This window comes from Erithacus rubecula, assembly GCF_903797595.1.
Source record: "Erithacus rubecula genome assembly, chromosome: 4".
Taxonomy (NCBI): domain Eukaryota; kingdom Metazoa; phylum Chordata; class Aves; order Passeriformes; family Muscicapidae; genus Erithacus; species Erithacus rubecula.
The window spans coordinates 60,892,407-60,964,495 of record NC_136686.1 but is presented as its reverse complement, the minus strand read 5'-3'; positions in this window follow the sequence as shown (position 1 = coordinate 60,964,495).

Genomic DNA, 72,089 nt, shown 5'->3' with positions numbered 1-72,089 from the left:
TCAGCCAGTACAGAAACAGAAGGCAACAGCTCATATAATTTGATTCATATGCACAGCACTCTCAACAAAAATAATTAAATTTATCAGAACAGAGTACTGGATAATTATTTCAACTATTGGAAAATCTTGGCATAATAAGTTGTAATTTAAACTATTAAAAACTTTTGATTGTGGAGAAAAAAAATGTGTTAAGAAAGGTCATATGATAAGAATAGTTACACAGACAGTCTGGGAGAGACATAATTACTGTCCCACCATTGTCTGTGTGCGAATACTTTATGGCATTAATTACTAAACATATGTAAATGTATTTTTACAACTACTTTAATTGAGATCATTAAAACCAGAACCACTATACGGCTTTTATGTGCTATTTTTGGCCTGAAATTTTATTTATTTATTTGGAGGGTTACAGAATTGACTAGACCCCTCGCAAAGTTTTTTAACTTTAAAGCTGCATTTTCAAAATCTCTTTTGACTTTAGATTAAGCCACCTCATCACTCACTGCTTGTCCAATTCCTTTTCCAGTTTCTCCTCTCCCTACATTCCCTCACTCCATGCCTGGGTGAGATTTTAAGCTGTAATGCTAAATGAAACAGAATTTCCAGGTCTGGAAGTGCAAAAACTACAATGGCTTTGTGCCTTTACTATCCCTTTCTGTTCCAGGGATATTTCCAGAGTAAACAGCAACTCCAGCTTCAATTTAAGCAGCTCTGAGGACTCATTTGCACTGTATCAGTATCCTTATACTTTCCATACTACAATCACTCCAGTAGAGTAGGGGGTGGTTTTTTGACAATATATTCACAGTATCCAGGTTTCCCCTACTCTGCTCTGCTCTTTCTCTTTTTCTTGAAGAGATGGAAAGAGTTTCATCCTTCAGCTTCTGACTCCTTTTCCTAGACCAAAATTATAATTGCAATTACTGCATGAAGGTGTTTTGCCTCACATAGCAGAGCCAGTGGACACAGTGTTGATAAAAAGCAGTAGTCTCATTCCTTTAGAGGTAGACCAGATTTTGAGGGTCTACTTAGATTGCTTCAGGTTTATTCTCACTTTGTGGTTTTCCAGAGTCAGACAAAATAGAAACTGTCAGCATGATTCCAAGGTTAGTTCTATTCCTCAGTCATTTTTCTTAACAAGTGCAAGCTTTTTTTTTATTCCTTCCGCTTACTTTTATTACACAGTTTTATATCAGATGACTTTGGAATCACTCATATTTCAACCCTCCAGACTCCTACCTCTCTAACCCTTGCTCCCTTTTGCCCTGGTACATGAGGTTGTGTCTGGGTAGAGATACATTAAACAGAACCCTCTGAGTCAAAATTCATTTGGGATAGAAAACAACAGGGCATCCCCAGTTGCTGGGAGTAAATTCTACTTCTTTTCACAGCAAAGGAATTTCCAAAGCAAAGTCTGGTGAAATCTCTGCAGGCTAATAGACAAATGCATGCCTAAATCTCTTCCTTTACTGACGACTTATGCAGGGATTTTAACAAGTGATATGCTCTCATCATCTTTTCAGGATGCATGTTTAAACAAGTTGGTAAAGAAAAAACTTACTGAGGGGCAGGGTCCTCTTTAGAAGTCCAAGGAATCGTTTTTTACTTAACAGGGATGAATGAACAGGGAACTTTTTAGGCTCAATCAGATATCAAAGCTATCCCACAACTGCCCTGCACATTTCCATAAATACACGTGGTAATTGAGGAGTATAAAGTAGGATTCAGTTGCATGAAATACCAGGAAAAAATGTATGTGAACTATTTTGGAGGATAAAATATATTTTTTCTACTAAAATTCTACGTTGTTTTATTATACAATGCATTATTTTTTGTATGTGTATGCACACTGTGGTATTACTTTATTGTTTCAAATATACTTTCTTGAATACTGAAGCAGCACTTTGGTGTTTTACATTTAATTCTTGATGTGACCTTTACTTTGATTTTATTTTGCATTTCTGTGTATTTTGACACCCTATATTAGGCAAAAGAGGATGTTGAATACCATGTAATTAGATACTTAGTTCATTCAAAAGCAATTTGTCTTAAAATATCATTCATTTAGAGGCTGCTAAATTTTAAATTTGGGAACATTTTAAAGTTGGAGTCCTTTCATTCTTCATGCTTACAGAAATGTGGACACTCTGTCCCAGAAACAAAGTTTAAATAGGTATAAAAGGCACATGTATTAAACATTATTTTTCATATAAGAAAATGAGACTGAGAAGTGAAAAGATACTTGTCTAACATCCCAAAAAGAACTTAAGATATCTTCAACTTTGATGAAAACCTCATGGATAAATGGTGAGAGGAACACTAAAATCAGCCAGAAAAGTGATCTTTCCTAGTTTTTAGTTTATAAAAACTAGCTCAGGTTTTCCACTCTTCATGGAATCACATAGTCTGGTTTGAAGTTCATCCAGTCCAGCTCTCCTGAGATGAGCAGGGCCACCTTCCACTGGACCAGGTTACTCAGATCCCAGTCCAGCCTGGCTTGGAATGTTGCCTGGGATGGGGCATCTACCACCTCCCTGGGAAACTACTTCTAGTGTTTCACCAGCTCATTGCAAAAAAAATCCTTTATCTTATCTGAATCGACCCTTCTTTAATTCAAAACCATCACTCCGTGTCCTATCACCACAACCCCGCTAAAAATTCTGTCTTTATCTTTCTTGTAATAAGGTCTTCCTAGAATCTTTTCTTCTCCAGGCTGAAAAAACCAAATTCTCTCAGCCTTTCCTCATAGGAGAGGTGCTCCAGCCCTTTGATCAACTTGTTGACCTCCTCTGGACTTGCTCCAAGTCTCTACCACCCTTCCTGTGCTGAGGACCCCAGAACTGGACACAGGGGTCTCACCAGAGCAGAGCAGAGCAGAGCAGAGGGGCAGAGTCACCTCTCTTGGCCTCTTATGCTCCTTGTGATGCAGCTCAGGACAGAGTTGACTTCCATTCTGTTTAAGAAGCAGATAATAAATGGCAGAGATAAATGAGTTACCACGAAATTCTGCAAGTACTACAATCTAAAACAGCCTATGAAAAATATTTGGGATTGAAATACTTCTATTCCATTCTTTGTTCTCCCACAGTAGCCACAAAGGATTTCTGTGATCATTTTTTTTCCCGTTTTCACTTGAGTTGATTCTGGTGTATGAAATCTTTTCCTTGACAGAAAAGATTCTGGTTTATTAAAAGCGTGTTATCAGAAAGGAATTCAGACCATAATGTCTAAGGACTCCATGATTTTGAAACAATGACACTAATATCTAGCCCAGTAACCCCTTTTGTGTTAACAACATATTGTGAAAAATGAGGTAGTCCTAAAGAAGAGTACCATAAATCTAGTTTTGCAAATGGGCATATATATATACTTCATCTCGTCTGAAGATTGCTTTTGTTCCCAAAATGGAATTCCTAGATTTATTGCAAAATAATCTGGAACAAATCTCTAAATACTATGACAAGGTAATTTTTAACAAAACAAAATGTTAGTTTACTATTCCTCTACTGCTATGTATGAGGCTTCTGTCTGTCTCTGAAAGCAGTTTAAGAGCAAACAGCTTCTAGGCAAATCCTTCTGTTGACTTCTAATTTCCTAGTAGTGTACACTTTAAAGCACTGTTTATATCAGAATCCAAGGACTGATTCTCTGCTTAGTTACTCTAATGTAAAACATACTTACAAAAGTTTCTTTAATTCCCATTGGTGAATAATGTTGGTTTATTTTGTTCTGGTAAGATTTTGTATCTGGAAGATTTGATTCTTAGAATTTTTTTCTTTATCCAATAGACACATAAAAAAGGTTTTAAAGTCTAAAAACTAGCTAATTTTTCAGTTACAGCAGTAGATATTCTTATTTTATTATATTCTAACAGATATAAACTGTATAGCCAATAGTTAACACAGAAAATAAGTGAGGTTTTTTAATTTGTTTTACAAGGGTCCTGGGCCTTGAAGTTTGCAGAGGGCCTGCAGCAAATATAGCCAGGTTTTGCTTTACGGATTTTGAGCCAGAGGTATTATTTAACATTTACACCCAATATTTATTCCACTGAGATACAAATAGCATCACAGAAGCTTCTTGTGGGATTGCTATTCCCATGAAGAGCTGATATTCAGTGTTGATGTGGATTCAGAGGGTTTAGAACCATCCTTCCCAAATGGAGGTTCCCATACTGAGCTTTGTTACTCACAAAGCAAATACAGTTTCCCAGACAACTGATAGTCTGACTTCTTCATCCACCTACTGAAACCAGATTATTGAAGATAATAATCTCTCAGATATCATGCTTAACTAATTTCCTGCCAGTTTGGGTTTAATGGTTGCAACTATCATTTCCTGTGATGCAGTGCTATTGTGACACCAAGATTGAAAGGATGATTTCAAATGTGTTTTTGGTATTTTCAGTGGGTGTGCTACTGAAAAAATAACCGGAACACATATTTCAGCAGGTGTGTTAGTCTTGGCTGTTCTTCCCATCTGTATTTCCTGATGGCTTTTGCTGTTCCCACATCTCATCCCATCTCCCACCCTGGATGTGCAGTGTAAGAAAGGGCAGCCCTTCCAGGGAGGAGCTCCAGTGCTCTGACCTTTAGAAGGTTTAGTAAATGAAAAGGGACGTGAGAGATCCAACGAGGGATTTACAGTGTTTCTGGCATTGCAGGTTAAACAAATGCTGAACAAACTCAAAGCAGAGCTGCACAGTTTAACACTTCAGCCCTGCAGAGTGACTCAAGGGAGACTCTTGGAGGATGTTTGTTTATTCTGGTTTGAACCACGAATTGAGTGGGGCCGTACTGGAGAGTGAAAGGCTGGCTGAGTGTGCTTGTAATGAGCCTCCCTTTGCAAGCCAGGTCAGGCTCCCTGCTCTGACACTGACACTCAGCCTGTGACATGGAACCATTCCCATCCTCAGCTTGTGGTGTTGCTTTCAGCAAAACAAAGGTACAGGACCACTCCAAGTCTTTTATTTTGCTGAGACAAGCAAAAAAAAGATATCTCTGTAATCCGCCATGGCAAAGAGATTGTATTTATTAGTGCACGTGAGCACAATTTTCTGGGTCTAAATAAGTGTATTATTGGGTTTGTGCTCCAGGAAATATCTTGAAAGCTATCAACCCCAAAACTAATTTTTGAAACCTATATACCTCAAAACAAGCTGCTCTCAGAGCACTTTTGACACATTTGGCAAAATTAATCCAAATTAAGACCTTTTTCAGGTTTGGATGCACTTTTACATTATGACTATGAATTTGTCTAAGGTCTCAGGAACTCAATACAAACTCATAAAAAATGTGTGTCCCCTTACATTGTAAGTTAGGATCTAATAATTTAGAAGCTATTAGTGAACTTTTTAGCATGAAAGAGTTTCTACAAAGAGTAAGCAATATTCAGAATGGAATTTTACAATAGCAGAGAGCAAAAGTTTAGGGACTGAATAAACCTTTCACTTGTGAACCTAGTAGGGTTACTTTAGATAGTAGAATATAACTTCCCAAAAAAAAATGAATAACAACACGTGGAGGAATGTTTTATCATTGAATATTTTAATAGATCTTTACTGTGCTCAAGAGGAGGTTTTATTATTGTCCCAGCAAGATACACCAATTGAAATTCCCAAAGTGTAACAGAGATCTGTAATCTCATCTATTCTTACAGATGTGAGCTCTCAGGAATAGAGCAAAAAACAAACAAACTTTGGCTAAATAAACTAGTGCATACAATGTACATGTGCAAACAGACCATTCCCTAATCATGAAAAAGTTCAGGGCATGAAACTCTTGCTTTTATTACTCAAGATCCCAGAAGGACCAAAGCGTTTACATATTATTCTGCTGATGCTATCAACCTATTCACTTGTGTTCATCCTGTTGTGACAAAGGCAAACTTATCTTAAGGTTAAAGGCAGAGTTTCTGACAGAAGAGCCACATTATTTGAGCTTTCCTTTGTTCAGTGTCATTTCCTTGGCAAACTGTAGTTTTATCTGTCATGGTAGGAAGCCCCCCTGGGTTTTGATAAAATTTCCAATTCAGTCATTGAAATACACTGGATTCACATTTGGGAGCCCTGGCTTTAAGGTATGAGTTGAATACACCTGAGGAAAGGTTGCTGTGTCAGTACATACCTGACACAAGAGTTCATCTAAGAGATGAATCTCTGAGAGACACGTTCAAGCCACATTTTTACTACATCTTTCTTCAGACTAAGTTAGGACAACAATTTGGTGATAATGAATCATTCTGCATTTTCCTCCCAACTGGGAAAAAAGACAGAATATTCCTGATATTCCTGCAGCACTCTAACTTTCTCTTATATAGAAGACAAAAATGCAAATTTGTAATTTCTGGAAAACACTGGGTCATTGTTCTGGAAATACTTTAAGGAAGAGTGAGTTTTCAATGTTCTCAGAAATATTTTATTTACATTGAAGTTTTTAAAATATTCAAACAGATATGGTTTGATTTATATAGTCTCCATAACCAAACAACTGGAGTTCTATTATTTACTTTAGGGCTAAACTGGGAAATTGTTTTAATAAAGAAGATGAGGTGGCTAAGTTAGTAGTGTATTTCTCATTGATTCTCTGTCCACCTTTGGGTTTTTGATATGTTACTGTAATATATACCACAAATAAGTTGTTTATTATTTTCATTGTTTCCCATTTATTAACAGTAAGTTCGACTTATGAAATATTATGATCAATTTTCTAAGGTCTCTTGTATGTTCATGTTTGGTTGGTTATAAAGATAATCAAGCTTCTGTATTGTTTTATTCTATTTTCCAGGGGACATGAGTTATAGATATTGAGCTACCTAAAATTAATAAAATTAATACTTCTTGCATTTCTGGAGAGATTTAGATAGGGTTGTTAAATTTCTTTTGAAGATTCTGTTAAAATGCCTGAAATTCTTATTGGAACACTCAGCAAGTAAAAAATATCACAAACAATAATCGGCAAACCAACTGACTGAGATTTATGTTCTGCTAAGGACTTTGATGGTAAAATCTGAGCATTTTGTTGACAGTCTCCTCCTTTCATTTCCAAAACCTTTGGTCAGCCTTTAAAACTAAATCCAATGAAAAATTGCACAGTTAGATATAATCCTTTGGACAGAGCCTATTTGACGAACCAGTTCAATAATAGTTTATTGGATAAGTCTATAATTAAATGCTGGCCTTCAAGAAATTGTCTTTCTTGTTTTTATGCTTCAAGCTCTCTGAAACATAATCCAGCAATGAGTAGCACATAAATCTCATAATATACCTGTAATCCTGTTGAGGTAATCTTATCTGCTGCTGTATTAAAGACAGAATGTTCTCTTCTTATAGGACCATAACATAAAGGTGTATAATAAGTTTTAAATGGCAATCAAGTCCTTTCTCCTAGCTAGTTATGGTTGATCCTCAAGACTTAGTAAACCTTTTTATCTAAATTCTTCAATCTAACATTTTTGCTGATTTAGCAGACTTCAGCTATTGTAGAATTATTGGCTTCATTGTACTTTAAGAATCCATTGCATCACGTGGAAACGTGTAATGCATCAGCCATTGATACTGGTGGAAGAAAAGCAGCAGGCAAAGGTCAGGACAATTTTTAAATTTGTCTTTTGATTCAAAATCTGAAAAATATTCCAGTTTCTATTAAAATCTTCCTAGGTACTCTTGAGCATATCACCCAATGCAAGATTTATCATATTAGATCTAAGATAGTTAATTAGATTCTTTACATAGTCTGGAAAGCAGTATCTCCAGGATGCAATCTATTTCAACTAATTTAGATCCTTCATTCATTTCCCAGTTAATAGACTTTTTTAGGGTCTTAAATTACCTGAACAAAATTAAAACTTAGCAGTGATAAAAATAATTTTGAAATTTCACAGCTTGTCAGCAGATGTTCCCAAAATGAATATGCTGATTTTTTTAGTTTTTTTCTTTTTAAATCCTGTCATTTCTTCTACAAGATATATCTGCATTCAGATTTGGAGTTGGACACCACAATTCTTGTGAGTCACTTCCAACTCAGGATATTCTATGGTTCTGTGATTCAGATCACAGCAGAATTTGTGGGGAGGACATGCAGGACACCATCTCTGGACAGGATTTTTGAGGTAGGTTCAGCTGGTCAGTATGTTGAATTGGGAGCCACCACATTTATTTTCCTTCTTGCTTTGATTCCACTCTTCACAATCGAATCTCAAGGTGAGAAGTGGTAGTCCCAAAGGGAAAATAGTAGGGTGGGATGAGAAAAGAGTGTTTAGACATTAATTCACAAGGAAATGCTAGTGCTGGTGAAGAGTGTGGCTTCCTGTTTTGCAGCTCAGCTCCTTTCAGCTTCTTTCAGCCACTCCAAATTTGGCAAGAGTGGTGATGCATGGCAGAGAAAATCAGTGAGGAGGACATAGTGGTGGCTGAAAAAACTGCATCTCCATCTAGATTTTAAGCTTGTTTGTACATTTCATTTCTATAAATTTCAGTAAAATTGGATGTTGAGTTAAACACACTGACTCACATTTTGTCTTTCCTTTCAAAATGGTTACTTTAAAGTATTTTCATTGACAAAAGAATCCCTTTACCCTGCTAGGTGAGCTGCTAGGACTTCAGCCTAAATTTTCAGTTCTGAAAAAACAAGCAGATTGTGAATTGGAACAAAAATTCTTACACACCATGAAATAAAGCAGTTTGACTGAAATCACAGAAAGATTTCATTTTAATGGTGACATTTTTCTTACATTGTTCAAACTTTTATCTTTTTCTATCTGAAAATTTTACATACATTTTGTGTGATAGCACTGTTCAACAATATATAATATGGAGCTGAGTCAGGCATATTCACTTTATCAAACCTTTGTCATTGACAGCAATGCATTCTTGGACAGTATTCTTATCTTGGCTGAAAAATACTCTTGTGCATTTTGAACTAGTTTAAATTCATTTCTCTAAACTAGCAAAATAATCCTACAAGAAAGGATGGATGCTTTGGAGATTTGTATTAATTTAAAAAATAATATCAATGGCTTTCCCACAGCCTTCAAGAAAATTATTTATTTTCCCCATATTTCATTTCCTTTTCTTTAAAACAGGATTTATGCAAAATGGATACCCAGGTAAATTATTCAGATGCTCAAAGTAGATAGTTTAACATGTTTTTACTTTGAAACTTTCAAATTTATATTGTCTGATGAACTGTTCATAGATATCCATATAGACAAAGAAACAATTTAAAATAGTAGCATTAAAATGTAGCTTTTCACCTTCAGCCAGCACTCTGGTCCAACCATTAGTGACTGAAAATTGCTCCCATGTGTACACTGGTTTTGGTGGCCTTATTCTATTTCTTAATGGACAGAAGTCTATATCATTAAAAATACCTTTCACAGTTAGCACTAATTGGCATCATATTGGAAAATTACCTGGGCTGAGAGACCAATTTTCCTCTAAATGGTTAAGGTGAATTCACTAGAAAAGAAATGAAAAGTAAATGTGGGCCACCAAAGGAATTTTCCTTCTCTGTTCACCTGCTCAATTAATGACTGATTTCAGACTGCAGCACAAACAAATTGGATTACTTAAAGTAGTTGATGTACCTCACAAAAATAATTATTCAGATTTCAGTGAAATATTCCGTTCCTTTCCACAACATTCTTGAATTTGTTCATTCCTCCAGGTATGAATTATTTCTTGCTGACAGATAACTAATGCAGTTTAGCATATGTTTTCCTTGTGAGTAGAAAGCATTTTTTTTATTATTATAATTATTATTTGTTTGTATTTTTATAGCAGTCTCTATTATTGTGCCATCTTCCATTGTAAACATAGCTTTTCTGGAAGTTATGCCTCAAAAGAAAATAGAATGATTTCTGTGTCTAAGAGCTGGCTAAGTCTTTTTATTTGATTGACTTTTTATGGCGCGGCACTTGGAGGAGATAAAAATAATTCTATAGTTAGCTTTAATAAGGGTCATCCTTTAACAGTTTGCTTTTTAAAATGACATGCAGCACTTTCTTCCCTTGATGCATTGATACTTAGAGAAGGCAAACAACTTCAAAGAATGTCAAGGAAATAAATCACTTTTATATATGTAAATATTTATAGCACCAAATATATCCTCCCAGACCACCAAAAGACAGCCTTATTATCAGGACAGTTTATTCTGAGAAGTATTGGCATTAGAGTGTAATTTTGGTGAGAAATACTTGGGTAGAATCAAATTGATTAATTTTGACTAACACCATGCTTGGTAAATTAAGCCAAAATATTTTCCAGTAAACCTTAGCAATTATGCATCTGTCATTAGACATTTAACATTTCTATTCAGTGCAGACAGAGCAAAGTAGTTACTGAGTTAAGTTAATGAGTTTTTGTGCACATTTTATGCAGATGTAATAACAGATTGTAGAGTAATTAAATGCCATTTCTTATATTCTGTCACTGTGCATCCATTTCTGCACAGGGCAGAGACCCCCATGGTCCCCCAGCAGTGGGGACACAGATGATACAGCTGCACAAGGGGGCTCAGATGCATGTGTTACTTTAAAATATAGAATAGAGATGCTTTAGACCATTGGATTCTTCAGATAGGTGTACACTTGATTAATTATTGAAGTTTTCACCTTACCCTTAAACTAGACTTGGGAAAACAAAGCTGCAGGTTGCTTTCAGTTTCAGTCATTTGTTTGGTGAGTCAAGACTGCAGAAACAATAGAGCATTTACAGTTTCCATCAGTAACACAACACCTGGGGGCTACTACAAGGATTTAATTTTGGGTGTTGACTTGGCCATCAAAGCCTTAAATAATTTGGGTCTTACCTGCCCTAGACATTATCTCACTTGCAGTATTTTTGGTATCAGGAAAGGTAAAATCTTAAATTCCAACACTTCATAATTTGTCTGAAGTTGAGTCTTCTTTATACTCCAAATTTATCCCTCATGACCATGAAGCATGTTTTGATTAACTACAAAATACAGAATATGAGTAGAATGATCAACTATGTTTTTGATTGATTATTGGACTTAAAATGTAAAGAAAAAAACCCTGGACTTAAATTTGGCATAAAATAGAGTTTTTTTTCAATATATACTGTAAGATGGTTTGGTTTGTTGTAAATTCTGTACATTTGATTGGTGCTACAGTGGCATGAAATGATAAATCAAGTTTATGATGCCAGCATTCAAAAATAGTATATTTGCAAATAGTAATTTAAGGAGAAATTCAGGAAATTAAAATCCGGAGAATTGTCACAGAATTTATTCAGGAAATGTGATCCTTATATTTCTCAAAACAAATATATTTGGGTGTATTGAAAGGAAACATGAAGGGATGAAATACATAAATTATGTGTGCAAGAATGAGATGTTACATATCCCAGTTTAAAGCCTAGAAAGACAGGACAAATAGTGTTAGAATAAAGGAATGTAAAATTTGAAAGATAAGACTTAAAAGATTAAGAAAAGAACCTGAAGACATAGAGACAAAGAAATCCTTTAAATTATCCTGACAGACCAGAGATATTGCAGAGAGCAGTGGGTCTGCTGGTCCTTGAGAGTACAGAGAGCCAGTCAAAAAGCACAAGATTGCAAGGAATATGAATGGTCTCCTTGCATCTGTCTTCACCACAGAAGGTGCTGGAAAGATGTCTACAGCTACTCTTTCCAGTTAATTTGATATGGAAGTATCAGAAAGAGAGGAAGTAAAGTAAGGACTGAATTTTTAAAATCTCAATTATGCACTACCATGTAAAATGCAGTCCTAGAGTAATCTACTATTTGCTTTAGGTGGAAAAAGTAAATGATGTATTTATTGTTCCTTAGTACCAAATGTTCAGGGGAACACAGTGAAAATAAAGCAGATTCCTCTCTGTCATTGCAGAAGCACCTCCAAGATGTGTCCTCCAAAAGGTGCTCTGCATGAAGCTAGGAACATCCATGAAAATTTAGTGTAGAATATTAATTATTCCATGTTCCCTTTATAGTCAGTATTGAGAGAGAGGCAAAGTACACTTCCATTTGTTTATTTCCTGAATAGTCTCCTGGAAGTGTTTTATAATTCCTAGCGTACATCTTTTTCAGAACCACAGTAAACTTTTTTTTCATTTTGATGGCATTTCTGGACTTGAGAAATTGTTGCAACCAGACCAGCCAGAGAGAAAATAACTATGAAAATAACACTGTGGCCTCTGAGCTAAACAGACTCTAAATATTATGGATCATAACCAACTTGATATTTTAGGTTTCAGAAGTGTTTTTTCACAATTTTTTCTAGATAGTTGGTAAGTTTTATCTCTACAAAATAGGAGATTAAAGCCTGGAATAATTTAAAATTTAGTTCTAAGATAAGAAGCTAAAAACTTGGCACCTTTCATATTGTTGTCCATAAAAAGAATTTCATACTGTTTCCAAGGACCTCTTAATCTATTTCCCTCAATATTGTCTGCTGAATAATTCTATTAAAGTGTAGAGAAAATGCCATGACAAGTGACATTTTGTTTTGGAAGATTGTATCCAACTCTGAAAAAGGTGACATAAAGGATCCAAATTTGAAATTCATTAGTGCTCAGTAGAAGTTCTTATTGAACTTCCTCTTTCAACCACACATTTTGGGGAAGGGTTTTTAGGTCTTCAACTTTTTTTTGAACGAGACACCTGACAATGCTGAGTCAATTTTCATTACTCATAAGGCTGAGGGAAGACAGGGGTAGAGTCTTAGCATTTCACTTTCTGACTGTTGACCTTCTTCATGTCTTGGCTCTCCCCAAACCATTCACACAGAGGATCACAGCTTTGAACCTGTGCACACCTGCTTGATGCACACGAGGAAACATGTTTAGTAAGTCAAGGGAACAATTGCATAGCACTGTCTGGATCTGGCCAAGGAGGAATTGCTTTATTGCTGCAGCATGTGTTGGATCTTTATTTTCTAAACATCCTGCTGGGATACGTGCAATAAAACCCTTTTTGCAATCGTTCCTCTCTCCATGGCGCTAAGAGTTCCCAGTTCCATCCTATTCCAAATAACACATGTGAATGCCTTGCCTTTTGTTTTTAAGTTAGGACAGCTCCACAGGGCACATATTAACACACATTAATGAATGGATTATGGGCTTGTCAGAGCTTCCGGTGCTGAATTTAGAGCCCATTAAAGACCAGGCATTGATTGCACTGGAGACTGTAGCTCTCTGTTTAATCCCTGGCAGGTGGGCACTGGTGCAAGCTTCACCATCTTGCATCAGCAGTGAACCTCGAACCTGACCTCTCCAGAGGGAGAAGGGTAATTCATTTGCTGTGTTTACTTTATCTTCAGCTTCTTTTTAGAGGGAGGCTTCTAACTGTGCTGAATTGTTCTAAGCGAGGAGTGGCAGATGTGTGATGTGGCTCACATTTTTGAAGGATTCCTTAGCAGTCTCTGTAAGCTTGACCTTCAGACAGTTTAAAGTCAAGTCCCTATGGCCAAGGAATGAGTGTATATTATGAGCTCTGCTAAATTAACTGTAGCTTTCTTAGTGGACTTTCACTCTCAGGACATACATTAAAATTATACTCCTGCACAGTGATTTAATTTCTGTTAGGCACAAGGATTGCTCAGTTACTGCAGTGCTTTTACAAAATAGTACTTTATAGAGGGTGAAAACACACCAAATCAGGACAATCTTGAAGTAAACACAACTCTTTCTTTTGTAGCATACTTTCTTTTCCAAATGCAGTCCTAGACATCACATGGATATTATGGTAATAATCAGATTAAAAAAAAACCCAGCCAAACAAAAATCCTCCCAAAAGCAAGAAGGGGATGACAAACAATTACCTCTGCAGTCTAAAGCCTCATTTCATGCCAGACACTTCTCCTAACCATCATCAGTCACTGAAAGATACTTTTGTCTTCAGTTTGCAGGGATAGATCCACATCTGGTCCACGGAGCTGCAAAGGTTAATGGGAAGAAAATGCAGCCCATTGCTCCTTAGATACTTTGAAGGATGAGCTGGAAGATGGCACACACTTTCTAGAACCTACAGAGATTTTCACATCTATGCATGAGGAATGAATTCTTTATTTTATACAGTCATTATATTCACACTTAATTCAACCAGTTTAAAGGAAAGTGAAATTAGAATGATTTTCTCACAACAACCAAAATAGATAATCCTTTCAAAAAACAGCAAGGGTGGAAATGATACTTGTGAGGGACTGAAGGTATGCTCAAATTACTTCAATCCTATACCAAATTCAAATCATGATGTTTTTCTGTCTTCCTCTTACCGATCTGATTTTCTTCCTCTCATCAAGATGATTTTCTCCCATTTTGTGACTAGACATATGTCTAACTCTCAACTTTTGGTGATAATTTCTTCATTTAAGTGACTTCACCTGTGCTTGCAGGATGTTTGCTCTCACAGACTTTTCTTTGAGGTATTTTAGTATATATCATTTCTTCTGTAAAAACTCTACATTTTTTCATTAACTGTGTGAGAAGCTTCCCAGATGTCTCAGAAAAAAACAAACAAAACAAAAAAAAAATAACAACAAGAACAACAAACAACCCCCCATTATTTTGATATTAAATAGCTGAAGGTCTCCTTTTGTTAGATGAAGGACCACTTGATCGCCTTATCAATATCTTTAGCAAGAAACAAAACTCTCTTTTTTTACTTGCTTCTTTGGGGATTTGCTGTATTTTCACATAGAATGTACCTTTCAATGGACTCCATGTCTGTATCTGTGTATCTTTACCAACAGATTTGATACAAAGCCCTGACCAGAACACATTTATATCATTCATCAGCTGGTTCTTGACAGAGTTGAGACATGGTGGCAATTCATTCTCCCTCCAGTCATACTGCAGCTATTTTGGGTGATTTTATTGCATTATTTTCCTTTTACTAAAAATGTCAAACCAAACAAAATTTTAAATATGTGAGAAATAAAGAACTGTTCATTTACTTTGAAAAGAAAACAAACATTAACAGAATAGGAAATTCTAACAGAGTAGGAAATGCCACTCCAAATTATAGATAATCCTAACCTTTTCTAAATCCAACCTTTAATTAAAACAGTTAATTGTTTTAACTTACACTTTCCTCTTTTCTCTAAACTAGTCCTTCTTATTTGTTCTTGTTTCTTTTGTTTTCCTAATTGAGGTTGTACCTTGATTGAGATTCACTTCTGCAAATAACATCAGCATAGATGTTGAAAACAAATGTTGGTACAATACACTTAGACATCCAACAAATGAATATCGTGGAATTTGTAGCTGGCTCCGGGGAAAACAGGTTTAGATGGAATCTCTTTTGCTCTTCTTTCAGTCAGGAAGAGCTGAATTTGTTGAGACACTTTGATAGGTTTCTTCATGCCATCATACACAGCTACAGTTACATCAATACATTTTTTCCTGAGTGAGGCAGTGTACAAAGAACACCAGAGAGCTCCTGCCCACCAGAGATTTGGATTGCAAGATGCTTAAGGGGTTTTATGTTCCCTATGCCTCAAGCATTCCTCTGCTTCCCAGCAGCTGGTCTGAGGTCTGATTTTTGTCCAATTCAGAGATGTTTTATCAGGCCTGAACTGGAGTTTAATCAGTATATCTTAATACTGACTTGGAAGCTGTGAGTTAGAGAACAAATCAGTCTATCTCATGTCTCATTTCCCTTCCTTCCTCTAGCACCGACCTTGCAGATTTCATCACTTCCAATTTTTTAAGAGCATTTCATGCTGATTTTGTGTCCAGAGCCATGGGGCTTTTCCTGTTCATGAGAACAAGTCTGCTGGTATCATTCTTAGCACCTGTCCAAATTTATTAACCTATATAAAAGATTCAGCAGTTTGGAGACATTCAAAGTGTGCAATTTTAGTTCAGTTGATTAGGTGTCAGATATATGTCACAGTGGACTACCTATGCAAGGTGAAGGTGAGCCCCTGCACCTGCAGGAAAGGGATTTTCTTTGGGTGGAAGTGCAGTGCCAAGAGATGAAGCTCCCCTGCTCCATCTCGTGGGAGGAACTCAGCACATCATGATGCACTTGTCAGGAAGATGCAACATTTCTGTAGCCTGTTTGACTGCTCTGAGTAAAGGGATAAAACCTCCATCTGCTGTGAAGGCAAAGATTCAAACAAGAGAAACCAACCTGGAAATGTTCTCTGCAGGTGAGTTTTCACATACACACACTTTTTTTAAGTCTCCCTTCACATTCCTCAAGAAATTAAATTCCAGGTGGTGTAGATGTAGGAGCAAAACTAGGCCAATCACCTCTTCTAGTCTCAGTTAATATGTGGTAGCCAAGAGCTCCTGCCTTGTAGCTGTTTTAGCATCCAGACTCTCTGACACCACATAATCCTGTGTCCTCCATCCTCACCCACTCTTTTGGAGTATTTTAAAAAGTTAATTTAATGAAAGCCATGGCAGTCAGGTAATTTTCCTGTCATTTCCTTCCTTTTGTTTCTAAATCTTCATGTCCCTTTGATCACAGGAGAGATATCTGTTCCTTGGGGTGTGAGGTTTTTGTGTGACTGATTGGTAATGACAGATCACAGTCATAGGCACTCCTATGTGCTGATTTTATCAGTGAGAATTCCAGCAACTTCCCTGTAAAATCCACTACCATGGATCTGCACAGTCCCTCAATGGCTGTTCTTCACATAATCCAGACGAACAGAAACATTTCATTTCGATGGAATTTTCCATATAATTCTGTTAGTTAAAAAGTATAAAATAGTTTTTGGGTTTGGTTATTTTGGTAAGAAAGAAATTCCAGCTAATATCAATTTAAAGGAATAAGTTAAAAATAGTAAAAAAATGTTTAAACTTAGTATTCTTAGAAAGACACAAAGTCTCCATACACACAAACACATGAACACTTTCCTTTTGACCAAACCTATTAGAGGTTTTTATTGTACAACTTTATTAAAGCATACTTTATATATATGCATTAATGTATTCCATTTAATGTTATTTTAAAAGAAAATTGTTCAGTTTTCAGTATTGTCTTCAATGTGATCAGACAAAACCATGGAATATTAAAAGGAAATTCAATGTGTTTTTTTTATATTCAGCAATTCTTCAGAAGACAATCCTGATTTAAGTAAATACACCATGTAAGCAACTCTTTTCCCTTGAGAACTGAGAATGTAAGGCCCTCAGAATACATTATTGAAGGAAATCAGCTGAACAGCCTCTCTTACCTTAGTCTGGGAGGAATTCCATGAAAGCCAAACATGAATATTTTACTGGAGAAGAGAATGACAGTTTGGTTTGCTGTAACTTATTTATGAGTTGAATTTCCAAACCTTTTTAAGACACATGCATGCTATTTGGGTCACACTCTGCTTTCATTACATCAATAGAGAGAATAATTTCATTGTCTTCAGTGACATCATGACATATTTACCCAGCCATGAAATAAATAAATACTATTAACAAGTTTTGGTCTAAATCCTCTACTTTGCTTGCTCACACAATCTGAAAGAATATCATAGCTTCAGGTGTTAGATGTCTTCAAGGAATTTAACAGATCAGGTCTAATGTTCCCCCATGTCATCCATAGGGAATAGTTTGTGTTTGGCTATGATCTTCAACTATCTTTGTCTTGCTTTCCAACTAAATCAAACATAGTATGCTTTCACTTATTAGTTATAAGAAGGTTTGACAAGGATTAGAATTTTCCCCCCAGTCCAAAAATCTGCCTACAGTTCTCTGACTTGTAGGGAGGCATAGCTGATATCTGTGACAGCCCCATGACACACAGAAAGAAAATTCTGGATTTTTTATTTGTAATGCCACTTATAGTACAAGTAATGGTAAAATTTGAACCTAAGATTGAAGAACATCTGATGAAAAAGAGCTCTAAATCTACCAAGCTGTTATTTTAAATCAGAAAAAATGAAATATTTTGATTTTTGTACTTTTTTTTGTAGTCCTTGACAGTGAGTTTATGAGGAGGAGGAATTGTCAAATTCTGAGATGTTAGTGAATGATTTATTAGGTGTCCAAAAGCAAACCTGTGAGCCACAAGATATAAAGAAAACAGGCCTCAAATGGTTGGTCCAGATTTCCTGCTAAAGACTGTTATATTCATTAGGGAATCTAACAAAGAAAAACATTGCAAGTATCAAAACCACGTCTGATCTTAAACTGTAAAAACAGGAGTTTAAGAAATGTCAAGATGGGTGATTTGTTAGCATTTGCATTACCTGCATGGCATTGTGTAATCTCAGTGTCACACTCTTGAATGATAACTCTGGAGATCAAACTGGTCCCTTTGCCTCATGCTGGCTTTCCCATCCATTGCTAATTATGATGTTTGCCTTTGTGGGACTCTTATGTGCTTGGCATTCAAATGCTTTTTCCACTTGTGACCTCAGCTGGAGGGATTCTACTTCAACAAGAAGGCATGAAGCAGGGCTGGTTTTTGTTTCCATGTTTCCCTTTCTATGCTTTCACCTGCCTGCTAGAGGTTGACAGAATTTTGTCAGAAAAAACAGAATTCCCACTAGGTCAGTAGATAAATACCTCACTCAGGAATATCCCTTACTTATCCTGGGTTGTGAGATTATTAGCTAATGTTGCATAGTGCTCCAAAATCCATGGATGAAAAGCAGCATGAATGTGAAAAGTGGTGCTAAATGTATATAGAGAATTTGAAATGTGTGTGTATGCGGGTGGGTGTGTATCTGTGTGCTTGCTTAAGCCTCTATGTGTGTGTGTCCCCATATACCTTTAGGGTCACTGTGTTCAGGAATCTGTAGCTGCTGCACATCAACACCTTCCAGACTTATTGCCACCTCTCCAGATCCACACAGGAGACTCCCCTTTCCTGCAGTCAGGGCTCTGATGGGCATTTTTCCCAAGAAAACCTTTCCAGGGAAGAGAGTGGTATTCACCACTGCTAGAAAACCTGGAAAAAAAAAAAAAAAAAGAAAAAAAAAAAAAAAAAAAAACAACAACAAAAACCAAACAAACAAAAAAATCCCCCACAAAAACAAAAACCAAAAGGTGTTTTTATAATAAATTGAAATATTCACTGAAGAAATTGTAGTCACACCCCTACATTTGCATACTCTAACCTAGAAATCTCTAACAAAAATTCCTTCTTTTTGACTGCTTTCATTGCTTTCAGGCCATACCTTGCATTTGCCTGAGGGTGAGCTGTTTGTGTGTCTGCATAGCAGAGAAATGTTCATGTGCCTTTGTACAGGTGAAGCTGTGTACCCATGGCCTTCTGAACAGATAGCCAGATATTCTCCTTTTTTTTTCCTACAAGGCTTCAAGTGGTTTGACCTTTCCCTGAGTGTTTCTTATATTTCAGTATCTGTGACTGCAGCATTCTTACTAATAGAGTCTTTACAATAGATTGATCTAATCTTCTGAGAAAATTGATTTAAAAAAAAAAACCTTGGAATGTAGGCAAATGGTGTGATTATGGGGTGATAGTCTTTTGGATTAATATCCAGCAATGACTATCATAGTTTCTTTCACCGCTGAATAGTTTTATTAAACTTTTCTTTATTAAAAAAATTATTTCCAATTCATTTGCAGCCAGTAAAGATTCTGGAGTACATCCTTACAATGTTTTTGTCCTCCTCTCAGCATCAGTTTTAGTCAGTAACAGATGTTGTTATGTTTCTTTTGTATCAACTTTGGAAAGTAGTCGTGCCTCCTTCGGGATGAAAACTGCTTTATAAATGTATGCTTATTGTTATTTCTTTATGAGAATCTTTGACAGTTCACTGCTGTTGCCCATGGAACTTTGCCCTGGTAATAAAGCTGTTAGTAATACACTATCAGTCAACCTTAAGAAAGTAATGCAGTATTTATTGGGTTAGCATCAAGTTTATCATTCTTTTTTTCAGTGATATAAATTACTTGTGTTGCATTTCTGATGGAGAAATAGGGTTGCTGGTGAAAAGATGGACCTGATTCTGCAGAACTCTTGGTGCAATCTTTGAACAGAAATACAGAATTTTCTTCATTAGATGTGACAGTCATGTAGGTTAGCACTTGCATATTTACCATTTGCACACCAACTCAAGCAAACAGGGCAGCATTCCTTCATTACATAATGCTGGGATGAAGTGGGGAAAAAAACCCCTCTCTGAACATTTGTTGTTAATTGCATATTGATTTTGAAGCTCACAACCTTATTTCAAAATTTCCATACTTTGGTGCTTTGACAGATCCTTTGGGAGCTGAAGAACTAAGTATAGCAACAGAGTATAAGAGATCTTTATTTTTAGCAGTGTAGTCTTAAAAACCGAAATTTTTACTCCTGTTTCGGTTATCAAATTTTTACTCCTGTTTTGCTAACCAAAAAATGCCCATATCTGTGTACCAGACTGCAGTGCAGTATCACAGAATAGGAAAGCAGTATGTAACAGAAACCATTGTCAAACTGCATTTTTCTGCCTGCTCAAACTGAGAAAAATCTTTTAAATGCTTTTATCATTTTTTTTTACGCAGTTTCCATTTTTACCTCCCTTCTGCTATCACACCAAATGTAACAGAGATGGGGTGTCAGTGCCCTAGATGTTTTGAAAACACACAGATCAAAGACAGCCATATAAAGAGATACAAAGAATGGATAGGCCAAAACAAAAAAAATCAGAAGACACAATGAAAGTTCAAGAATGACATGTTTTAATTAGCATGGAAGTCAGAGTAGTAAGAGAGAATTTGAAAAGGGGAAAATTACATAGTCTTGTCTATCTTTATAAGTAACATAAGAAGCAGCATGGGAGGAAGTAAGAAAATGCCTGTCTGAAAATGTAACACATAGATAGGAGAATAAAGTACCACAAGCCAAAGGCTGTTGCCAAATTCTTGATACTGAATGAGATCATCTTCTGTCCTTGTTTCAATTATTTATCCATAAATCATACTCATAAAATCTTGTGCTTTTCCTTCCAAATAGACAATAATGCAGAAATATTTACATTTGCACTGATATACATGTTTTCTTTTCATTCTGTATCATTTCCTTCTTCCACCAGGAAGAAGAAAATTAACTTTTTCTGATATTAACTGTGGTAAAGCTCAGTTGATCTAAGCCTTTTTTTCTTGGTCTTTTGGGGAATGTACACCTCAGGGATTCAAGAAAGGAGAATAAGAATATATTTACAATACAAATGTAAGTAGAAAATGGGACTATGAAATGAAAAAATGCTGATATGAAGAAATCACAGTATTCTTTTGTAGAAGTGTAATTAAGAATAGGTTCCAATTGTGATCTCTGCAGGCTTTAGATTTTCATTGAATTAAAACTCTGTCTACCATGTCCAGCTAAGTGAATATCACTGTACTGGAGTTACAGAAAACTGAATAGGAGACTAAAGCAACATCAGGAATCCTGTTCTCCAACATTTTGTTTTACATTGTTCTACATTATCTCTGTTGCTGTGTGCTTGCTTTTATTTAATTCAATTCCTTCAGAACCATCTAATCAACAAAAAGCCTTGCTCTGCCTGTGTGTGAATCCTCATCATTATTTAGTCATTACTAGACGTCAGCATGGAAGACTAAATACAAACTGCAGTGTGAAAGTGTAAGGAGAAATTCTAAAGCAGGATAAATTTGTCCTGTCGTCTCTTCTTCATCATATATAATTTGCCAATACCATTGTCACAAACCAATGGAAAGTATTACTCTTTTCATTTTGTTTTAGAAGCCATGATGGGTCCCTTTGGAAATAGGTTTCTGACAGACCTATTCTTTGCATTATATTGAATGAAGTCCATTTTAACTGATGTCACTCCCTATAATTTTTCCGTTTGAAATTCTCTTTACCTTCATAAACCAATAGATCTAAAATGTCTTAAGACTGATGTAATGGAGAAATGTTTGAACAAAAGTGTGTAAAACCTGTGATTTCATTTTTGTAAACCAAGTCTGTTTCCAGCAGTATAGATTTACAATTAAAGCTGTTCAGAGTTTCTTGAGAAGAAGTTGTCTGGAAAGCTTGCCTTTTTGGTTAAAAGATTTCTTGCTAAATCATTTTAGCCTTGAGTGATGGCTTGTCACTTGCCATCTAGCATTGTTTAAGAAAAGCTTAGACAAAGAATTATGGCAGGGAATCTTTTATTTAAAATTGTAAAGAGTCCAAGAGAAACAGGAACAATACTTTAATAAACTTCATCACCTATTTAGCAGTAGTTTTTTTTTCATGTCTGAAACACAAGAGAATTCAAGAAAAGAAAAAAAATAACATGCTAAACAGAACTGAAAAAGATACTTTTATTGTGGGCTTTCACTGTTATTATCTCTCCTTTTTTATTGCAGAATGAAAAAAAAGGGCTCTTTATTGTTTAACTCTACTAGGAGTATGATACAACAAAGAAAGTTTAATATTTTTTTTTTCTATCTTAAGAATGAAGAGATGAAGAGGAAACCACCACTTGATTGTGTTAGAATGAAATGGCAGCTGATATCACAAAAAAAAAGAAAAAAATAATTCTCAGTGTTGAAAGATGATTCTGCTAAGAGACTTTCTTGTTCATTTGTACTGAGATCAAGTACAATGAAGTTTTGCAATACATCATATCGCCCCAACCCACTAGAAATTTAAACAAAAGGAACTCTTCATAACTCATTGGCATTCAGACCATACAGAATGGTGTCAATTACATAGTAGACTTCAGCTAAAATATCTGCTAACAAATGTAGAATGTAATGGAATTCATAACACAGTAACGTTCCATCTCTGGGATAAATAGCTGTGGTACAGGGAAGGAAAAAACAATGAAAATCATGTTTCATACTGACTGATTATAATAGAAACAAAGCACATGGATGCCTCAGAAGCATGGATGCTTTCAAGGCATAGCAAGTTACATAGCATGTAGTTTAAACTCCTTTTATTTTGTTTTGTTTTGTTTTATCTTCTGGTCTTGTACTTCTGTTTTCTTCTCTGATTGTATCTGGGAAATTTTTTGTTGTCACCTTCAGCCAAAAAGACAGCATGGTGTGATAGTTATTGACAGCTGAAAATAGATGGATGAAGATAATTTGGAAGGGTGTCATCCATCAGCAAGTGAAATAGATAACATCATTGGTGAGAGAAAAAGTTATTGATATTCACTTATCTAAGGAAATATCCCCACTGGTACTCAGATGTACTAAATTTGTAGACCCTGGAGAAGTCTAATTGCACAATAAAATCTTCCCAAAATGAATATGCATCTCACTAGAGGGCTTTCTTATCAGACAGATCAGTGTCTTGGAGTAATTTTCAGAATAAATAGGTATAGATGGTTTAGCTAGGATGAGGCTAGGGAAGAAGAAGGAAAATGAAAGGAAATGAAAAGTACTGAGATAATGAATAACAATAATTTCAAAACAGTTTTTAGCATTGTAGATATAGAAAGATGAGACAAATGACTTGGTAGGAAACTGCTAAAATGACCACTAAATAGCAATATAGCTTTTCCCAGTAGAGCAGTGATTTTGTTATGAAAACTGTGTCCTGCATTGTTTCCAGCAATGACTCTAATCTCCATTATATTGGAAGGTAAATAACATTGTCTTTCATTTCTAGGGATTATATTGGCCTGTGTTGCATGGATATGTCCCATACTCTACCTCATGGTACCTAAGGGACACTAATTAATTACAATGACCTTTAGAAGCCACTTGCATATGGCTGGGATGTTGTGAACTCACAGAACAAGGGGGAATGGCTTTAAACAGAAAGATTATGTGTTTAGATTGGATACTAGACACAACTTTTTCTCTGTGAGGGTGGTGGGACACTGGAACAGTTGCCCAAAGAAGCTGTGGATGCCCTATCCTTGAAAGTGTTCAAGGCCAGGCTGGGTGGGGCTTTGAGAAACCTGTCCAGTGGAAGGACAGAGAGGTTGAGAACCAGATGATCTTTAAGTTCCCTTCCAAACCAAAGCATTCAAAGATTCCATGAAAATGTTACCCTGAAGTTCGTGACCAGGAACTGAATGCAAGACACAGTCTTATTGATGCAGAAAATATTTCCCAAATAGCAAACTGGCAAAATTAATGGAAATAAATGTTAGGACACACCATAATACACTATTATTTGGGTTAAAAGATCACCATTATGAGGAACACACGCAGACCCAACCCAACAACCCCCCACCATAACCTCTGATGCTAAGCAGCAATCATTCATTAAAAAGACAAGATATTTTGGTGTATATTGGTGAAAGATGCCCCTAGAGTCAACCTGCTCATAATTAATCTTATATTGCCCTTTGAGGAAACAGTGCAAGGCAATGCATTTTATCACATATTGATTGTGTCAGGCTCATATGTTGCTTAAAGACACCACGATTTCTGGATAAGGCAGAATTAAATGAGAACTTGCATAGAAAGAAAGAGATAGAGGGAAAAAAAAAAAAAAAGTAAATACAGAAGTGGCAATCAGAAGCATATTGGAAGATTTATCATCAGATTTTATGGACAATATTTGAGTATTTGGCTTCCATATGTAATAACAAGAGAGATATATGTTCCTAACTTAGGTACTTAGAATTAGTTTTTGAAACAGTGATGGAGCCTGGATGCTGTAACTGGACTCACTTCTCTGAAATGTATTACTGAGGTTGAAAAGTACCAAATGTAGCCATCATCTGAGAATGTTAATTTTAATTTAATAGATAGTTTAATTGTGTCTTCTGTTCAAATTGCAGCCCCCTGAAAATATTTCAAATCTCCTGTTTTTCAGATTAGGATAGGTGGTTGAATATAATAAAAGTTTAAGATGCAAAAGGGCCATAAATAAATAGTAAAAAGGGTTAAAAATTTCATTATAGTGCTTCTTTTTCTTTCCAGTACTTAGATGCACTTGAATATCAAAGGTTTGATAATAGCACATCATAAGAAAATTTATTCTGATCTCCAATGCAATAATATCTGTTTATCTTTCTGTCTACTTAGAGAAGCAGAATTTGAAATGGCAAATGTGCACACCAGGTAAGTATGCTGGATTAATTAGTTAACTTGCCTCTTGTGACTGCTTTTACAAACAGAAGCAACAGTGAAAGAGGTGGATCAAGTGAAAGAATGGATAAACACTGTAAGACAATAAGAATGAATGGTAGCTGCTGTGTACAGACAAGTAAATACAAAACAATACAACTTTAATGATTTTATCAATATGTTAAAAAAAGTGCCAAACTATCAGCAGGTCTGAATGACTCAATTCATCCCTTATGTTTCAGAGCTTCTTAACCACACATTCCTTAGTCATGTTTTTGCTCTCAACTGTAGTGTACATGCCTTCACACCAACAATGTGAAGTATGTTTTCACTTTATCACTGGAAATATAAGCTATTAAAAAACCTATTGGACTGAAATTCAAGAAATAGACTGGTAATTTCTGTGTCGTTATGCTTTTCAAAAACTTTCAAACCATAAGACCCTTGGAGGTATTTCATTTGTGATCAAGGATATTTTTTCTCCTACCTGGAATAAGTTTTTTTGGCAGAATCATCTACCAAACTAACTTGAGTACTACTTAACTGCTTCACAGCTACTTTCTTTCATATGACAGGTTGGATGAGATACTCTGAAGCTGCAATCCATTTTTCTCATTAAAGACTCTATTACTATCTTAAAAGCAATTAACTACACCACAGTTGATGCTTATTACCACTTATCTGCATAAAGCCCAGAAAAAATAAACCCACTTCTCAAGAAGAAATCAAATTTTATATAGCAGATTAATTCCCTTGACATTCAGTGAGGTGTCCTGTGAACTTTAGAAGAAATTTCACTAAAATAGTTTAAGCAAATTGCAAATGAGTTCCCACATCTGGCTTGAACTCATCTATCATTCATTGTAACATGAATAAATGAAGACATTCATCACAAAGCACGCAACAGAAATTGTGTTCTCCTATTGATATAATTTAATACTCATAGAGAGCTAAATGCATAATAGCTTCCAGACCTTTTATTTCATGCCAGAATTCAATGGCTCCATACTCATATGTTCCTAGTCAGAATCATTGTGAACCCTCTCCAGTTTCTAAACATTTATTGCTAGTGCAGTAATAATAAACATCTTGCATTTATAAAATGTAATGTTGCCTAGAATTTTTCATTTTTCAAGAATGTAGATCACACTGTCTAATGGCTCTCATATGTCCAGCATGCCCATGAACAATTTGTCTTCTCAGTGGAGTGTTAATCTGACACCTCAAGGACAGAGCCAGTTTCAAGAAGACTCCCAGAAAAGCTGGAATATTTCACGTGTTGCAATAACTACTGAAAGTCCAAGTGTACTTACTCTGGGATTACCCAAAGCTCTGGATTATATTACTTACACTTTTCAGTGTTTTATTCAAATGGGAATTATTAAAGATGCCAAAAGATTTGGTTTTGTGGGGTTTTTTTTGTTTTTTTTTTTGGGGGGGGGGGGTGGGGGGGTTGTGGTTTTTTTTGTTTTTTTGGGTTTTTTTTTTGGGTATGTGCCAAAAATAGTTAAGAAAATTTTGTAGTAGTAATGAAATTTATTGTGAAGTCCTGAACTAGATTTCGGGAAGGGCATGAAATAGATTTGCTGAATTTCTAAAATGCTGAGAGACACAAAAAAGTGACATACTCAATTCAAACCTATGAACATGAGGTGTCTTCTGGGTAACAATGAAAATGAATACATGTTCTATCATCCATGTCTTACTTTTCTAAAGAGCAAAGGATGGACAGAAGTTCTCATTTCACTTCTCATGTTCTTCATGAAATGTGTTCCATTCATTTAATAATTGTATCAACTTAATCAAAGATCTCTTTAGTTTTATGGAAAGTTATCTTCTCTCCTTACTGAGCTTTGAATCAAATGTTCCTGTGCTTTTAAAGCCACTGTTTTATCCATAATAACACTTAGCTGAAGAGTTAGATGTGCTTTATATTCTGGTTAGAAAATAATAGAAACTAAATTGAGATGTAATGAAAAGTAAACTCAATTAAATAGAAAAAATATTCTGTCCTTCCAAAGTGACATAATTACCCTGATTGAATAGTGATTTCTCTAGGCTTATTTGCATGTGGTCCAATTATATATGTGAATGCTTGCTTAAAATATGGCCCAAAATAGCTGGCAAAAAAATCAGCTCACGGGCCAAGGAACTGAATCTCTCATTTTACACCATTTCCTGCCAGCAATAGTCTTTTGTATCAGAAAATTGGTGATAACATCCTAGAATTTTATCATGGCTACATTAGCCACTGTGTATCACGGTTGCAATATGGTCTTGTTCAACCTTAGATGCCAAACCCCCTCATTTACAGTGCAGATCAGCTAATTTATTGTTGGATATCTTGTTTGGGATGAGAAGAATCATTGTCTCTTGCTTGTCCTCATGGACTGTGAAGTGAACCTGAAGTGAAAAGCTCAGGGGTGGATATTCACCTGGAGCTACATGACCCTTGCTTTGCTTCTCCTGCTGACAGCAGCAGTGATGGTGACATTTGGCTGCACTGAATTTGGCAGCACACCCAAATGGATCCTGAGGGATCATCCCTGTAGGACTGTTTGCCGTTCCAAAAGAAGGGAGAAACCTAAATGATGGTCCATTTGATTGTCATGCAGAGCTTTCCTCTGCTTTGAAAACAGAAAATCTATTGTTTGCCCAGGGGAAATTTCTGATGGTGTAAATTGAATGTTATCTCTGATCATATAATCCTTTCAAGAAGAATGTAGTCTTTCCAGCTTTATTTATAACTTTGTAATTAATTTGAGTTTTATTTTCTAGACTTCACTGCCACAGAAACTGCTGGCATAGTAGGAAACAGAGGGATGGATTGCAACTGATGTGTTTTGTTTTTATGAACTGCTCACTTTCTTTAAAGAGAAAGAAAAAAATAATATTTTGGGTATTGGGCTCTTCTCACATGGAAGGCAAAAGAAATTTTCTTCAACTTCTCCAGTCCATGCAATACTTTATCAATGGATTCCAATGTGAAATTTCTAAAATCTATAGGTCAATGAGACATAGATATTTTAAAACTGAAGTCCTTGTAGAACATTGGAGCAGTAGTCTGACAGTCGGGTCATTTAGTTGTTGTTAAAGTGCTAATCAAAAACATTTCTCACTAGCTGCCCTATAAAAGAGTTAGAAATTAATTTAGATCTCTGATTCTAGCTCCAGGACTTCAATGACAAAAATATGTTCCTGAATAACTGGCAAATTTGTATTCTTAAATAGTTTCAAAACACTTTGAATGTATCCAGTCTTGGATTTCTCATTTAATTTCATCATCTTTTTCTTGCCAAGAAGTCCATTGTCTTGCTAGGAAAAAAATGCTTATGTGAAGCTCGTATTTTGTTGTTAAAAATGTGGTTTGATCTAAAAATTCCATTCATGTATGGTCTTTTCCCCAGACTCTATAGAATCCAGAAATTTGCAGTCAATTGGACTTTGAGACTGTAATTCATATATCTCCAATTAAAGTAAATAGACTTTAATCTGACTGCTACAATGTAATAATTTCTTTCAATAAATGGACAAAAATTGCAACCAAGTAAATTGACTCAACACTCTGCAGTGATGTTTTTAATCACATTTTCCTTCTGCTTTTAACTTATCTGCTAAAAGAGTTGTTTATTCTTTCCTCTTATGTTTCTCTGGATTTATTTTTTGTCTTCTGTTTCTTTGATTTTAGCAGAGCTTTTAGTATCAAATCATACTTGAAAAGAACAAAGAGCACACACAGCTTAGACTGAAACCCTGCTTAGGTGTTGCATAAATGTACCCATAGGAATTGCAGCACTTGGAAAGATTTCAAGTATGAATTCTAAATCACACTCTCATACCATTTATATTCATGTGATTCGTGGAATATCTTCTACTTGCCATGATCCAACACTACTGACAAGCAATATTTTGGGTGCTCTCAAATTTCAGGAGAGAAATCTATGCAGGATAAGAGTGCACAAGGAATAATTTTGTATGGATTATTTTCTTTGAAGTAGGCAGAATCTGAATGATTGTCACTCTCTTAAAATAATTCTGTATGAAGTTAGCTGTTCAAATAGTTTGGGTCCAAGATAAGGCTGAAGGGTGACCTGTCCCCAGAAAGAACACCTGGTCACAGGGACCAGCTGCAGCACCCTGTGGTGACTGCAGTGTAGATGATCTGGAATGAAATTTCCTTCTCCCAGTTCAGCACTTGGGGTGTAACATTTTCATGAAATCTTCAACAGCTTTTTTGGTAAAAAAAACCAACCAAACAAAAAACTTTCTCTAAGCCATGATCATCTTCCTGTGCCAGCTAAAATATCCTCAGGAGGTTTGTCTGTGTTTTATACACCAGTCATTTCTACATCCTTCTAGAGAAGCCTCGACCAACTGCTGAACAGCAAAATTGGCAGCCAGTGATGTGCAATGTTCAGTAGGTACACTGCTCCTTATGTTCACTTACTTTCCTGATTTAATGTACTGTTTGCTGGTATCACAAGTGCTTTACACAGATGCCACTTCAGATTCCCCTTTTTGAAGAGAAAAAAAGAAAGATTTGATTATGCTCCCCACAAGAACAAAATAGAAGGCTTTCTAAAAACGAAAATTTAAAGTACAATAATTTCTGTGGTAATTCTCCTCTTTCTGATTCATTGCTCTGTAGGCCAGACTTACAAAGCTATGAAATTTTCAAGTCAGTTGGCACAATGTCATTTCTAGTAAGGGTGTGACCTGACAGGCTTTAACATTAAAGACAAGAATTTCAGGGTTTTTTTGCTGGCATAAAAATTTTGGAATTAAAGCATTTACAACAGCAAACTTATAAAGTCAATACAAGCCTTAAACCTTAATACACTATGCTGATCTCTGCTACTGTGTTCATATCTCTCTAGTTCTTCTGAAAGTGCAAGTTTAACTATGACCAAATGAATAATAAGATATTCAACTTCTCATCACTAAAATAATGACTTTTTTTTTAGTGCAGAGTAGGTAAAAAATAATACTGGAATTTTTTTAGAATAAAAAATTAAAAATAAAATGAAATATTCAAAACTATTTTTAAAATAGTACATGAAATTAAATTAAAGATTTGAAAACTTTACCTCTAGTACAATGAGCTATCAGGTTTTTTTTTGTAAAAATTATATCCTTGAGATAACATCAATCCATCAGTAAAAATGTAAAAATTAATATAACATGTAAATATTACCTACCATGTAATTTTTTTTCTTATAATGTCAGACAAAGAACATTCTAATAAAGACAAATGAATATATCAAATATGTTTTCTGTTTTTTGTGTTTTAAATTCATGGAAACTGAGTGCTTTCTTTATGTGTTATTTATACTGGGAGTTACACTCACAGAAAACATTTACAGTGAGATTCTTAATTGCAATTTTTATTTATTATTTATTGAGCCTCAATAACTCCTTAATCAATGGACAGAAATGGGCTCTTTGAAGTAAGTTACATTGCATTTTTATTCTCCAACAAAATGTTTCAGGCCCTTGAAGAATCTATTTCTGTCTCTTGGCTTTAAATTCTGCACAAGTTTATGTGAACATGTTTACATGGTACAGACCTGCTAAGGCAGGAGAATGCTGTCTGATTTTCCGTGAATGCCATATATTTATAATATATTTTTTTTTCCATTTAAAAAAATGGTTTTATTTATAAAACAAAAATTCAGTTTATGGTATTTTTATTAAATGAGTTACTTAAAACTAGTTAAATAAAAACCCCATACTTTCACCATTTATCCTTTTCCCAAACACTTTCTAGAAACTATTCCTCAAGGATTAAGAGAACAATTACTCATAAATAAGAATGGCTTATTCTGCCAGTAAAAGTGAACTTTTTTTCTTGAAAGAACTACTTTTCTATATGTTTGCTTATGTCTATTTGATGTTAACCTTACAAAGATATTTGAAATTCCACAATTTAGGAAGTAATAACAGTAAATAATTCGTGAATAATTTCATAACAATCATGATATTTCAGGTTTTATTAAAAGTCCTACTTGATAAAAATAATTTTTTTATTATTCAAACCACACACAAGAATAAATTAAGGAATTAATTTAGCTGCACATGGCCATGTTGCATTGTAATATACTACATCCATGCCTAAAGATGTTTTGATGAGATGTACTGATAGTTTCTAAAGCTAAACACTTAGGAAATCTCTATAGAAATACAGATCATTACCTAAACATCTGAAAAACAATTTGCACTTGCAATGCACATTTTTGGTTTCATTTTAAAAGCTCTTTGATATCTTGTAATTTCTGAAACACCAATTCAGTCATTTACTCTACATTGAACAATTTCCAAACCCAGGAGTTCCTGACTCTCTTCACTCTCAAGGCTACTGTATTTCATTTAGCCTCGTTATTTTCAATTACATGGCATAAAAGGGATTTCCAGCATGACACATGGGAAGACATGAACACAGCCCCTGTAACTTGTGAGTTTATAAAGGGCACATAAGTGCTCTTTGCACAAAGACTGATGGTGGTGGGATATCTTGTACCTGAATGGTTAGTAAGCTTCAAAATTATCTTCCATTTCCCATCTGTTTCTGTTTAAATTTGCAGATGTATTAGCACAACTCCAAAGTGTGCCTTGTTATTTTGACCCATTGCACTGTAATTTACATGAATAGGGAACAGAAAGAAGCTTCAATCAATAACTGGAATCAAAACAACCATGAAAATCTAGGTCCAGATGCTCTTTACTCAATTGCTATAGAATAAACTGCTCCACGTACAATTAGCCTGCAGTTTTAAATATTTGTCTCTTTGGATCCATTTTGTATTATCCTTCAGGCAAGTATACCTGTAAGACATGAGGAATTACTCTGAAAAATCCACCTATACACAGGGCCTGTATGTGACACTTTTAATGATGTTTGTGGTAGATTGGACCCAAGTTTGTACAGTTATGAGTTTGTAGTAAAAATAAGTAAAGCTTGTTAATAATTCACACCATGTGGACTGAAAGAAAGTTCCCTAAAAAATAAAGCACTTTTGTCTCAGTTTCATAATATGAACAGGGATAAAAGCAGTAGCAAAATAAGCCAATATGTTTCTAATTGTGACCTTTAGCAATAAGTAAAAAGCGGATGAGGTAAACCACTAATGAAACCAGTAGATTTTGGAACAATGAGCAGTTTCTATATTAGCTTTCCATATGTGTTCATTCAATTAGGGGTTCATCAAGTCTTTCTTTTTCTATGGTCAAATAATTTCAGATGGTTGTAGATCTACATAAATTTCACAGGTAAAACTATTTCTTAAGCTTGGAATTAAATCAACTTGTCATTTACTGTGTCTCCAAAATATCTTAATTAGGGAGTTGCCAATATTTGGGTCTTCATTTTCCAAAAGAAAATGCATCAGGCCACTGTCTTCACCTTACTGAGTCAGGAGCTTGGAATTCAGGCATGGGTACAAATTTTTCCAGGTCCTGTCTACTGAGTAAGGATCCCAGATTCTGAATGTCCCCAGAGGAGCATAGATTTACAGATTCTATAACATCAAAGCTGAGTATTTTACTACAATGATACTTGAAAAACAAAAGAGGCAAAAAAAAAGCAAAAATCCCCAACTCTGTACTGTATCTATATACTGTATATGAGTATATATGCTTATATACACACACATGTACACATATAAATAAATATATAAAAGTCCATAGATGCTTCAAAGAGGAAAATGGAAGAGCCTTTAGCACTTTCACTCTGTCAAGTAGAAAAGTTGCTTGAGCCTTCATAGAAGACAATTTGACATTGACTCTTTCCTGGCAAATTCTGTTGAATTAGCAAGTTGACATTTCCTAAAGAAATGTTTTCAGAACACCAACACTGGTTAGAACCAAACTGTGTTACAGGTTATAGGCACAACTCTTATCAATTTCAGCAGGAGTTGGAAGTGTTCATCCATACACTTAAGAATGAAGAAATAAAAGTGCTGGAATTTTGTAATTTACTTTTGTTGCACATGCAGCCCTCCTGCCAGGTGTTAGTGGTAGTAACCAGGACTGAATTCAATAACATGTCTAGGGGACTCCCTCTAAAATAAATATAAATGGTGGCTTGGTCCCCCACCTAAAACACCAACATTTAGGAATTTAATAATTTAACCTCTTACAGGTGTTCTTCTCCCATTGCAAGTATGCAGGAGTTCTGAGAATATGAAACCACAAAAAAAACTTTTATATGGGAAAATATAGTAAGTGTATAGTTTCAAATAGTAAGGAAAACCCACATTGCATGTTAGGGGTATTACCAGCTTCACAGTTCCATCTGTTAGTCACACAGTTCTTTATGTAGCACACTTTCTAATGGCAAAATAACCAAACATCATCTGGGACCTCAGATGACATTACTGTACAGCACTTTGTCTTTATGAAAGATCTGCACTGCTCTTGTTGTGGTACCAGTTTGGGTTTTTCTTTATTTATTTGATAATTTTTTTTAAAATTTTGTTTGGTTTGGGGGTTTTTGTTGTGCTTGGTTGGTTAGGTTTTGGGTTTGTTTGTCGTTTTGGTTTTGTTTTGTTTTGGTTGGTTTTTTTGTTTTGTTTATTTGTTGTTTTTTTTTTGTTTGTTTTTTTGTTTTAAATACAAAAGCAGAACATGGAACAAGTCCAGAGGAGGCCATGTAGATGATCAGAGGACTGGAGCACCTCTAGTATGAAGACAGGCTGAGGGAAATCAATGATCTCTAAGTTCCCTTCCATCCTAAACCATTCTATGATTCTATGTCAAATATAAGATTTAAGGTGTTGGCTTTTGGTCTTAGATGGTGCTGTTATTCTGCTCCTGTCAATTCATATCTTACAATATTGATCACTGGAAGTACTGTACACCCCTGCTTGAATTTCCTTCTTAAAAAAATACATAAAGAAATTGATAATTACCAACATGAGAAATACTTGCTTCCCTTTAAGAATGGAGGATTTATTAAACTATGAAATGGTGTTCTATGTTAGGAAATACAAGTCAGCAGAATTTTCGTGCACGTGTTGGTGAGCTGGCTTTTTTAAAAATTTGTTAGTTTTTTTTCAAGTCTTCATTAATTTTCTGAATAATGGACAATGGCAATATTAAACCTATTATTATATGCTAATGTGGAATAATTAAAAGAAAAAACAGCAAAAATTGATTAATAGAAAATATTTTGAGAAATTAGAAATATGTCTGAGGAAATTATGAAATAAAGTTCAGTTAGACATGAATTCTAATGCACAAAGTGAAAATTAATCAGGCACCCCCATCACTTGCAAAGGAGGAATAATGAAATAGTATATTTCAAAGGTGTTTGAATCAGATAGGGATCCAGAGCACAGCATGACAGCTTAGGTGAATGTGATGTTGGTTTTTGGGAACATCCCGTTGTGTCTCTTTGAATATAAGTGATCACACTGCAGCACAGGGACCATGAAAAAGGATGCAGACAAATTGGAAAGGACTTCACAGATGTGAAAGAAAATATATGAGGCCAGATGTTGATTAAGGAGTGTTGTGCTTTTGTTGGCTCAGTCTAGAAATTAAATCCATACACATACAGCATAAATACATAAACACAAGGGGAAAGAATTCTTGTTTGCTGAAATGCAAGAAAGTACAGTTGAAAGTGCATTAGAAGAGAGTTAAAGATAAGAGGAACAGCAGGGAATATCACTCACACTAGAAGAGTCTTCTGGGTGAGATGAAAGGATCTTTTTCACCTGAAGTACTTAGAACATGCCTGCATGGAGGGAGGTAGTCTCACACCCCTGTGGTTTCATGAAGAAGAGAGTTTGGGAATTTTGGATCAAAATTCTATTCAATAGAAGAACGGTGTTATCAGATATGAGCATCATTTAGGGAACTGGGCATTGTTTCAAGGCAGATTTGAAACTGAAATTCTTTCACCCTTGTGTGACATTGAATTAATTGTCAGTGTGAAAACAGCAGATCCATTAATTATTATGGATTTTGTTTGTTTATACTCATCAGCTAATGGAAGAGATTGGGTTGCCATGTGAACCCTGATGGACATATAATGCAGCACAGAAGCCCAGAGTGCTGTTTGTTACCAGTGGTTATTATTAAAGTTACAACAACTGGATGGGCTATGGGGCTGACACTGTCTTAAAATGATGTCAAGGGAACAAAGCAAAGCAAATTTCTCAATGACATGAGAAATTTCTTGACACAGCAGATAGCAATGTAAGAAGTTCATGAAAATGGTAAACAGTCCTGGGAGAAGGGCTGGCTTTCATAGGTGGTTTAAGGGGCATTCTGTGAGGAAAAAAACGTCTGAGATTATTGAACTGTGTCTGGATTAGGTACTACTCTAGTGTTTGGGGAGTATTGCTTGCATTTGCTTGTCCCAGCCTTACCAGTAAAATAAATCCAATCTGTTCTTATGACTGTATCTCATGAGCTGAATCTGCTTCCATGGATAGAGAGCCTAGGGGGAGCTTTCCCAAATTGTTGCCACCAGGATGGTGCCCACTACAGTCTCAACAACACGTCTATTCATTGCTCTTTAACACCTCTCATACAGGAGACAGTCAAATTAAAGCTATATTGATTCTGATTGTAAAATAAATATGCAATAAGCATTAGCTGGAACTCACAATGTGGAAGATTGAGTCCACCCTCAGTTTCAAAATACCCTTGAGGATTTTGGACTTGTTCTAATTTTCATATAACAGTATTAGAAATATTTATAAGTGTGTTGCCTACAAAATAGTTTCAGCAAGTGTTATATCAGTAAGAATAATAATAATAGTAGCAACAGCAATACCATAAAAATGGAAGAGCATCAGATGCCAGTAACCTCATAAAGAAGAATGCTCAAGACAACCATAGCTAAAAGGCAGGAATTAAAAGGGTTAAATCACTGGGATAGCAGAGAGCCTCATTCAGTCACACTTGTCTTTCAGCACTGTCCATCAACAATTTAATCTGTAAGGCTAAGCTCCATGCACACATTTGCACCTCACTCAGCTATTAGGCTACTCTGGGAAGTCTGGTTAAGCAGAGTATGGCTGTCACAGAAGTTTTTATATGACTGACTGACATTTATACCTAGCCATAGGCTTTATAAAGAACACTGTTTAGTGCCAGTAATACTGCATCTTGGTGGGTAAACATCATACAGCCATAGTGAAAAAGAGATATAGATTAAGCCACAACTTTGGAATCTAAATCCTATTTTTCTGGAAGGAATTATTTTTTTTTCCCTGGATTATCCTGGGGAGAATCAGTTGTCCTGGTTCTTATTTCTTTCTTTTTTTTTCCCCCTTAAATAAAATAAAAAATGTGCTGAGTTCTTAAACTTCCATCTGAAACCACATCAGAGCTGAGCAGCAGCAACCTTGCTTTTTATCAAGATTTGATCTTAAGCAATGAGGGGAGATATCTGGATTACTGATCAGAGCTACTCCATTGCTCAGCATAACACATTTGTCTGTCTTCCATTTTGTAGCTATTGGCCTTCATCCAACTTCAAAGTAAACCATCCTGAAATTATTATTTTTCTTTTTTCTTTTATTTTATTTTCTTAAAGAAAATACAAGCTGTATGAATTTACAATAAGAATCATGGCATTATTTTAGAATTGCCTCCACGAATGCCAATAATAGGTCTAATGAAAACCCCTTGATGTCTGTGGGGATCTTCCCTCTGAGTACATTAAGCCTTGAATCAATCCCACTGGAGAAATGTGCATGCGTTTGCACTATGCATTTATGCCTAGTCACAGTTTCCTAAATGCTGCCTTCGCTTTTGAAAATATGTAAAAAAGCTGGTTTGGGAGGTGAAGTTTGTCTGGATGCCATTCTGTTACAGACAAAGCCAGAAAAATCCTGAATGAGCTCCAGGAAGAGTGAAATTTGCCAAGACACTAGCTGAAGCAGGAGGTTCCAATTTGTTTGGACACTGAGTAATATGTGCATGAGAGCTTCTGTGGGAGCAGGAAGAAAGGAAGAGAGCACAGGGCACACCCTTGCTCTAGGATGGGTGATTACAGTGTTTGCTCTTATCTCTTTGAACCTTTTGGCTCCATTAAAGTATAAAACAGATTCTTGGCTGTGTTGAAGGTGGTACAGCCATTGAGCTGCTGTGTATCTTCACAACCTGTGTGCAAGAAGAGAAGAGAGGTGCATTAATAGCCCAAAATGGGAAAGCAACCATCCTGGAGCTGATGCCTGGACAGTCCAGAGATGGATAATTATAGATTAATTTTCAGGGTGCATTTTGCCTGAAGTAGGTTTAGAGACCATGCAATAACATGAATTCAGTGCTTTGGGCAGGTAGGGTAGGAACACTGAAGAAGGGACAAGAAATATATTGACTTCTGAGGCTTTCTCATCTAGAAATACTTTTCTTCTATAGTCAGAAGAAAGCACTAATCTCAGAGAATTGTTAATTCCTTATAAAATAGGTATTCGAGGTATGTGAGGAGCATCATTTTATAGCCCATCCTTTTTCTCCTCTGTGGAGGAAAATTTGACATCTTACTTAGATTTACCTGATGAGTTTGAAACAAAGCCAGCTTTCAAGACAAACTCTATTTGAATGAAATGAGGTACAATTAGCTGGCTGTTTTCTCTCTGCTGTTTTCTTATTTCCCTGGAATCAGGATCTGTGTTCTAATATAGGAAAATATTAGAAGTATTTCAATGAAAGATAAAGAGAATATATTCCCTGAAAAAATGTGTTTGATTTATTTGGAAACCTCTGAAAACTAAGCCTTTTCTGTGAAGAGCTTTAAAAGAAAGAAGCATGGCTACATTTCTCTGATGAGTCCTATTTTTCATGGATGTACTACTTTGGTGGGGTAGTAGGAGAGAAAGGGCTGAGGACTGTGAGTAAACCATTTTGGTATTATGAAAGGATCTAACTGCAATGAGTGGGCATTGATTTAAACTGTGTGACCAAATTCAGTGTTTAGAAGTAATGAAAAGAGGATATGTCCCTATTGGCTACACGTTTTGCCACAAAGACTGAGCTAGCTCTTATGTCACTCAGAAAGAAAAGTGTGAAGATGTTTGAGTCTTGCTTAGGAGCAACGGAAAAAGGAAATGGAACAGAACATACTTTCAGGAAAGAACAGAGAGGAGCACAGGAGGTTTTCAAATCTCTGGTGCTCTTGAGCTTGGAATGTCTCATCTTCCCCTGCAATGAAAATATCAATTTAATTAAGAAAGGTGTAAGAGAAAGCAGCAAGGGTGAGCAAGATGATAAAGGCAAAAATAAGTAAATAAATATAGTAATGACATGTCTATTTGTGCTGAAAAGATACATGCTATTCTGAAACTAAAAACTTCAATTTAGGCAGACTATTACTGGCATGAAGTATCATGTAACTTAAAGTAGAACCACCAGGTTTTTTGGGGTTTTTTGGCATGCAATTTTTTATCAAGACTACATTAAGATTTCATTTTTCAATTAAAATAAAAAGGAAAAAATAGGGAAATTATCTTTTAAAAAGTCAAAAGTAAGAAAAAAGCTGCACACTTTCTTGAGGAAAATAAAGTAATTTTCCTAACTATCATTTTCATGAGGGTTAAGAACAGAACTTCAAGATTTTAATATGTTTTGGCATATTCTTCAGTGGTTTTGCTCACTGGTAGTGATCCATTAGAGATATTTTGTGCTCTGTGTGTTACTTCTGAAGACTTTAAAACACCTTGTATAAAATTATATATGGAAAGTTATAGCTGCAGAGCAATCAAATGTTATGGCTGATCACTTGAGGTTTTTTTAGGTCCAAGGTAGAAGTTTTAGCTCTAGATTCAAAAGAAAATTCTGTGTGGAAAAACAATTCAGAAGACAGAGGAAGAGAGAGCAAGGTATCAGTGAGCAAGAAACTGAAGACTTAAAGCTTGAGTAGCAACAAGATAAAATGGGAGCCTAAAACAAAATTATGTCTTGGACATAAGGACAGGGAGAAGGGGTAACTGAATAAATGAGTAGGAATTGCATTTAAAACCTGAATATCATATAATGACAACAATGCAAGAGATCTTAAAAATGAGCACAGTCCAGAGATACTCTGTTAGAAAAATAAGCAAAGGTTGTGATGGGATCTGAGCAGAGATGAGACGAATCTGAACCCATTCAGCCAAACCACCAATTCCTCTTGGAGCCTGGGCTGAATTTGGAGTAAATTCCAAACCTCGAGTTTTTCATTTTGGTTCCAAAATAAGATCTGGCAACTCTCAACAGGAAAGGATTTATTTTCTTCACTACCCCCAAATATGTCAGAATATGTCAAAATATGAGGGCAGAGTGGGGGATGTTGAAGGAGAGTTGGTCAGTGGATAAACAGAAAATAATTTTGTAGAAACTCCAAGTAGAAAGGGTCAAAATGAGAAACCTCTATGGGAACCTGGGCAGTAACACACCACTAAATTATGAATGGGGAGAGAGAGGCAAATGTTATGTTAAAGAAACTGAACTTCCTGTGCTTTCAAGTTGTGGTCATAGCAAAATCTGGACTTACTAAATAGGTTGCATTTGCCTTGTAGGGTTCCAGGACATAAATTAAATGACACATGTAACATGCCACTCTGAAATGTGAAATTATTGTAGAATGAGAATTCGAACAATGAGAAACAGCTTCCACTTCCTCTTGAAACATCCTATGCAAAAAACCCTCAAGTTTTGTTTCTTTTTATAATATTGACATGTAAATCAACCCAAGTGTCTTAATTGAAGTTTCTTGTTCTATAAACTTCAGTAGCTTCACATATGCAAAGTTTTTAAGTAGGTTTAAGGAAGAATTATACATTATGATTTTATTTACAGAAATATCAATATCATTATTTAAAGGACCAAAATAATTTCCCCGTGATAACATCAAAGAGGTAGATCTTCAAAGAGACAGAGGATTCCTACATGTAGTAAAACTGAGAAAATCCCAATTCTTAGCTACCAGAGCTATGCTAATTTAAAATAGTTTGAAACTGGCCATTAATTTCTCTCTCCCCTTGTAGATTTCTGTCTTGTAAGAATTACAGGAAATGCATTACTGATGAAAAATATATAAAGGCCTACTGAAGTATGCATCTTGTGACATTTAACTAAGCTTGTGGAAGTCCCACCTTGTAATGTAATTAGAAAAACTGCTTCTTGTCCTGAATTTGCCATCTATAAATCTCTAACCACCTTCCTGGAGGACAGTATCACTGCCTTTTGACAGATGGTGAGGCTAAGGAGTAATAAAATAAAACAAGTTTCCCAAAATCAGCCCGAAAGAACACCAACTCCCACTGCTTGTCCAGTTCAGAAGTCATATTAGAAAAAAAATCACAGAAGCAAGGCTGCAGGGGTGGTCTGAAGCATTCTGTCTGCAGAATTATTCCTGCAAGTTCGTGGTGAAGGTAGAGGGTGGTATGTCTAAGTTTGGACTGAGAGAAAAGCCTCTGCTCCTCTATGCAGACCAGACCCATCCTACTGGTCTGGGTTTCAGCCACTTTCACAGAAAAGAAATATGTTTAACAGGGGCTACTGAAGGAGGAGGAGCAGGAGGATTACATGCATGAATCCTAAAGCATACTAACATGCTTTATATAAGTTTTCACTCTGAAAGCTGAGCTTTTGGGTTTTTGATGCACCTGGTTTGTGGCAAGAGCTGAGCAAGTGACATTTATCAGCACTGCTAAGAAGCCCAGCAATAAGTCACTACAGAAATATTTATTACCTACCAGTAACCACTGGTAATTGCTGAAAAAACAACCTGAAAGACACGTCTATGCTCTTGCTGGAACCACTCACCATGATGTAATTCCCTAAGCACCTCCACTAGGAGACAGTAGTAAAAACTTATGAACATGTTCTCCCTGTTAACATTCTTTCCTTCTCCCTTTAATATAGCTGGAAAAAAAAATCTTTGTGCACCCATAAATTCACTACAAACCAAAATCAGTCGCTCTAAGTGGGCACAGCATATGTTAGAAAGTCCTGTAATGTAAGATAATTTTTTTTAAATCTTCTATTGTCAAGGCATTTAATTCACAAATACATTCTCCATTTAGTGTTTAAAGGCATTAGCACAGAAATGGACCCAATTCTCTACTTGCTGTTAGTGTCAAGTTGATAGAGAAGCTACTGATGAAATAATACAAAGTCCCTGTTTTGGGTAATATTCACCAGGTATTTGAAAAAGCTCTCAAGGAATTAATGCATCTTTTGCAGCAGTAAGAAATACAAAACATTGAGGCTTGGTGAGATGCTTCTCTCCACTGCCTGCAGCCCATAGTTCCTCCCTTCAGCCCCACTGAGTACAGGGAGCAAGGACACCTCCAGATTCAGAACAGCCAAAATATCAGATTGGCCAACTTTTGGGCAAAATTGCAGCTGCAGAACCTGATCTGCTGCCTCTCAGAGGCAAGCTGTTCTCCTAACAGGGCAAGTCTTTAATTACCATTCCTCCTCCCCCTTCTCTCCCCCTTAGTAATTCCCAGCTCATCTGGCTAGTTTCAAACCCATATTTACACCAACTGGTTAGTTTTGTTCTATTAGCTCTCAGACCATTTAAACCATCTGGTTTTCCTCTAGCATGTCCTAGACCCCTGACCTGAGTGATCTCTACATTTGATGTTCATCCATGTCTGCAGTAACTGTTTTTGGAGGTGACAATCCCAATTTCACTCACTGGTGTGGGCATGGTCCCAGACCATTGTGTGGTTACATGATGCTTGTGCATCTTCTTCCCTGCACCACCTCCTGCCACATTTGAGCCAGAGTTATACAATCCCTGCTACACATGGTACATCAATATGCACTTTTTGTAACCACAAAAAAAATCTTAAGTTCTAGTGTGCTTTGTGTCTCCTATGCTATTTAACTAGCAACAAAATTGTGATATATTTTCCAAGAACAATCTCACAATAGAGTGTGCCTGGGTTTGATTTCTAGGGATTCTTGCTAAAATTCTTACGTGACATCATCTCAGGCCCTCACCCAGAAACCTGGGAAAATAAATTGCCCTGTCTGAGAGCTCAGAAAAAGAAGTAGTTCTTCATTTAAAACCAATAAGTTTACATAAAGGGTTTTATCAGGGGGACAGACTTTCTAAAACATTACCTTGGGAAACAACTAACTAACAGAAGGTGAGAGAGCTGTCCCCAAGGCCCAGCCCTGGCCCTGAACTCTTCCTACAGCAGCAAGGGGTGGTCAAGGTTATGGGCACTGTCCTCCCCCCTTCAGTTACATCCAACTCACACAACTCATTATCCAGGCTCAAAATCCAATTTGAGGGCAGTTTAAATCTTCTGGCCCAAGTCAGAGGCAATCAGTGTGTGGGCTGTATGGGATCCTCAAAGGCAGGTTTTTGCATCACAGGCACCTTAGGAGCAGGCAGAGGTTGGGATGAATAGTTCTGGCAATGTTGAAGTTTGCCCCCCAACATTACACTTTCCCTCCATTACAACATTGTGCATCCTTCTCCCCATGAGTTCATCACTTCTGAAAAAAGCACAAGCTTTGCTGGACACGGATGCACTCAGTGTGTAACCTGAAATTCTGGGACTGCTGGATGGAGCTTGACCAAACACACAGATGTGGCAGAGAGATGTGTCACACAGACTTCTCCACCACTGGTTTCAGGGAGTGATGCCCTAGAAGGCTGGCCCCTCTCTTAAGGGCTGTGCAGCTTCTGGGAACTTTTCTACCCATCCCCAGTAAAAAGACCAGGCTTCTCTTGCCAGAGAGGAGGTGTCAATGAAATCCACAAGTTGACAACTGCTCCAGGTGAATTCCATCATTACACAATCAACTCACTGAGACTTTCCTACTTACCACCTCATCTCCTCTTGCCTTCCCATCACAGCCACATTGTGCCATGATTCTTCTGCCAGAGAACATCTCCCCTGCAATACAAATGTCCAATGGGCCAGCTCTTACAATTTCTTGATAATTTTTAGTAGAAATCAGAGATATCTTATGGGAAATACTGACTGAAAATCAGATTTTTTTTTTTAAAGACACTTGAATCTTTTTCTTAGCAGTGAGGTAGGTGTAACCTGAAGTGTTTCACTAAAGGGAGGATATGGACCCAGTTTCTAAATATATTCTGTTCTCTTTTTTGTTCTTTTTTATTCTCCCTATATTTTTATGAAAAAGGTATTTTCTATATCCTGTAACTCAGGTAAATCTCAGTATAATTACATGTGAAGGAAAAGCCCTGTTCTGGCCCAGGAGAAAATCAAAATGGGAAAATCAAAGCCTTTTTTGCCAAAAAGAAAAAAGTGAGAATATTTCCATACAAGGTCACAGTTACCTAAATAAATCACAGCCAGCTTCACACTCCAGACTGTATTTATATTTTGAGCCAGGGAACATCTGTTTAATAGTGGGTGGTCATGTAACAATTTCATAGACAACAGGGCCATCTGAATACTTTTGGAGATGTCAGAAAGGGACTTACCCTGAAGTCAGTGAGTTGTAAATTGGAGGAAAGTAGACCCCACTATTCTGGAAGGTTCACTTCTCAAAAGCTGAAAAAACTACAAGCCAGTAACAACATGGCAAAAGACAGATTGTCCAGAAAAATTATTATTTAATATGTAAAGTACAAACTAGAACTGCACAGCAGTTCTTCAATAGTACCTGCAGTATTTTCTGCATAAATACATGAGAAAGACTCAAGATATGTGAGGGGCTTCCCAAGGCAGCAGGGTGCTATCTACCAGTATCTCCCAATGGTTGGATGAGGAGCACAGGGAAGGCACAGACCTTGAGAGTTTTAACCTGTGCCTTACACAGGTCAGTCACCTTGGTAAAGAATTAGCACAGAAAATAAACACTGTATAATTTTGGATGAGACCAAAAGCATAGACATTACTAGAGCTAAAAACTGTTATTGCCCCCAGTCTGCTGCCACTTTAGGCACATCTAACTTCACTGACTGTTGAGGGACCTTAGGGGAACAATATCCTTTTCCACAGCTCCCAAGGAACCAGGAGCATGAGATGCTACAGGGAACAGAAGAAGAAATCATTGTTGAACACTTCCTTCTGTGTGTCTGAGATGCCTCATTTATTTGTCAGTTTGTCTTCCTTCTTTTAAAATTTTTCCCTGGAACTCTATGTCTGCTTATTTCACTTCAGAAGGTCAGAGAAGGCAGGAAAAAGGCAAAAAATGATGCCTATATTACAGATGCCTTTTAATCTAAAATATTTCTGTTGAAACCTTCTTCTGAAATATGAACATTCTTATACTTGGTCCAGTCTTTTCCCCTCCTGAAGGGATCAAATCCTTCCTGTCACAGATGGTCAATGTTTTTTTTGTCATACTATCTTTGATGAAACAGTTTTGGTAAATAGAAAAGCTTGAATTTCCATCACTCTTTCCTCAGGTGAGTCTCTGCTACCAGCCAGTGTAGCTTTCCCATTGTAAATCTGAGCCAGGTAATCCTTTCCTCTCTCACCCAAAGTACAGGCATTAAAAGCATCTAATTTCAGATAGCTTGTTGTTATTAACTGTGCAGTAGAGTTGTGTATTAGAATTGGTTTTGCTGTCTTGAAAATTGGAAGTCCATTTTGTACAAGGCTACCCTGCCATAATTCTAAGAAGATGCTTCAAGACTGAAAATAAACCCTTTGCTTTCCAAGAATCCCAGAACTGTACCATGAAAGAGGCAGCAAAATGCTCAGTCTCATGAGGCCTGAGGAATTCTGTTACTGTCAGACCCAGAATTGAAGATTTTTGATGAATTTTAGATGTAGATGTCTTCTAACTTTAGGTACAAACTCTTATATATACATTTTTAGGCTCATTAATCACTAACACTTGCTTTATTTTTTGGTGTGACTAAGAAACTTCATTAAGAGAAAATAACATGCCAACAATCTACCTTCTTATACTGAAGGAGCAGTGAGAAAGACACACTTGTGAAACAATTCTACGGGGTGGAATAAAAAGAAACTGCTATGAAAAGAAAAATATTTGTCCATTTTTTATGTTTCCTTTGCTGTTTCAGTTATCTGGATATGAATGGGCCTTATTGAAAAATTAATAACAAGAGCTTAGATGGGAAATATCCATAGGATTTTGTATATAAACCACTCTTGTCTAAACGTCCTGATAAAACAGCTGGTAGATATTAGGGACCAGCACTCCCCATACACAATAAATAAGTACTATGGTATCCTACACTGGTATCCCAGAATACTGTAGTAGTATTGTTTTGGGCTGCATGAGGATAATCTCAGTTCCTATAAGACACCATAACTACATTGATCAATCCTGATTTAAAACACTTGGGGCTCAGACATAGGGAGAGGTAGATTTACCTTAGTTAACTCAAACTATATGCTACAAAAATCACCTGGAACAAGATGTAATTTTCCCAACCTCTTTCAGATTGCAGATCTTTTAGATACCTCCATAGGCTCAGACTCATTGCCTTCTCACAGTGCCTGTTTCTCACCTTTGACCATCCCAGGGTGATCAGCTGAAATGCAAGCATCTGCACAGTGGGATGTTTCACTGTAAGTGGAAAATAATGAAGCTGAGATTCACTGAGAGAATTGTATCAGACTCATCATTTCTGAATAGAAGTCCAGCAGAGAGTAGGTAAGCATTATTCAGGTTCTACTTAAACCTCCAAGTAGACAGCCAATGCACACATGAGCTCACACATGGGAGCCCTGCACTGAGATCATTTCAGTGCTGTACAAGTAGCCCTTCTCTCCTGTCTGTGTAGGAGTGTAACATGCATTATTACAGACCATTGTGTGATAACAGGGATTCTCCAACCATCTGCTGTGGCCAAGATTCAATAACCTGGGAGAAGCCACAGGACAAAATCACCCCTGACATATACTGGTGCGGTTAGGCTGATTTTGGCCCTATGCATGTCAGACAGAAGTTTGTAATAAGGTTTCCTTGTTCACTTCTCTGACAATCTGCTTCAACCATTCTCAGAAATAACTGCTAACGGCAGATTCACTCCCACTGTTCAGCTTCTCTTTTTCTTTTAAACTGAACCAGACGTGAGAGACAATGTAAAACCCTCAAAGTAACTCTAATCCATTTCCAAAAGATGCTTCAGATTGTACGGTAGCCCAGGATTCTGTTTTGAATAAACCCATGCTCATACTCTGCAACTGAGTATTTCTAATGTAAGTGCCAGTGAGGAGGAGGGGAGAGAGGTTCATTAATAATCATGATGGTTTCCGTATTGTTGCATAACTCGGTCAATGTGATCATCCACTGGGCTTTATCAGGTTTGTTTTATTGCTGTTGGCCTGTGCAGTTCCCATTTTGGGGAGCTGTAGTTCCTGGGAGCTTTCATGCTCTCCCCTCTTCCAGGCCTGCAAAGCGGCGGCCTGCTGTTTTAATCACGCCTCTCTTTCTCCGGCGTTGTTTGCGCCCTGGTACAACCCATCTGCCTCGAGTCGAGTGCTCCACTGGGGCTGCACACATCTGCCAGCCAGATTACCTTCCTACACAATTACTCAATCCACCGTAAGGCTCTTTAATAGGAAACAAGTGTGACAACGGCAAGCCTTTTTTCTCTCGCTCTCTCCCTGTCTCCCCCTCTCTCTCTCGCTCTTTTTTTTTTTTTTTTTTCTTTCAACCACATAGTCAAACCGCCCTAATAGAGATGAAGCTTGATAGATCCACCCAGGTGTAGGTGAAATGGTAGAGCCTCAAGCGTAATAGATGCCGTGCTCTCGTGCTGAAGTTCAGCCCCGTGTCCTGAAGGGTTGTCTGGCAGCACAGAGATGGGTTGCTCTTTGCACAGTTAAAAAGTCAATGTGCTTCCTCCAGCTCACATGTATGACTAATTTAGAAAGCAACCTGGATCTAGGTGAGCGCTGCAGAACTGCCTCTTCTGCTCAGTGCACGGACAAAGCACAGCACACAGTAAGTGGAAAATTTGTGTTTACTTATTTTACTTGGGAATTAATTAACTGTGTTTACTTTTGAGGGAATCCTCCAAAGGCTGGTGCAGAAATGAAGCAGGATAATGTTTGCATGCAGATCCCTTGTGTATATCTTCCTGTTTCATTTTGCACTGTGCCCTTGTCCTGCCACTTCAGCCTGATTACTCAGACCATACAGCTGGGCTGAAGCAACTTTCATATCTAAAACTGAGCTATATGCTGGTATCCATAACACTGAGTCTATATCTCTATTGAGGTATGCAGCTGCACAACATCTAATTTCTGAGCAGAATTAGGGTTTAATCACTTTTCTTAAAAAATGTATAAATGAAAATGTTTAAATCAAGAAAGTGAAATAATTAAGAAAGTGAAATAATCCAAATCTCCTCTTTTATTTTTTTTTTTTTTTCCTTTTCTTGGTGGAGTGGGTTGGGGGTGAGGAGGGAATGGAGGAAACAAGAATTAGAAATGTTAGTTATTATAAAGGGAAATAATTTAATGTGAAAAATAAAGCTGCATCATTTTGTTTATCAAACCACTAATTCAAACACTGAGAATGTTGCCAAGTTCACAAACTGTATCCACTACAGTGATAGTAAAGCTCGAAAAAAGAAAAGAAGGTTGCTTGTCTAAAATGCAAGAGGCATATTAGAACCAGATGTACAGAATCTCAACTTTGAATACTCAGTCTTTCATGCTTGGTTTAAAGCAGCCTTAAAATTGCCTTTACTTTGCATTTACAACTTTGGATTCGCTGTTAAACTGCACTTGAACTTGAAGTCAAGATTTGATCTTAGCAAACACATATTATTCGAGCCTCCTACCAGAGATTTACTTTGCTATTGGGAGTCTGTTTACTACTGTACTGTATATCCTGAAGGACATTAACAAGCTTTCTGTGATGGACTTTCAGGTGGAATGTAAAATGTAAAAGAATGTGTCTGTTGCATATACAGAATGTTCTCTCTGAGAAACAAACACATGCATTATAAAAGGGATTTGCCAGCACCTCAAGCAGATGATGATACACTCTAAGAATGCATACAAGTATGTCTGAATTTATTTTCTGGGGATCCAGTGAGATGACACTTCTCACTTTAGACTTAATTTATTCTGAAATATTACTCAGGTTGGAGGCTGTTGTCAACACTGGAAGTGGAAGAAATGAGTCTGCACAGTTATGCCTGTAAAACGTTTTCAGTAGTCTTCTGCAGAGGAGTTATTTTCTTTGCTCTTGGACAGACAATTATATATGGTTCTTTTAATTAGCCATGGCTTGGGGCTGCTACAGTTATCTTTTGTGCATGATAGCCATTAAATTGATCTGCTGCTGAAAACATCCAGTCTGTTAACACCAAGATTCTAAATTTGGCAGTTCAAAAGTTGAGAGTTTGGAAAAGTGAAAGAACCATTTCAGATGAAATATTTTGATCTGTAGTTGCTGGCATCAGGCAGTGGTCAACGTCTACCCCCTGCAGGGAGAGAATCTAATTTCATTGTCTCCCTAATTCATGAGCACTGTAAGAGTTCCAACTCTACTCTCGAGTTCTGAAGTTATTGTCTGGCTCCAACAACTGCCTTGTAATGGCTGGGACAGACTGTGATTAGTAGAAAGTAATTTACAAAGAACCAATAAATAGCATAACTAATAAATAGCTGTAGGCTATTTCTTAAATTGAACCCAGTGGAAAATAGGTTTTAGATTTTAAAAGCCATAGTCAGCAGTGCCTTCTTTCATAGCTACAAAGTACAAGAATGAGTTCACAAAACATTTCTGCTTACCTTAAGTCAGCTTCATAATGTATGGATCTTGAAGACAACTTTGCAACAAGGCACAGATAATACTACTCTGTAAAACATAGCCCTAGATGTGGCAGCATAGACATGAGGTTAAGGTACAAGCTTGTACAAGTACAAGCAAGGTGACAGTTATAGGACAAAATTTTTGGGTCAATTTCACATCTATTCTAACAAATTCTGAGTGGTATTCCATAATTTTCTTTCAAGGAAACCTGTTGCTCTGTAATGTGTTTAGGAATAGAAAGAAAAAAGGATCATGATGCTACCAACTAATGTTTCCATTTATATAAAAGTACTTTACAAAATTTATCCTAGTTTGCTGGTTTATTTAGTTCAAGAAAACTAAAAAAGTACCATAGATTTTGATCATATGTGCTGTGGAAGCTGCTGTGCTTTAAGTTTTTAACTCAGACATTACTGTTTGCAGTTAAGTTACAGTACCATTGACTACTTCTTAGTGCATTTTTGGAACAGAATGACTTTTAAATATTTTTAATAAGCATAATGTGATTCCTCCTCTTCCTGTTTGTTTATCATGATTATGAGTTTTGAGTGTGTGCAGAATAACAACCCAACCTACTTTTCTCTCTTTCACCATCTTTCTGATATGCATAATCGCAAAAAATGTAATGTCCTACGCTTCTCCACACTTTGAAATGGAATTTTGGATCTTTCAAGATTTCTTCTGTTGGCTTCAGTGCCAAAATAATTTCAACAAGAAAAAATATAGCATTTCTAATAAAGCTGAACCCTGACCTCAGCTAAAACTCATGATTCACAGAGTTTTGAGTTTATGCCTTTACTACCCTTACCCAAAGAAGAGCAAGGATCTGCAAAAAGGATCTGGATCATAAAACACGTTATTTACCTAATTGTTCAGATTTTTCCTTTATTGGACCTTTTTTTAAATGGATAAATACAACCCTGTGTGGCTTAGTTTAGGCAAAGATATTTGAGATTTTTTGCTATATAAGTTTCATGTTCAAAAAAGAGCTTAATGGCAAATTGTCAGTTATATTTCAGATTTATAATGGAAACATAGTGTCTAACACATCAGTCACCTATAGTAATAAAGAATTTGTTAAATACTCGGTAGTCATTTTGAAAATTTTGTTAATAAACATAATCATACCATACTGTTTACTAACAAAACCACTACAGACAGAAATGTTAACCACATCTTTTTTCTTTCTATAACCAACATTTCAGCAGAAGGCTTTAATTTCACTCCACTTGCTAGTGTAGTGGAAGCTATAGGTATTGTATGACAAAATGAATCCTGTTTTATCTTCTTTGATACTATTACTCATGGCTGCTAAAGATTTAATGAGTCTTAAACTGAAAAAGATGTAGAAAAAGTGCTTATAGGCATAACAATGTGTTACTGATGAGCATCAAAAGATTACCAGGACATTAAGCTAGGGTTACAGGAAAACCTCAAATAATGTATGTTCCACAAATCTAAAATATTTTCCATAAGCAATCACTGATGAAAGTTGCTCTTCATCTGTACTCTTATTCTTCATATAAAGCATCAATTTTAAGCTAGTTCAGATCTTTTTTCTGCTAAGTCCAGTGTGCTGCAGGTATAGTGAGCAAGCACTGCTAGTGCTATTAACATTAAAGTCTCACCAATCACTTCCACCAATGCACTGCAAACTTGCAAATTTTACTTTCCAAAGTCTTGGGTGCTTCTGTGAATCTATGTAGGAGAGAACACAGTTTGATTTTCTTTCTTCTTACATTAAGTACATATCAATGCTGATTTGATGCACGAACTGCTACTTAAGAGGGCATTTTGGGTACTGCCATGGAAACTAAGCCTTTGATCTAGAAAGCTTAAGTCCAGTGGTAATTAGGTTTTTGGTAGTGAATGTCTGACACATACTTTTTAAATAAAGTTTAATACCACGTAGGTCTGATATAAAGATAAACAAATATTTTAGGAATCTGGATACAATATGATTTCTTGCTGATGTCTATATTAAAACTAAATCGCTTCAACTATAAAAAAAATATTTTCAAAATTTCTAGTGGACACAGACAATGTTATATTTTGTGTCTTGCTGCTCTATATCAACATGAAAGCCTCAAAAATACCATAAAGCTGTTCTTTTAGCTTATTTAACTCATTGTTATCACAGTAAAGAAGTGTTGATTTGTTGACTGCTGATAATTTTGCTCCTAATATATAGACTTGCAGATGTTCACATAAAGTGCTTCTATGAAATAATGCTGTCATTCTGATTTATCATTCTGATATTTTAGTACCAGTCTGTGAAGTGGTTTTTCTCGTAATTAATGGTAGGTTGATCTTCAAAGGAGCTTAGATGCTGATGGCAGCAGGTACAAATATTCAGGAATAATGGAAGTTAAACCTCAGGAAGAAGTAGAAAATCATGCCTTTCTAGAGACAAGCTGCATACTACCCTTTTTCTCCTATGAGGCATTGGAGTGCAAATGTTATTAAAACAAACAGCAAAGGAGTGCATTTTAAGAGCAACATGCCTTTCTCCTTCTTCTAAAAATGTGAGTTCACTTGAAATGATTAATGGGAAAGGCTTTCTGGGGTTTTTTACTGCTGTTCTTTAAAGGGTGATAAAGATATATGAACCCCATGATATGCACAAATCCCATGCACAATGACTACGAGTTTGATTCAGTAGCTTACATTCTGGTGTAAAACCTCAGAAAACAGTGGTAAGGAAACCATGAATCAGAATAATTTATTTTTCTTTTTTTTTTTTCCTTTAAATTTAAGAGTGAAAATAATATTCAACTAGACTATATTATTTTGTGGGTTTTTTCCAAATCTTATTTTGTATTTACTATTTTAAATTCAATTTAGGTGTTATCTCAGTTTCTTCCTTGGAGTTAACAGCAGGGCACAATTTTTATTTTGATTGGTTTTAAAGTAACACCAGCTACGAGTTTTGTTACTCTGACAACTTTGAAATTCAAAAACCTGTAAAATTGGGACAAATTGGCCAACGGTACTGCACAAAGGAAGGACTGAGGTCAAAAATTAGCTTGTTACATTTCCTGAATGTTGTACTGGACTTTAAAAGCTCCATGAATGTAAACCAGTCTTTGAAATATCTGCACTGCAAATTCACATGGTGCATGTCACAGATGTGGGTCATACCTGTATAATAATGTTAGTGTTACCCTCAAAATTTACACTTAATAAAATGAAAGGCATTGTACAAGGTAATGTGATTTCCACTGGAAGTGTTTTTACCACAGTAGGTTTTCTTACAGTGCAAATACACCCTTACCTCTGGGGAATGGATACACGACACAGTTTTAGTCATGTGGTTTTTAAATCATAGGCCCTATACATCCACACAAACATAGATTTTCCTTTCAAATCTGTGACAATGAGAGGGAAAACTCCCTTCCTGTTTTTGTAAATCTTATCTTATAAAATTCCTAAATAATTAATTTAACATTTAAGTCTGAGTATATTCCTGTTTCATAGGATGTCTTGTATTTGGCTGAGGGAGGGCAGTGCCTGGTAGACTTATTCTCCTAGATAATATTCTGAAGACAAAAGACTCTCTATAAGGACACAAAAGTTACAGAGGAGTGCATCAAGAACAGTACCATCTCTGTCCCATGTGAGTCTTTCAGCATCATTCCAAAAGGTTTCCTGGTCCAACCTGTCCTAACACAAAGTGGGACATTCACCTCATCATCCCAGACACCATGCATTAAAAATGCTGTTTAAGCAGCTGCAACACAGCCTTTGCAATATTTCACATGAATCAAAATGAAAACAAAACATAATAATAGTTATATTTTAGGGTTGTAGAGTTGCCATGTGAAGGCTTCTGGCTCTCCAAGCCAAATAACAAGCAGAGGGAATATGAACAAGGCCTGAAGGCAATGGTTCTGCAAAGCTTTTTGCTCTGTAGGAAAAAGCATGTTATGGTTTATTTTAATCACCAAGACGAAGATTCATCCCTAACAAATCTTCTATTGGCTAATGCACATCTGAAAAGTGAAACAGCACTGTAGTGTGAATGGAGAAGGATAAAATAGAACAGAATAATAGATAATCGCAATTCCAACTTTATTAGTGGGGAAAAAACTCCTCCCTTAATTTAATAGAGATGGTGTTAATTTCCCTTTGATGAAATAGATTTGAGAAGGCTGTGCAGATGGCCAGCACTGCAGAGAACAGCTTTGTCAGGGCTCCTTATGCAGCCACAAGAACACAGCATGCCAACAAAGCTTGATGGTCCATGGATCAGTGCTTCCACCTCCTCACAGGCCAAATTTCCACTAGCTGATGAGTGCATGTATGAGGTGGCAGGGATATACCAATCTAAATGCACCCTGTTTGTTATTCCATGGAACTTCTTGTGGTTCATCATTTCTCCAGGTGACCCCACTTGGCAGCCTTTTTTAGCAGAAGAAAGATTTAATGGCATATCAAGTGAGCTGCTCTGTTGTCACTGCCATGGCTCCTCTCACTGAGTTCAGGCACATTAACAGGGAGGGCAGACACAGCTGATGCCCATGCAGGGTTGGATCTGCAAAAAAAACAGATAACTGCTGTCTCCAGAGGGAATTTCTGCCAAAATGCACAATGGCTTCTATAGTGCGTGGATTTAGCATACGGTTTTTATTTAGCACCTTTATAAACATTTAAATGTATATATACTTTCATTCATAAAAGAGTTTAGCAATCACACTGCCCATTACTAGATTTAAGATCTTGTAGGCTACAAATTTACTTATTGCTAGCATTTATCAGCAGTTTCATGACCAATCACAACTTTGATGAGGGTTGGCAACACTCATTTGCAGCAATTAACACAATCTCACAGAAAACACAGGTTTATGAACCTGACAATCTCAAGTGGATTTGTTTGGGCTTAAAAATGCCAGTGGCTACTTGTCAAACTTCATTTGTAAATCAAAACTGTTTTTCAGTTCTACACCTGCAAAACAAGTGTTCAAAACTTGTAAACTTCTTTATGGATATATATTCTTGGCCTTCAGATATAGTGGAAAGAGTCCAAGACAATTTTTTATGGCTGAATTATAAACACCTGAAAAATGGAGTTTGAAATGAAAATGCTGACACAGCTTTAATTATTGCAGCATGAATGATTTTATTATACACTATCCACAGTGTCTATACATACAAAGTACATGCTCTAGTGTTCTAATATTTCATTTAAGAAAAAAGCAATTACTTAGCAGATGTAGAGACCTACGCATAAATGGGCTAAAGCAATACCTTTATGCTGTTTGAAAACCTATATGGAATGTTATTACCACATAAAAGGGTTTATACTTTAGAAGACTCAAAGGTACAGAGAACCAGCTAAAGCAATAAACTGCTCTGGTGTGCTTAATTAAAAAGCTTCATGTTACTGAAGTTGATTGAAAAACAGAAGGTTTGATTCTTTAAGGTAATTTTGTCCTTTTCTGTGAAGTGCTTATCAAGTGTTAAAGAATTAAAATGCCGTCCCAGCAGTTTAAATTGAGAATAATTTGCTTTTCTTCTATTGAAGGCAATTCTTTATGCTGTCAACCTAGACACATGTAATAAAACAGGCAATGTGGATGTAATTGGGTGACATGGTTGGATTTAATTTACCTTTAATTAACCAGAATTGTAGAAGAAGCAGGGAAATCAGTATTGAGACATTTCTGAAAATAATTTTTTAATGTCAATCTCTTTGCAAAAAACCAAAAAAACCAGAGTGGATTGCTAAAATATATCACAAGTTTATAAGCACAGAATGTTAGAGTGGATTTTGACTCAGTTACATAAAAGAACAGCCTCTAGACTGGATTTGTTAGTGAAACTGGGAGGCCTATGAGAAATTATGAATTTCTGTGAACTCTACACTCTTTTAGTGATGTTGTGCATGATCCATTTTAAAGAAGTCAGTGATTTTTTTTTCCCTCTCCTTTTCTTTTCTTTTCTTTTCTTTTCTTTTCTTTTCTTTTCTTTTCTTTTCTTTTCTTTTCTTTTCTTTTCTTTTCTTTTCTTTTCTTTTCTTTTCTTTTCTTTAATGGCATAACTTGAAGAAAATGCCTCTTTTTGGGAAATCTATGGCTTGCATGCACTTTTTCAACAGATGAGGGCTGAATGGAGGTTCTTGTGGTTCTCTCTTAAGTGAGGTCTACATTGTCCTTGGCAAGGTTTGTGCTGTGAGGTGATTCCAGGTGATTCCAAGAGCAGGCAGAGAGCTGCAGTGCCCTGGGCCCCCTTCCCAGGACACAATCTAGAGACAAAAGCCCTGAGGTGGGTGGTTTGAGTTCACCAAACCAGGTCTGTGCCCTGCTCTGGGAACTTCCACCTGGAGAGCTCACAGCTCCCAAGGCTTTATATAAAGTGTTCAGCACAGCACAAAGAGAGCAGAAATCTACTTCACCTGTAAAAAAACCAGGAATTAGCATAGGAGTTGTTGCTGTTTCTATGTCTTCTGTTAGTGTTCAGATTCAATTCTGTGTATTCAGTGTTCCATTCTGCCCTGTTTTATCCTCTATTACATGCACTCAGATAACAAAGACAATAAAAGCATTAAGGACATATAAGAACAGATTTTGTTGCTGGCTCAAAAGTTTAGGTCCCATCTGGTTCCAGCATGGTTTAATGTCTGAAGAGAAGTACAGAACAGGTAGATTTTTAATCACTTGGAAGGAAGGGGAAGAACTTGGTGGCAGTCAATTATAAAGCTGTTTAACTGAACTTATGGGATATAGGATTACATTCATTCTGAGTTCATTCTTATTTCAGATCTAATAGTCACAGTAGAAACAGAACACTTGATAAAATGTTCCAGATTACTACAACAGTTAATTAAATTGTTGAATTTTTCATTTTAATTTTTCTAACTTCAGTTACAACTATTCATTTTTGTAACATCAGTGTCTGTGCAATTTAAAGTCAATTTTTTTTTTCTTCCTAAAATATTGTGGTATTTTTTAGCAGATACTGGTCTCAGATTAATTCTTAGTTATAGAGCCTCCTCTACATACTCACTAAAAGCAGGTAATCCTTGGAATGGTTAATCTCTTAGGTTGATACTGCTGCCCTCTGGATGTAACTCTGAAAGAGTAGAAGTAATTATAGAAGGACTCTGTAATACTCACTTCCAACCTGGAGATGCCTGTATTAGATGTTTAGTGACACACATGATAAATAGGGAGATGGATTCAATATAATGTTATATTCTCCATCTCTTGGCTCATTCATGGAAATCCTCAAGCATGGGCACCAGAACTGGAAACAACATCCAACAGCAGTTACACAAAGGAAAAAAAGTACGAAAGTAATTTAATTTCAGCAACCCGTATTTCTTTCTTTGGTTTTGATTACAGCCCTTCTTTTCATTTCAAGACAATGAAAATAGTAATCCTATCAGTTCTGCTTGTTGTAGAGGTGTGGCTTGATTGGTTTTCGTGTGACTCACATTTTACATCAGATCATGTAAATTAGAATCAGGCTCTGTATATATAAAATTTTAGGTCTCAATGAGTTCATATTTCATTTAGTCCTAACCTTTTCCTTTAATTAACTGTATTAAACCCTTACTATATAATGTAGCATAATATTTCAATCTTTAAGCTAGTTTCATGAGAAGATATTATGTTTCTTCTGCATGATATATATTAGGTGAAATCAAATATAGTAAAATCCTATATAGTTCACATTTAAAATGAATGTCTACCAAACAATCTAGCAATCTAACTTGTGACAAAGATGCTGACTAAATTTATAAATAATTTCTTCATTATTGTCAGAATGCTGGAATGCAAACCAGCAGTGGGGCACATTTTCAAATACAGTATGGGTTTTACACACACTATAAAGTAGGAGAGGGGGAAAGAGCATGGTGAATTCAAGGCAGCAATATGATCTTAACATAGAAAAGAAATTTCCTGTTTTTCAGACAGGTATATTTAACAGTTGTTACTATTTCACTGTAGTCATGTACTAAAAAACTTATGGGCACAGAAAAATAAGTAAAACTTGATTCTGAGTACTTAAAAACAAGCAAAAATTTAAATAATGTGGTAGCCTAATATTTCATTTTCCAATGGCTGCAGTGAGTGTAGAAGCAGGTCAGCAAGGAACAATGGCTACACCCTTGTGCTCTCAGTTTCCCCAGTGTAAATGTAGAAGTGTTTCTTTCCTGCAGAGGTTAATGCCAAAGAACAGCAGTGCCATCAAACCCCTGGCACATGTACAAGCAAGAAGTGAGTCAAGCCTGGAAACAATGAAAACAGATAGAAAAGGGGCCAATTATTCATATCATTGATAAATTAAATATGACACAAATATAGCTAATTATGTCCTTGCTCTCAATTCTGATTTTATTAGTTTGGGAACCCTTGGAGGTAGCCTAAATTACATGTATTATGTTTAGTTTGATGGGATTTTTTACCCTGTTTGCTTTATGTCCTCATGGGCTGGATCCCCAGCTGGCACAGAAGAGTTGCTATTACCTTCAGCAGGACTGGAAGCATTTACACAGAGGAGGAGCCCCAGCTGGATTTGCTGGCTGACTAACTGGACCATTGGATAATTTTTTTTCTTCTACTTTTTCTCCCTTTTTTTTTTCTTTTTTTTTTTTTTTTTTTTTTTTTTTTTTTTTTTTTTTTTTTTTTAACATGTGAAAGCATTTAGGTTTTAATCTTTCAATGTTTCTGTGCAAGCTTGAGAAAAATGAACATTAGCACACAACTGCTTTGATGGAAAAAGGAAAACTTAGTCTCTGTAAAAGATGAAGAAAGGAGCTGGGAAAAAACCAAAACCCTTTTATTCTGCAGCAGTGCAAATGTGCTCTGTAGCACAACCTTGATCTCTTAGTTTCCAAATTCTGGAACTAGTTAAAGTTCATGACAGTCGTTATTTAGCATGGGCCTTTCCCACACAAACAGAAACACAGACAGAAACACAGAAAACACAGATGACTTGTATCCAGATCTTGTATGAAGTAGCTCTCTTTTATTGTGTCTATAGCACATAGCACATGGAACCAGGAATAATAGGTCTCAGCTGGCGCTTTAGTAATGCTAGTTATAATTACACCCCCGAAAGATGCATTAAAAGAACATTGTTATTATTGTTATTATGGTGGAGTTAATCACTTCTCTGTTGCAATATCTGGAATCAGTGTCACTTGCTCACACCCCCCTCATGGTTTGCATTGCACGTGTGGTGCCAACTTTGGGACAACAATTTTCAGTGTTTATTTTCCTCATCATCGTTTCTATGGGTGGCTGCACATCATTGTATAAACGCAATATCAAATATACATGTGTTGATGACAGAACTGTGAATATCTCTGTGGGTCTTGCTTCTCTATTATGCCAATTTTTCACAAATATGTATTTATATTTATACCTCACTGTTGAAATAGAAAAGTGTTATTAATCCAATATAAGAAAGATCTTTCATCAGCATCATGTTCCTCTAGTTGATTTACATGGTACAAGATGTACATTACATGTATTCATAAAAGGCAATTCCTCTTACAGATTTGTTGTGTCATCAAATGATGTATATAACTTTAGTGAAGCATTTAATAAGATTATAAATTTTAATCTTTGAGAGAATCTGGAGAAATCTGAACATGGGAAATTGTCAAGAATAACTATAATCCATTAATATTGAATTGTTAAATAGAGGTCAGTGGGAAAATTGAGGATCATGCAACAGCATTCCATTCCCAAATCCATGCACGTGACAGAGGGTGTAGTGGTCAGTCTTGTAAGAGACCAGCTGAGAAACAATGACACATTAGAGAAATTTTAAATCAGTTAAGGTCCAATACTCTCCACCAATTCATAGTCACTGAATAACTGTGGTTGCTGAAAGCATATCTTAAAACAAGAGAGTAAAGTGAAGAGATTCAAGGATAAGTCATAAAATCAGATATATTAGAAGAAATACAAGGTTGTGTTAAGAGAAAGAAATAAGCAACAGCACGGACTCTCAGTCAGATTCCTTTATGCAGGGACCCAGAAAGAAAAGAATGTTCACCGGGAATTTCCTTGCACTTTTTGCTGTTGGAAATCAAACTTTCAGTTTTTCACTTCTAGGCTTGGTCAAAAGCTCCTCGAAATTCCAGAAAATTACTTTTTCCATGGGTTTCAGCAAGTTTTGGATCAGAATCTTTGAGAGTAATCTCTGGATCAGGTAGACTGACAGCAGACAATTTCCTGCAGGATGGGTGAATAAATGAGGAGAGATATTCTAAATTTGAGTGATATATACAGTGACAGAAGTTTTGAGCATCCACCATCAATCCTTTTCATTATTTGAATTACTTTGTTCCTGATTCATTACAGAACTTTGCAATGAGGCAACTACATTACATTTGCTTTAAAGAGATGAGGTTAGGTGCTGCAATGGTAGTCTGCCATTTGTAACACCTGTGAAAGTTTTTCCTAGCTGATCACAAAGGAGACATTTTCTGCAGATGTTGTTTTCCTGAAAAATTAATAACATAATCTTTCCATAATACCAGCAGCTGTAATAATATCATTAATAACCACTTGACTGCTTAATACACATTCAATAATACACATTCAGCTTTCCACAATGTTTTTAAGATTTTTTAGCATAAAGGTGGGCAGGAACTTTTTGACAGAGTAATTTTTGTGTGAAGAAAATGCCACCTTCTCATAGGTGCTTTTGAGAGGAACATGTCACTGCTGGTGATAGTTCTACCAGAACCCATCTCCCAAAGTAAGGGGTGGGATGGGTGGTTGTGCAGAGCACAAATGTGGAGCTAGAGAAACTCACACAGTTTTTTTTGGGTACTCAGTTCCTCTTTTTAAGAACTGAGTTCAGCTATCTGAAGTTTCTGCTCTTCAGGTGAGCGGATCACAGATAATTTTCTTTCTACCAGAATTCTTCTGCAGCACAATCTGTGTTGGTTGAGGGTGTCCATCCTGACATCCCTCAGATCACTCTGGGTATGGCAGAAAGCAACTCATAGCTTAATCTGTGTTTCTCATGGACTTCACATATAGGTTGATTAGTTCTGGAGTTGGTTTTGGATGTTTTGGATTAGGACTTTAATCCTTTTGGCCTGAAACACTGTGAAATGAAATCACTGAAGAAAAGATCTGAGAATTCCGTGACTTTTCTGTGAGGGTATTGCTATGTAGGACTTTTTTTCCAGGTGTTAAAGCTAAATTTTGGATCTTCCAGTCTTTATCCCTCTCTGCTGAGGCTGTCTTTCAACCAATACCATTCCTAGATTGTTTCTTTCCAAATACAGTGCCAACCTGATGAGCAGATGTGCTAATTTCCAAAACTTTCATCTTGATCTTTTACAGAAAAAAAGAGACAATTTGTTTAGGCTCAATGTCTTTTAGTGAAAAAGTAGAAAACCTTTAAATAAATAAGTAAATATTATATGATTTAACCTCTTTTGTGACAACGGAACATCACAGCAGGACCTAGATGTATTGCAAATGTTTAACAGGAAACAATCAGCTAAATGTAGAATAAGATCTATTTGGTAATTAATATGATGAACATTTGTACTAATGTGAAGATTATGAAAAACTCCAGTCATTAGAAGGAAGGTGATTTTAGTTTTTGCTGTGCATGATGAGCATAATTAACATCAGTAATTCTAAAATACCAGAACACTCCTATTGATCAGTGGAAATATTTCTATGCCTGGTGTGGCTGAGCCCCAGTGAGCTGCTAATCTGCAAGCAGCTCCTCACTCAGAAGGCAGAAGTGGAAAAGGGAGAAACTCATTGGCTGAGATAAAGACAGTATAATGAATAAAGGAGAAATGGGAAAAAGCAAAAGAAAAATAAGGATTAGTCTTTGGGCACATGTATGTGACCTCGTGTTCCTGAAAGTTCAGTGAAAATGGCTGTAGAAAATTCTTATGCTAATTCTTCATTTTAGATATTTTAAAATTATCTAGGGATTAGATTGGTAAGATAAATTACTTTAATTCCTAAAATTTTATGGCAAAATCAAAATTAACATTTTTAAAGTCTTATTTCCTTAAATCCGAATGAATATTAAACTACATTCATGGACTTGTTAACATATCTAGTTTGGAACAATACAGGATATATTTTTTTTATTTGTGAAATTCTTATAAACCTTCTAATATTCTAAGGGATTTATCATTTTTGTTGTCCTTGAGACCTTCTTTTTTTTTTTTTAATTATCGCAGAGTAAGAAAGACATGACTTGGTTTCATTTCTGTCATCAGATACAAAACAACCTAAAACATCCATGGAGACAAAAGATTATGAGCAAATGTAAAGCAAAGGTAGGATGAGATGAGGGACAGGAATTTCTGTATAATTTTTTTTTTTAAATCTAAGCCTGAAAATAGTAAAAAGCATTGATATGCCTTTGACTTTCAGAATTCTTGATTCCCTTGATCTTGCATTCTCTCACTGAAAGTTTCTTGCATTTCTGTAGCATAAGCATCATTCAGCAGTTATTAATGCCTAATTAAAACCACAGTCATGAAGAAGTTCCCTGAAGGGCTCCTTTAGGGATACCAGTGTATCTGTTCCATACTTGGTCTCTTTATGCTATTTCTGAGATGAAGATAGCTGAGTCACAGTGAATGCTAATTTCTGTAATGACACTGCCTCATGCAGAGCATTCCCTCTGGAGTGAAGAACTGACAGTGCTGCAAATGCATCAGCTCATTTAGAAGGACCTGAAGCAGCATTAACCTGTCATGTCCTCCAGGAAACACCAGGTAAGAGCAAAAGAAATAGAAAAGTATCCTCAATAGACAAGTTGTTCTCTAAGAAAACAAGCTGGCTTTTTGCTTTCCATTTCAACATTTTGGGTCAAAAGTGACCTAGGAAAACATAATCAGGGTTTTTTTGTTTTGTTTTGTTGTTTTGGTTTTTTTTTGGTCATATCACACTTGACAGACTTCACAGTCTTCCTCCATTTCTTTCTCTCCCACTTTTCTCAACTCTACCCTTATAGTTTACTGCTGTTTTGACATATTTTGCATCTTTTCCCATCCTTGTTTTTTTGTTTTATTCCTCCTCATGCTCCTTCATTCTCTCTTTACTTTGACTTTACTAAGCAATTTGTTTCCTGTTTTTCTCATTTTCCCCACAGTTTGTATGAGATCCTGCTGTCAGGGATTTTCCTTTCTTATGTTATTCCTTGGTTCTTCCTCTGTTTCTCAGATATTTCTAAAAACATCTTTATCTTTCCAAACTCTACTATTTTAAAACTTCATTTTAATATCTTTTCCATTATTTCTATGCCATTAAATTTCTTGTGTTGAAGAATTTGCTGTAGATGCCAAAGAAGTAAAATGGTTAAAGTCTTTCTTTAAAATCAAAGATGTTGGTATAGCTACAGGGGGAAAGTGCAAATGAGACAGGTGTAAGGACTGAATTCATGTCTCTGGACTAGTTTCTTCTCTAAACCCTTTGTCTCCCTTGTTTAGAAAATGCTCAATATTTGCACAATACTGACTATGGTAGAGGTAATATTAAGGAACATATGATGAAAGACAAAGAAACTCTTAGATGCACTAAGAATTGAGCTTCAAAAAAGATTGTCACACAAAACTTTAACATATTACTTCAGCCTCAGGTGTCGATTTTGCCTCACTAAATTCTGAAGAATATGCTTATTCTTCCTTCCTTGTCCTAATTTCTTGCATCTTGGTGTATATGCTGACAGGCAGTTGCTACATTTCACCTCAGGGATTTCTGTACTTCAGTGCTTGATGAAGTAATCCCTTTGTCTAGTTTCTATTTAAAATCTCTTGGGCTAAAAGGTAACACATGAAGATGTGTAGAATTGCACTCATTCCAATCTAGCTATAAAAAATTGAAAGATATGATAATACAAAAAAAAAGGTGAAGATAATAAAATTCTATGAGCAAGACGTATTAGCAAAAATTACTGGATCGTTTAATTCCAAAATAACATCCATCCACACTTGATTTTTAAACAAACTTTCCTTTGGGTGACTCATCTGTAAAATGTTGAGGTCAGCAAATAACATTAATGTACAGTAAAAATTATGAATGACCACCCATTCCATGTAAAGTATCAACATTTTGCTTATTGTATATGACACAGAAGGAGGAAGTAACACAACCTGCATTTTATTACTTGAATCAGATGCAAAAGGTTTTCAAAACTTCAAATTCAACTGAAAGCAGCTGTTGGGAAAATATCATTACATTATACCTTAAGCTACAAAAGCCAATTTAATGGTGACATTTTATTTTATTCAGATGGTCCTTTCTTTTATTCTGTCTAACCCAGTAAAGCCTGTGGAAATTGTATCTGGATGAAATCACCAGAAGGTGAAGGGCCCATGACTAAAAACATTCTTTAAAGATTATTCAAGGTTACAGTCAAATGGAATAGCAGCACTAACAAGAGTAAAGGTCCCCATAGCTACAGGAAGTAATATTACATCGTTTAGTAGGCCCTTTAAGAAAACACAGCCTTGTTACTAGATTTGGTTAAATGTCAATTAAAGTCCTGAAAAAAACCATTAGATACTATAGAAAACACAGGTATTTTGAAATGTGGGGATGTAATTTCTCCAAACCAGTGTGAAATGGAGCCTGCAGGTGGAACCTGATTCACTTCCAGATATAGCCATTGCACCAGTTTAACTAACTCTTCCCTTGATTAAGTTATTTTTCTATCTGTCTCTCATCTTGGGTATTAATACATTCATCCTACCTGAGGACTGAGTTCAGCCATTGCACTTTATCTTTAACTTCAATAGATATGATAAAAATTGAGGGCAGTTGTTCAAGTCAGCAGAGAATTGAGCCTGTGCTAGTGTTCAGCCCATGACTACACCCAATTGAGGACACTTCCAGCAACCTGAGCAGAAAGTGCCATTTGGCACCTCCCCTGGCTTCTGCACTGCAGATACCTCTGGCAGACCTCAAAAAATTTTGCTGCTATGGAACTGTGATTATTACCTTCTGTAAACAGTTTAGAATTTTCATTATGAGAAGACTGTGACAGCTTGGTAATTCAAGTTTTCATTTTATGAAAAGAAATACTACTCATTTTTGTTTTCAACCTGCTGCCAGATACCTTCATTTGGTGCCCTGCTGAACTGTTACGAGAAATGCTGAATACTGCATAATCAGCTATTGGGATCAGAAGAGATTAAAATATAAAACCAAATTATTCTTTCTTTTATGCTAAGGAGGCAAATCCTGATTAATTTCAAGAAGTGAGCCCAAAGGAATAGAAAATTACATGGAAACTAGGTATACAGTTCCTTTAGGAAAGAAAAAAGTTAAAAACTGTAAAGTAGCAAAGCCCAGGGGCACTGCTGGCTAGACAAATTTGTATACCTGCATCTTCATATACCAGATCCAGTAATGCTACAATCTGAAGAGTTACCTTAATAATGAGATGATTCTCTTATATGTACATTCTGATTTTGGGGGGCATTTGTCAAAACTCTCCAGAATAAAATAGTTGACATCCTTATTTAATAGAAAGCTGGAGATGGAGGACTCTGAAGCTCGTCAGAAAATCATAATAGTTGCATCGAGGCATGTTCATAACAAAATATGAAAGAGCATATGTATGCATACATCTACACTTATGCATATACATTTTTATCAAAATCTAACTTATGTTTCAATATATCAGTTTCACTTTACAAATATTCTATGTTAAACAAAACATAGCAATGAAACCATGCTTAATTCACAAAGCAAATAAAATTATTTGATTTTCCTACAAATTAAAACCCCTGGAAGTTATTTAATCTTGGGATACTTGTTACTTTCCGTTTCTTTCAAATTCCCCCAAAACAACAAAGAAAATCTCATTAGACTATCTGTTATTCTCTGTAATGTTAATAAAGTTTCCACACACTTTGATGTTCCTAATTCATAGTGACTAGCCCCAAATGAATCCAACTAATGTTTTCTGGAAGACATTAGATAAACAGCTACTACAGATCATGGCAAGAAGGATCTCTGTATTTTCAGATGCATCCTCACAAATAGTTGTCTAGTCAGTAGCCACTTTCATAAGTATTTTATAATAAAGTTGAATAAATAAACTTTAATATAATTTTCTGCTGTGTGTCTGCAAAATCAAACCCTAAAACAGATTTTTTTTTTTTTTCTGTCCATGAATGAATAAGAAAAGAGATATCTTTACCCATCATCATAAAGATCTTTCCAAACATAAGCATACTAGAAGCTTAAATATATAGACACAAAGAATTCTGAGAAATTCAGGAGAGTCAGTGCAGTCAAAGAAATTTTTGTGAAGAGGAAAACCTTCATTCTGCTGAGTAAAAGTAATTCTGGGGTGAGAGAATTCTTCAGAAATCCCCTTTGATCCAACTTCTCTCTTTGCAGTTAAAAGTTCATTGGAGTGAGGTTTGAACCAATGGATATATTTGAACGACACACTGCAACAGTTATGAAGCATAAACATTAGGAAATTAATTGATTTGTCCCAACTGAATCGCATATGTTGTGCAGTGTTTGGGTTGGCAAGGTATAAATAGGTTGGCCATTTTGAATTAGATCATAAAATTTCTTCAAATTATTATTTTTTTCATTTCCCATACGGTATTCTCATTATTTACAAAGTCAGCATGGTTTTCCCTGTTGTTTTGGAAGTCTTTGTTTGATCAAAAAATACAAAATCATACTTCTTCATGCATGACTCATGCATCTGTTGACTTATGCATCTGTTCTAATGACTTCTTTTATTCAGAAAAGATGAAGTGATATAAAAATGAAATTGATAATTTGTGTGCTGCTATACCTCACAACACATGGCTTTGTTGAAAAGCACAGCTGTATTCTACTGTATCAAGCTAATTTGTTTATACAAGTACTGTCCTGTGTACTTATGTCCTGATGAACACATTTGTAAAACTGGAAAAGTAGATTGACATGTGAAGAAATAATATCTTACCAAAAGCTCTACCTAGTTCAATTTTTAACATGCAGTTACCAGCTTTAGGTCTCACAGTAATAAAGCATTTAAACATGGGAACTGGGAAGGACGGCAAATGCTAAAAATAATCTACTAAACCAGAATTTTCATACTATCCTGCAGACTGGGGGAAAGTCTTAGTATTCCTACATGCAGTAAGGATGTTTCTCTATATTCAAACCTTTTTTCAAGCTACCTGGCACTTTACACAGCATGCATAATTTGTATTCCACATAATCTACATTTGATGACTTCCATGTTATGTTGTAAAGCCCACCTTTCTTTGAAGTATTTACAACTATTGGACCACAACAAAGGGTTGTGGGTTGTTAGAAGCCAAGAAAATAAGTTTTAATTTGCATATTTGCTGGTTTAAGTGTATACTGTTGACATGAAGAATGTCAAGAATCTTTTATGTTCATATCTGCTAGCAAGGACTCCTGGCTACTTTGCTATAAAACATTTTTTTTCAGCCACCCAGAAGCACATATTAAAACATCATTTCTAACTAACTTCAGTCTTGAAATAATTCTTCCTGCAGTTACCACATTGTAGAGGAAATAATTCTCAAAATATAATGAATAGTTTAAAGTGTATATATATTTAGAAAAGTTAGGACAAATCATGTGACACCTTTCTACAGTTTTGCAATGATTGACAGTCATTTAATCCAAGAAGAAACTACATTGCTCAGCTGAACCAGAGAAAACTTCTAAGCCAGGAATCTCATTGCCAACAAGAAACAATCATTTTTTCCATGTTATGCATAATACTCCACACACATGCAAGAATGGTTTGGGAAATAGTTTCCTGGCATCCAATTCTCTTCTGCACCACTCAAAGAGGATGTAGTGGATGATGGAACCTGAACCTAACCCAGAATCCTTTCCACCTTGTCTTTCCTCCAGCACCACTGGGTGTCCAAAAGGAAATTCCTTGAAGGCCTTCATGCAAATTTCTGCTTCCCAAGAAATGGTGACAGCTACCAGAACTGTGCTGGTCTGGAACAAGGACAAACTAAAAATAGTTTGCAATTACTCTTGTGCTCCAGCTTCTGCTGCTAAAGGGCAGATATGGCTTCAATACTGGTGCAGGAACGATGCAGGCTTTGTTTTCTTCCATGTAAGGAAATCTTTTCCCTGAGATTAATGGAACAAATGCAACTCCAAATGCTTCCTATTCCTATGCTAGTGTGGCATAGCATCTGGCCTATATTTGTTAATTCCTTCATAAATTACAGACCCAGATTTTTAGAGGATGTTGGGATTTTTACACAAATAGGGTGGGAATGTTTCCCTTGAACACTCTTAAGTGTTTTTGGCGTAAAAATGATTTTACTGTGATCAGGATAAGACCTAGAATCTTGCAGTAATGAAGTCTACAGACAGCTGGCAAAAGTGCCATTTCTCTTTGCACATTTATCTTATTCAACCTGGGGGGCCTGGGGTTAATTAGAAGAAAAATTCTGTTAAACAAGGCTTTGTAAAGTAGATCTGCGTTCTTCCTGGATTTAAAACTCATTGGTTCTACTCTCTGGATAAGCATAAAAGAACTATTCAGCTCTTGGTGTACTCATTTCATCTCACCATTGACATTCAAGCAACTTGAACACAGCATGAAGTCAACCTTTGGTGATGAAACACTAATGAATCTTTAAAAAGACTGTTGATGTAATACTTTGCTGATTGGACAGTGAACTCTTTATTTTTGTTTTCTACTTATATACATGCTGATTGATGGAATAGTTCTTTAGATTCCTTAGGAGTTTGAGGTTATTTTCTTACTGAATTTTGATTTTGAAGTTTAATTTTTAGTTAGAAAATTGTCTCCCAGCAAGTGAGGGAAATAGAAAGGGTTTATTACCAAAAAATAAGATGGAGCAGCACTGGCTGCGAAAGGACAAAAAAAGAAAAAGGACATAAAAAAGGACAAATTGAGCAAGTAAACAAAAATCACCATGAGTTATTTCCTCTTTATCAGAAACATTTTCCCACTTACATGGTAAGACTTTAAGAAAAATTCCCCACTGAAATGTAATGGCTGTTCAATTTCTGTAAACTGATTTGCTGTGTCCTGTTCTGTGCTGATGGTTCAATCACATCTTTTGCTCAGAGAAGCATAATATTTCTTATCTAACAAGAAAAGTTTAAAAAAAGTAATAGTTTCACTTTTCCTACAGTAGTAAATTGGATACATAGGGTTGCTGCATATTGTCAGTTTCTGCTTTGCTCCTTGGTACTACTTCAGATTAGTTTTGCTGTTGTCCCTCCTGGCATTTTATTAAATGGATGTTGATACACTCTGTTTTAAGAAAGGATAAAAATATATCTCTAGTTTGGAAAGATCAGGATTCTGAAAGAAAATGTCATAAATCCTTAGAGGTTAAAGCTATGTTATAATAGATGTTTACATTGGTAGAATGTCTGCCATTTTCAGCACACAGCTACTCTAAGATCAGTGAGAACAGAGAACATATGACAATGGAGACTGTTCCAATATCCAAGAACAAAAATATTTAGGCAATTAAAACCCACTGATGGGATGATATTTCAATGGCAGCCAACTGTCTCCTTTTGGACACTGAGAGAAATCAGGACTATTTTAACAAATCAGCACCTAGACAGCTTCCAAAAATTCATTGCTAGTTATGAAATAATATAAATTAAAACCAGGACATTTTTTCAACAAATGCTTACTATAGCAAGTCACTTGAGAGAATACAAAACTGGACACCATAAAAAAACATACTGTATCCATTCACATTCATAAACCTATTTCTGTATTTGTCCTGCAAGTGGATTCTTCTCAAGTCTAATCATCTTTCTGAGTATTAGTCAGAAAATGTTTATCTTTTTTTAGTAACATAGTGCCTTTCCTTTTTTTTTAATTTTCTATTATTCCACCAAAACCAAACCAAACTTGAACAATTTAATTGGATTCATAAGTCTGAATGTGCACATTGATTAAATATTTTACATTTCACTCCATGGAAAATACAATTTCCAGGAAGAAAAGTTCTTCAATCTTTTAAGAAATTTTCTTAAGGCAGAAGAAGACATCTTAAATTACAGACGATATAAGATGGCTCTGAAAATTCCATGGAGTCTGCATATCTTTCAGTCTGTGTTTAAAATTAATTCTAAAGTGCAAGTCTGAAGGTTTGGGGATTTTTAGCAAATCTCATCAAAACATTAAAAGAATTCCATCATGTGATTTCTTATTGTTACATATGGTATATAAAACCCAGAATCTTTTTGATGTAGTACTCTTAATGCCAAGAAAACTGTCTTATTATTCCCTAAACTTTGATACAATCCCAGTCTAGAATGATCTAGAAAATAGTATTTTCTAACCCTTATGAGGTAAGTCTTTATTCAGTGACAGTTATGGCAGGAAAAAAAACCAAAACTTCTTTAAGTAAAGATGGTGCTTAATATAAGTTTAGATAGTATAGGTCTTGTATATAGCCTCTGCAGTAACAGAGGGTTGCCTGAGATTTTGTCCAGTGCCACATGCCTGGTTTCCCAATAAATCCATTGATATCTATTTTCAAATAATGGTTTCTCTTCTATATAATACAATATATTTAAGCATAGTTTATTTAATTTATGGTGTATTTCAAATTACATCATCCCTCAGCACATTTTTAAATACCCAGAAGTTATATTGTTGTATACATCCACTGGGAAAAATTCCCCTCCAGTAAGCATACCAAGAGAAATCCTGTATGAGGAAGTCTACATCGAAGTCAATTAAGTGGCAATCATTTGCAGCACTTAATTTTGCCATTAAACTCTAAGCAGGGACCATAATTTTCCAAATGTGTGTAGACATGCTATGATCAGGAGGTCTCTGTTGGCTAGGGATTAATTCTAGGAGTTATTGAAATACAAATACATGACATTCAAACAGCAAAGCCAGAAGAATTTTTCTCAGTGAGTTTTACCCACAGTTAGTAATAAACTTTATTATGACAAGTACGAAATCACAGTAAAACCAAATGCAGGGCTGCCTTCCCCTCTCCCTCATACAAAACTCTTACATTTACATAGCATGTTTGAAAAATAATCTGTGTGAGACCAAACTATTTCATTATTCAAACTACTCACCTGTTAATGTCTGGTTCTCTCACATGCTACATAAAGCAAACCAAAACAAAAATAAAACAGCCTGCAAAGTCCCTAATATTCTTTATCTCAAATCATATGATAAGACAATTTCAAATTCATGGTCATGTTAGCTTAACATGATAAAACTTTTATAAATGTTTCTCTACAAACATCAACAGGAGAAGCGAAATATGTGACAGCTGTTAAAAGATTTATTTCAGAAACTGTGGGTATTTTTACTTGCACAAATGGTCAGAGAGAGTGATGAGTGACCTCTTGCTCTGGGTTCAAAGCCAGTTGCAAAAGGCAAAGAAAAATGACACTGCTGGTCACTGAGAGATGAACTTCCCATTTGTCAATACAACTTCATTGGGAAAGCAGGTAATAGCCTTGCCAACATCACTGACAAAATTTTACCTCAGCTTTGGCCCACAGTATCTCTGCTTTGCTTACAACTGCTACAGACATGAGTAATACTGCCTTTGGGCATTCTCAAGAGCTAACTTCATTAAACCAATCAATTATCATCAACTACTGCTGAATTTATAATACAATATTGTCAAAGGAGGATGAAATAATGAAAAAAAGGATAATGAAGACATACAGCGTGGAATAATACTTTGAGTTGTAGAACTGAGATAAGTCTTAAAGTACCAAATCCCTCTGAAACTTAGAAAAGGCAGAGACTTAGATTCAATAGTAGCTTTCTTTAACTCCAGTTTTTATTCTAAGTTAAAATCCAGATTGTCAGATTAATTCAATAAATTATTACAAATTGATGTATTCTGAATTTCACTCAGTTTTTTGACAAAGCCACTTGCATCTTAAATGGTTACAGCACAGCAAGATGGAAAGAAAGCATCAATTTCCTCCTACCATGGGATCCCAAAACTCTCCTTTCCAGACTTTCAAGTTCTTCCTTCAGTCCTTGAGGAATTTAGTTAATACCTCTTCAGTCCTTCCCAATTTTATCAGTTCTCTTTATGAGCCCAGTATTAAACTAGTAACACTGGAAACTTCAATAGCAGCAGCTACCTCTAAGCCTGCTTAAAATTATCACTGCCACCCACCCAAAATCGTTGTCCACCCTGTTCTCATAGTATTCTGAAACCTTCAAACTTTCCTCACAGCTTCACCATTCAGAACAGTCCTGCAGTTCTTTCATCTAACAGATATATGCCATGACAAGGAGAGTCAGACAGAGAGGAGTAACATTCAGTATTGTATGTTGTTTTATCACATGTAATTGATGTAATGACATCAATTCCAATCTAGAAAGGCAAGAGATCCATCCCATTTGCGTGGCTTTTTCTTCTGTAAAAGCTATTTTGGTCTCTTTCCATTTCCCAGGGGACATAAGGCTGTGTTTCAGGTCAGTACACAAGTAGAAGCTTGTCTCACCATTTTACATAAGACCTGTTTAGTCCACCTCCACCTGACACTTCTCTGCCTATGTTCTAGTCCTTGAGCAGCATGTGAAACTACTCAGATATTCTTGTTTCCTGAGACTGCTGAGGCACCTGGGAAGCTTTATTTCTTCCCAGTTTACACCTCATACTGCAGTCTCTCTCCTCTCTGTTGACCTCACATTTAGCCATTTATTTCATTATATAGCTCACTGACATATTCTGCTGCCTGGCATTGACTAACAAAAGTACATTCTATTCCTTGGGTCAGAAAAAAACCAGATGTGTCCATGCCTGGGACCCTAGTAACGTTGCAGTTTTCATGGATTTACCTGTAATCCATAGTTTAGAATGGTACAGTTGAGATAACATTTTCAATGAATTGTTGCAAGATTCCAACAAATGTCAATGTAGTATCTGGAGGATCTATCTAAACTGTCTGAAGAGGTCCTGCCTCAGGAGTAATGTGGAAAGTACAAAACATCTCAGGACATTGTGAGCTGAACACATTAGGTTGTTAGCCAAACATCATTTTGAAGGGTAGCTAGAAGAATATAATATGATAAAATGTTAAGTTAGGAGAGCTTCATTACATGGAATCACAGAATATTCTGAGTTGGAAGGAACCCAAAAGGATCATTGAGTACAACTCTTGACTGAGTAGCCTGTACAGGGATCAAATCCACAACTTTGGCACTATTAGCACTGTGCCCCACCCAACTGAGATAATCTAATCTAATGTCTGACTGGTGGAGCAGGATTCAGCAATCCTCATGGACATGCCTGCTGCCATAAAGGTGCACAAATCTGCCTTTCCTTTTCCTCAATCTGCTGATCCAGTGAGGACAAGTTATTCCCCCTTCCTTATTGATACCTCCATCAGCCCAGGAGTCTAAACTGGCCCTGAAGGGACAGCACTGAAGTGGCAGCACTGAAGCCAATACAGCCTCACATGGAGGTTGTAGTGCTGGTACACAGTGAGAGAGGTGACAATATCCAAAAGATAACTGC